Source organism: Muscardinus avellanarius (assembly GCF_963383645.1).
Source record: "Muscardinus avellanarius genome assembly, chromosome: 4".
In the NCBI taxonomy this organism is placed as follows: domain Eukaryota; kingdom Metazoa; phylum Chordata; class Mammalia; order Rodentia; family Gliridae; genus Muscardinus; species Muscardinus avellanarius.
The window spans coordinates 32531827-32603915 of record NC_137789.1 but is presented as its reverse complement, the minus strand read 5'-3'; the positions used below and the strand labels follow the sequence as shown (position 1 = coordinate 32603915).

The 72089-nt window shown below is 36.6% G+C and overlaps 1 protein-coding gene across 1 annotated transcript; it reads right to left on the bottom strand.

The window, feature by feature from the left end:
• Nucleotides 1-20569: 20569 nt before the first annotated feature.
• Nucleotides 20570-57515, bottom strand: EIF3E (eukaryotic translation initiation factor 3 subunit E). Its single transcript, XM_080695008.1, has 13 exons — nt 57417-57515; nt 52466-52580; nt 49665-49782; nt 46077-46119; nt 44476-44580; nt 39274-39399; nt 38533-38657; nt 35132-35258; nt 34282-34383; nt 32483-32592; nt 21992-22094; nt 21591-21725; nt 20570-20659 (listed from the first exon to the last, which is right to left on the bottom strand). Exons 1-13 carry the CDS (start codon nt 57504-57506, stop codon nt 20621-20623), a joined length of 1338 nt encoding a protein of 445 aa, XP_080551134.1. The 5' UTR covers nt 57507-57515; the 3' UTR covers nt 20570-20620.
• Nucleotides 57516-72089: the final 14574 nt, after the last annotated feature.

The window sequence follows — 72089 nt, the reverse complement described above, 5'->3', positions numbered from 1 at the left end:
GTGGAAGCTCTATTTTCCCTTTGCCTTAGGAAGCTGCCATGGCCTTGTATGTGTAGTAAGCAGTCTCACCTCTCAGCCTTTTGTTAGTTTAGAAAGATTTTCCCTAGATATATGAATCCTCTCTGGCCAGCTCATATCAGATTTTAAAGTCTCCTCTTTTCAGAAATTAGCTATCCTCTGTCACTTTTGCTTTGTGTTATCGTAGCTTCACTATATCCAAGTTTGATTAAATATTCTGAGTCATGGTTTTTATTTTTATTTTTGCAATGCTAAGGATTTAACTCAGGGTCTTGCACATGGCAGGCAAGTGCTCTACCACTGAACCACATTCCCTGCATCTTGGTCAAGTAATTTAACCTCACAAAACCTCAGCTTTCTTTTCTGAAATGCCAGTTTTGCAAGGTTGTTGAAGGTTTGTGGGAAATATGTAATAGACTATATACAACAATAAAATAATTATTAGAACAAAGCAATATTTATCTGTCATGGTATTCTAGTATTCCTCTTGTTTAGTGTTGGACATTAACCTTGTTCTCAGAATCCCAGGAGAAGGAGAGGAAGCGGGCGAGGGAGAGGGAAAGGAAGAAAGAGACTGAACATAAATAATTTTAAAATACTTCCAAATATCCAGCTCTTACCTGGTTGGCTATTAAAAAAATACAGAGCTCATCAGTATCTTTTCCTTGCTCAATAAATTCTAGTAACATTCAAAAAGAACAATAAGTTTTTGATTCTAGTTTCCTCCTGCTCAGCTTGCATTTTATTTCCCTGACAGCAGGCTTAAGAGAAAGAAAGCATCAGGCAGTGGAATGTTTAGGGCAAACTTCGGACATAGGAGATAAAACTCCGTGTGTCTAAACTTGCACGTATCTCCTCCTCCTGATCTTCATAGAGGTACATTCATTTGGCGTATCCTCACCCCATCTCTTCCATTTCCCCACTGAAGACAGACCACACTCAGCCATACACTCAATAGTGGGATGAATTCCATCATCCTTTTCAGTGAGGTGTCATTTGTCAATTGGAATAAGGGCTTCAATTGTGAGAGGGAAGCCTTTAATATTGATAGACAACTCTTGGCTAGCAACACCTCACTTTTTGGCCCTGGTGTCAGAGGTTACATTACTCTTAGAGGATTCAATATCTCTGTAGTGACCTCTTGTCTATACTTGGGGGTTTCCATGATTTATCCCTGTATATTGAGGAGAGTGAGATTCTAAAACGTACAGGAGAGAAAAAATAAGGCAACCAGTAGGTTGCCACTCAGCACTCACGAAGAAATGGATGAGTATCACCTAATTGGCTTTCATTCTTGTTACTCTATAACACGCTACACCCTCTGGTTGGGCTTGCTGACTTCCTGGACACTTACTTTTCAGTGACTTTACTTTAAAAAAAAATCAACTGTAAGCCAGGCATGGTGGTACATGCCTTTAATCCCAGTACTTGGGAGGCTGAGACAGGAGGATCACAGGATGGAGAACAGCCTCAGCAAGTAGTAAGACTTTCATCAACCTAGTGAGACCCTGTTTTCAAATAAGAAATAAAATCAGACTGAGGGTATAGCTTGAAGGTAGAATGCCAGTCCCCAGTACCACACACACACACACACACACACACACACACACACACACACACACACATACACACACACACAACTGTAAAGCAATTGCCCAACTACCTTCTCTCTATCTCTATCTCTCATTAGGAAATGATAAAACACTGTTAATATCTCAGGAGTTCACTCTATACTTTATCCTTCCCTTTCTAGATGTAAACCACTATCTCTTTAATGAAAATCTGTAGTTATGTAACTTTAATGTAACTTTACCTTCCCTATAATATAAGCTTATCTTTTGTGACTTTTTATTTTACCCCATAATCTGCTTGTGAGACTTATACACTGATATACAGGCTCAATGAGTTAATTTTCTCCATTGTATAGCAATCCATTGCATTATTTTACAACAAATTCAATGAATTTCTCTGAATTTTTATTTAGAATACATTCTCAGAAGTGGAATTAATGAGTCAAAGCACACAAACATTTGTAATAAAGCTTTTGATGTATAATTCTATTTTTTATTAAATTTAATCCTCTCCCATCAGTGACTGGGACTGAACTTAAACAACTATGTTAGAGTTTATACATCCCACAGTATCATCCCTTTAAAGTGTTGATTCTGTACAGATGTTTATGTAGCACACTTCAAACACTGAGACTCTTCACAAGTCCCTTCAAAGCAGGACAACACATAACCTTGCTATGTCCACTGGTGGTAATCTTAAACTCTGAGAGCAGATAATGAAAGTCTTTTACAGTCACATCTTATGACTTAGATGGCAGAACAAACTGGATAATATTGCCTTTAATGAAAGTCTTAGCATATATCTCTCAGATTAGGCAGGATATTGACCCACATTCTCTGACTTCCAAGCTGACATACTCAGCCACTGGTCTTGCAGGCAATAAATAAATATCTAATAAGTACCCTAATCTAGGAGCTGTGCTAGGTACCAAAAAAAAGGACCAAAATGAACATATTTTTAGCTTTTATTTACTGGTAAAAGTATAGCTTATAAGGAATATTCATCTTCTAACTATACTCTTCCAAGCATTTTGGCAATGGTACTTTAAAAAGGGCATCTTATTAACTTGGTAGTTAGAATGTATGTATGTGTGTGTATTTCTTCTTTTATATATCTAATATTTATGTATATACAAAATAAGTAATATATTTACATAAATACATGTATATATACACACATAGGTTTATATATACACACAAGATATATATACATATATATACATATATATATGTTTATAGAAAAAAAGAGAAGGTGCAACTTTTATATGTCTCAACTGCATCTAGTGCTGCTCACCTATTTGCTGTAATAAATGTTTAATTTTATATTAACCATTTTTATTCAAACTCATTTGAGTTAGGGTGGCACTCTAATTTATCATATAGCCTGGAATATATTATTTCCCAAACTTTTGGTAGTATATTATTAAAGTGGATTTTATAGGGCAATATACAGATGTTCTGAGGTTATTTAAAAGGTAATAAGAGAATAGGAAGATTCATCTGATTTCAGAGAACGTCAAGGCAAATTTCTATCTGTAAATAAAGCTTTGTTAAAATAAAAAGTTGAAATTTAGTAAATATCTCTTAAACTCTCTTATATTTTATCATATTTATTTTATTAAGTCAGCCTTGAATAATTATAGCCATAGCTTAAAATACAAATAAATCCTTTGGAACACAGTATAGTGGTGACGTTGCTTCAAACGTTATGAAAACAACAGCAATTGGTCCTACACTTACAGAAATACTTAGTCATCAATTTTGGAACCTTCATAAAGAGAATGGGTATTTTCCAACTAATTTCTCTTGGCATTTAGAATACTGGGGTCAATGGACAACTGAATTTAATAGCTTAGATGCTTGAATTATTTCTTGAGCCCTATTTTGTTTTTCTCAAGTCAGCATGAGTATATGAATAAATATTAAAGAACATCTGGAAAACATTTCATATCATCTCCTGAAATTCCCATAATTTTATGAACCACAGTAACTTCTTTTGATTAAAAAATCAGTAAGATATTTAGTATATTACTCTGAAAATATAACTATTAAAAATGTGAACCTTTTAGAAAGATGCGTTGGGATGATTTCCTCATTTCAAGTAGCTATTGACATGCACAAAGAACCAAAATTTGCTCAAATAATTAAATAATTTTTAATTTAACATAGTAAAATAATATTACAGATGATGAGACATGTTTAAGTTAGGAAAATTATGAAAGCCTTATTCAAACTTAAATCTTATTTTAAATTTGCTACATATTACTGATAATGAGTCCCTTTTATGTCATAAGTTGGGGCTTTGTAAAGAACCATTTGAAACCATTAATATTAGAACCTTTGAGGATTCTTATTTGAAATACATCCAATATGAAAACAGCATTCTAATGGGTAAGTCTTAGCACAACTGACCAAGTGGGGTAGGAGAAAAGAAAGAGAAAACTCACATATCAATATCAGAAATGAAAGGGGATATCTCTATAGACCCTAAAGAAATTAAGATAATAATAATGCTTATAAATTCTACAACTTAGATTAAACTGACAAATTCCTTAAAAGACAAAAATCACCAAAACTCACTCAGAAAGAAACAGATGACATGAATTGTCCCACATTTGTTAAGGAAGTTGAATTTATATATTAAAAGTATGCAAAGAAAACTATGTTTCCATTGACAAATTATAGAAAACATTTAAGGAATAATTAACATGGATTCTACACAAGAAATCTCAGAAATTAGAAGTTGCAGAAAATAGAAGAGGAAGCTAAACTTTCAAACTTATTTTATGATGTCATCATTATTCTAATACCAAAAGTAAACAAAGAAAACAGAAAAAGACCCAATAATAAACATGATTATAAAAATCCTTGACAGAATTTGATTGTCAAATAAAATCTAGCCACATATAAAAAAATATATCCTGGTGAGGTGGAGTTTATTCCAGGAATGTAATGCCAGTTCAACATGCAATAACCAATCAATATAATTCCATTAAAAGAGTAAAGAAGAAAAACTACGTGATTACAATATAGGCACAGAAAAAAACCTGGAAAAAATCCAACAACTGTTCAGGATAAGCATTCATACCAAACTAGAAATGGAAGGAAACTTGCTTAAATCAACAAAGTGCATTTACAAAAAACGGCAATTAATATCATAATGACAAAACATCAAATGTATTCCCTCTAAGGCTGAATAAATAAGGATGTTTGCTCTCATCAATCCTATTCAACACTTCTGGACATTTTTGTCAATGCAATAAGACAAGAAAAAGAAATGAAATGCATTTAGATGGGAAAGGAAGATACTTATCTGTCTTTATTTAAATGACATTTCACCTTATAACTTTATTTCTGTATGTTAGCAATGAACAATCAGAAATTCAAAAATTAAACTACCATTTACAGTAACATCAAAGAAAGAGAGAGGAAGGCAGGTAGCCAGAAATGTATATACATTCTAACTACCAAGTTAATAAAATGGCTTTTACAAAGTACCATTACCATTCTTAAAATAATATAATTAGAAGATGAATGTTCCTTATAAGCTATACTTTTATCAGTAAAAGAAAAACAACTAAAAATATGTTCTTTGGGGTCTTTATTTTCTCTTGGTACCTAGCACAGCTCCTAGATTAGGGAACTCAGTAAGAATTTATTGCCTGCAAGACCAGTGGCTGAGTATGTCGGCTTGGAAGTCAGAGAATGTGGGTCAATATCCTGCCTAATCTGAGAGATATATGCTAAGACTTTCATTAAAGGCAATATTATCCAGTTTGTTCTGCCATCTAAGTCATAAGATGTGACTGTAAAAGACTTTCATTATCTGCTCTCAGAGTTTAAGATTACCACCAGTGGACATAGCAAGGTTATGTGTTGTCCTGCTTTGAAGGGACTTGTGAAGAGTCTCAGTGTTTGAAGTGTGCTACATAAACATCTGTACAGAATCAACACTTTAAAGGGATGATACTGTGGGATGTATAAACTCTAACATAGTTGTTTAAGTTCAGTCCCAGTCACTGATGGGAGAGGATTAAATTTAATAAAAAATAGAATTATACATCAAAAGCTTTATTACAAATGTTTGTGTGCTTTGACTCATTAATTCCACTTCTGAGAATGTATTCTAAATCAAAATCCAGAGAAATTCATTGAATTTATTGAAACAATTAAAACAAAAGGGACAACCTAATGCCCAATAATAGGAAATTTATGGTAAAATAATACTACACCAAATAATTTGCATAATATAATTATGAGAAGAGTTTTAACAAAGAAAACTGTCAAAAATCAGAAGCATATAAGAAAAATTACTTATGCAGCTTTCATCCAATTATCTGAAATATACATGTAAATAACACTGGAGCTACCTCAATTTAAAAATAAAGTCTCTCAGATTAGGTAAAAATAAGAAAAGTTCTTCAGACAAGAGGGACAGCTAAAAAGCAACAGACTAGTTTAAAATTAACAGATGGTTTGAAATTTGTAAGATGAAACAAAGCAAGTGTCGAGATATTAATTTAATAAGAGGAGAATTCATTTACTTAATAAAGAAGAAATACATGTATATATACAAAGAGAAATATAATACATAAAAATATTAACCATAAAAGTATGTATCAAATTACAGAGCACTAAAATGTAAAAAGTAAAAAACTTAAAATGTATGAGAAATATGTAGAAGTAAAATTAATCAATTAATTTAATTATTGGTACTGGGAACTGAACCCATGGACTTTGTACCTCTGAGGTACATCTCCAGCCCTATTTCTTTTTATTTTGAAACAGGGTCTCACTAAGTTGCTGAGGGTCTCACTAATTTCCTGAGGCTGGCCTAAAACCTGTAATCTTCCTATCTCAGCCTCCCAAGTATTGGGATTACAAGCATGTGCCACAATGACTGACCTAGAAAAATATTTAGATGGAAAATTTTAACATGCCACTAAGCATTCCATATCATATTAAATAGAAAGAGCAAGTAAGAACATAAAAATTTGATAATTAGTTAATTACCTATATTATCTTGCTTATATGGGAAACCTAAAAGTGTTCAATTTGTAGAAACAGAGAGTAAAATGGTAGTTACCAGGGGTTAGGCAAAAGGGGGATATGGGTGGTTGTGGTCAAAGTATAAAATCGTCTCAGCGAGAGAAGATGAATAAGTTCTGCAAATCTCTGGTACAGTATGATGATCATCATAAGTTGTATGCCTATTTGAAAATTGCAAGACAGTAGATCTCAAATATTCTCACCACCACCACACACACAAACTACATAAGGGGATAGATATATTAGTTTGATTGTAGTAATCATTTCACAATGTGTACCTCGAAACATGTTGTACACAGTACATATACACAATTTTGTTGTCAGTTTTGCCTCAAAGGAAAAAACACAAATAATTAAATTACCTATGCACTCTGAAAACACCTCATACCATTATTTATTTAAGGTAGTGAGGACTGAATCAAAGGGTACTCTACCACTGAGCTACGTCCCCAGCTCTTCTTTATTACTTTTTGAGACGAGGTCTCACTAAGTTGCCCAGTCTGGCCTCAAACTTTCGATTCTCCTAGTTCAACCTTCCAAGTAGCCCGGGTGCTAAGCATGTGCCACTGTGCTTGACGCTTCATATCATTTTTAAGGCATCCACATAAAGTTAATATTCTGGCCTTCATAGGCATCCATGTAAATTGTGGCATATTCACACAGGAATCCCCATATGGGATAAAGTAAGCAGTAACTTTGTGCATCCATGTGGACACTCAAAAATCTAGTGTCAGACCAAAAAAAGTATGTCGGTCATAGAAAAGTAGATGCTGTGTGATCCCATGCATATTCACAAACAGGAAAGACCTGACCATGTATTGTTTAGAGGTGCATATTGTTGGTATAAAAACTAAAGAACAGCAAAAGGAGTAGTTAATACAAATGTCTGGAGAAGAAGTACAAATGGCAGGAACATGGAAATCATCCGGCCTAAGATGTTGGTCTGTTTCTCAGGCACAGTTATCTATGTTATTGTTTTAAAACCACTCATATGTGTTTTGTAGCCTTTTTATTTTTTGGACATGTGCTTCGTTTTACAAACACGCACCAGGAGATATTTTCTTTTCTTAAGAAGCAAAAACTATGAATACATTTGTGTACCCAATAGGGCTTTTAATTACAAACAAAGGACTCACGCTTAATTAGCTAAAGCAAAAAATGAGTTGTGTAAAGTCTATTACATAGTCCCCAAGTTTCTGGCAGAACCAGCTATCCCAGCTTGGAGACTGGGCACACAGAAATGATGCTTAAATTAATCTGCTAGATGGTCCTTGTTGGAGAGGCCACTTCAGCTGCCACAGGGGTAAATACTACAGTCAGGCCCAGTGGGCAGGGAATAGTGTCCCTAGAGTGGTCTGTCTTTGAATGTTTCATAGCTCTGTTCCCGCCTGCATTGGAATGGATTTCTGGAGCACATGTTTCTTTGTGATAACATCAAAATGATGGAAACTAAGGGGCCTGAATCATATGCTGGACAAATTGAACACAGCAAAATTCTGTAAGGAATTCTCACTGTAGTTTATGTGAATGTCAACTTCCAAAGCTGGGCATAACAAGCACAGAGTTTTACAGAAGCCTTGGGTGCTTGAGAAGTTAAGTTTCTGAATTCTGCCTTCTAAAGGTAGAATCCACCTGAAGTTGGAAACTTTCAAAATATAGCAAAGATTTTAAAAATCTTTAAGTGGCTATTCTGAGCTGAAATGTGTGTGCTCCCCCCACAATTCCTATTCAAAGCCCTAAATCTCAGAACCTCAGAACATAACTGTGTAAAACCAGGAAATTAAAAGGAAATCACTGCTCTCGCTCTTGGTTAACATTGCATCAATCAGAGCTTCCAGAACATTGCAAGATGAAACAAAATAGAGTTAGAAGGAATTAAATGTTGTTTGTGAATAATACAATTACATCCTTAGAAAATTAATTGAAAAAAAAAAAGCTAGGCATAGTGACGCACGCCTATAATCCCTGTCTTTGGAAGGCTGAGACAGGAGGATCTCTGATTTGAAGCCTGCCTCTGCAACTTATAGGTAGATCTTGTTTAAACAAGCAAAGAACAACAACAAAAAAAAGGCTGGGAATAATATAGCTCTGAGGTAAAATGCCCCTTGGATTCAATCCCCAATACAAAAAAAAAAAAACTAGATTATTTTTGCAAAGTAACAAAATGTTAAGATTAATGTGCTAAAATAACATTTCATGTCAAAATTATAGCACATTATTTATATAATACCAGATTTGAATGCAGAAATCTGCCATGTCCATGAGTGAACAGGATAATTTTGCAAAGATACTATTTTTTTTTTACAAAGTAACTTAAATGTAGAAAAAATGTAGGTGGCGATGACTTTGTAATATGCCGATTTTCCTCTGCTTCTCATTGATGAGGACAAGAGAGAATCTTACAGAAGATGAGGGTGGCAGTGAAGCCCTGTCTTTCTGCTGACTCATCTCATCTCCTGGCATGAGATAGAGTCCAGACCTACAATGCCCCACCCTCCCCTGCATCCTCCAACAAGTGTGTAACCAAAGGTAGCCCTTAGCCCACCACCAAGACGGGGGAGCCGCAGCTGGCACGTGCTGTGACTTGGGCTGCTCTTTCACCCAGCCCTTGAGTTTCCCTGTTCCTCCCATCTTTCCTTCCACTTTGGAAAAGTGAGTTTCTGAAACTGTTCTTCAAGTACCTAGAAAATTCTAGTCTAAGGACACACCTTACTAAATTATTTGGGAAGCAAGGAGGCAGTATAGGTTATGGTTGAAGAGCACAGGCTCTGGAATCAAACTGTCCATGTCTGAATCTTAGTCTACTGTCCACTAGTTTCATAGTTTCATAACGTGAGCATGGCTGTGTCTGCTTCCTTCTCTATAAACTGGATGTTGATAGTAGTCAACATCTCATAGCTTATTGAGAAATAAATAGGATAGTGTAGGGAAAGCACTTACGTCATAGTGCCTGACACAGGTGGTGAAGTCTTGCTGATACCTTAGGGTAAAATAGTTTATATACATTCTCAAGGTCATTTATGAAGACATCAACTAGAAATGAACAGAAAGCAAAAACTTAAGTTATCAACAGTGATTTTGCTATGTCCCATTCGCCCGTTCTAATGTATGATTTGACTATAAAACTGTATACAAACTTTACTGTTTAAAAAAGGAAAAAAAAGTCATGCCAACTAGTTAGCAAAATTGAGTGTCATAGGGAAGAGATAAGGAAGGGCTTGGTTAGTGACGAGGAGGCAGTTTTACAATAAAGGACACTAGTCTCTTATTGTTACCCAGCCAAGCACTCACTTGAAGAGAAAGAAGGAAAGAAAGAGTAGGGAAGAGATGAGGGAGAGTGAGGGTTGGTGACATGCACATGAACTGGTTTATAATAACCTACCTACAATACCCACAAAGTCAGTACTGAAGCAGTCTTCAGGGAGGCCACACAGTTTGTAAATGGCAAAGGATTCAATTTGAGTTCCTAATAACTAAGTTGCTGCTGGGAGGGGAGGGGATGAGACTGTGCTTTTGATTGTTGAGAAAGGTAAAGCAAAAGGACAGGGGAGAGGAGACCAAAGTCTGGGGTCTTTCTAAGTGGTAGTGATAAGAAATATGGATTAAAGGAGGCGGGGTGGAAGGTAGAGTAAAAAGAGAAGAATGATTCTTTCATTCTTATACTGAAGACACTGAGTTTATACTCAATCAATTCCACATTACAGAGGAATTGAATGCTAAAGGTCAATAACTACACTTAGACTGAGTAACATTCTCAGTCCTTTCTTAATTCTGATTTCTGAGAAAGCTAAGCTACGGAAGGTTACAAAAACACCTTCTTCTTTTCTTACTAGGGTGATTTTTGTTTAAACTTGAGAACTTCAGAAAGGCCTGTGTTTGCTTCAGTTTGCTAAAATGAAGTTTAGAGATGGGAAATGACTTTAACCACTACTTCCTTAAATTCATACACCCGAGTCAACCTTCAAGCCCCCGCTGCATGTCTGCCATGCTACGCTCCCCCTCAGAGATGCAGCGTCTACTGGGAACATCGCAGTACCAACGCTTTGCTCCTGTCGATGCACACCTGATTAAAGGCTCTGGGATCAAAGAGGAAACCACTAATGGCCAAGTGCTGCAGACCCAAAAGCTCATCTGTGAATGGAATCACTTAAAATTTTTTTTAAAGGGTCATCACAAAAAGAGTGCCTATTTTTAGAAATGAGTTTTCTTTTGATACAAAGAAAAATGTTGGCCATTTCCCTTATGTTTATAACAACATTCCAATTTAATCTTCAGTTTAAAAATTCTTTAATTATTGCACAACAGTGCCTCGTTGATTGTGTAACACCCACATTTCTGATACTAAAATCTAGACTTTTGTACCAGTGTGCGTGGGGGTAGGTAAGTATGTACACAGTCATACCAATTTTTATCTTTTGTAGTGGTGATATACATTAGAACTATTCTTTATAACTTTAATCTGCTCTCTGGGGCAAACAACAAACATGGATGATGTAAAAAAAAAAGTCTATTATAAAAGCATTATATTTGCTGGGATGGTGGCACATGCCTGTAATCCCAATACTTGGGGGAGGCTGATATAGGAAGATCGTAGGTTGAGGCCAGCCCCAGCAACTTAGCAAGACCTTCAACAATCTAATGAGCCCCTATTTCAAAATTTAAAAACAAAAAATAAACCGGGCGTGGTGGCACACACTTGTAATCCTAGCATTTGAGAGGCTGAGACAGGAGTATCGTGGTTCACAAACAGCCTCAATTACTTAGTGAGGCCCTTTGTAACTCAGTGACACCCTACTTCAAAATAAAGAATAAAAAAAGGGATGGGGGTGTAGCTCGGATGTAGAATGCTGGGTTCTATCCCCAGTGCTGCAAAAATAAATAAATAAATAAACAAATAAACAAACAAACAAATAAATAAATGAATGGCTGGAGGTGTGGTTTGGGGAGGGGACTGTAGCTCAAATTAGAATGCCCCTGAATTTGCTCTCTAGTAAGACACACACACACACACACACACACACACACACACACACACACACTATACTTGTACCAATTTATTATTATTTATCCAAATCTTTTTCTAGTAATAGCAATAGAGCTAGAAAGAAAATATGTTATTGTACAGGTATCACTTGATTATGTTCCAGAAGTTTACCTTCTAAATTCCATATTCCTATTATTATCTACTACTATAACTCATCCAATACGTATATACATGGTCTTCAAGCAAAAGTAACCAGAAGGTGTTGGAATTTTTCTTGGAGTGATTATTAGGATCTAGTATAGAGAAAGGCCTTTCAATCTAAATTTTCTTTATTGGTTATCATGAGTAGTATTGAAAAGTCTGGAAGAATATATGCCAAAACACAATCACATTTTTTGCTTTTGTCTAGTCATACATAAGAACTCAGCATAGTTATTCTATAACTAAAATCAAAAGAAAGAAAATCTATGTTCTTTTATTTATTTATTTATTTATTTAGGTGGTACTGGGGTTCCTGGAAACCCTTCTACCACTGGGCTACACTCCCAGACCTATATTTTTATACTTTAAAAATTTGGAAACAGAGTCTCTTAAACCAGCACAGCTGGCTTCGAACCTACGTGATCCTCCTGTCCCCCCCTCCCAAGCACGGGGATTACAAGTGTGCGCCACCATGCCTGGCTCTATGTTCTTTTAAATACTAAAACTTCATCTGCTATTTAGTTAATAACAATTGTATTTTCTTCACTTTTGTTTATGATGAAAATTAAGTTTAGAAATTATAAAAACTCTATCCATTTAAACATATAATGTGGGGAAGCCTGGTGTGGTGGCACACCCTTGTAATCCCCAGGCTTGGGAGGCAGAGACAGGAGGATCATGCTGGTTCGAAGCCAGCCTTGCTGGCTTAAGAGACCCTGTTTCCAAATTTAAAAAAATATATAAAAATAGGTCTAGGAGTGTAGCCCAGAGGTAGAAGGTTTCCAAGAACCCCAGTACCAAATATATATATATATATATATATATATATATATATATATATATATATATAGCGTGGGGAAAACACTACACACCATTTTTATACTTTTATATGCCTTTGGCAATTTTATTTTGAGGAAAAATAATGTAATAACATAGTTAACTTTTTTTAGTTTTCTCATCTGACATTGTTTTGTAAAATTTAAGAGTCAACATTTAGAAACAGGAAAACAAAAAACAAAAGTTTGTTCACTCCTAGAAGACAGAACCAAAAAAATTGCTTAAATTTTAAAATACACACACACATACACACACACACACACACACACACACACACACACACAACTAGTTTTGCTTCTCTACAATTTAGTCATTATAGTAGAATATAAGTTTCAAACACACGAAACCTCCAGTCTCCTGGTGCATCTTGTGTTACCATCTCTTGTTCCACTGGCATTCCTATGTTAGAGCAGAGTGTTCTCAGGATAATTTCACTGGAAAACACACACACACACACACACACACACACACACCAGTTCTTCCTTATGTATTCAAATATTCAGAAATGTTTAAAAAGACTTTTAAAAAAATTCACTGAATGAAATTTCACCTAAAATTTCATTGTTTTCTAACATAAGAACATGGTATCTTAGAAATTATTTTATATTTAACTGTTCTTCCCAGGGTTTCTTATGTCACTAAGGGTCAGATACAAAAAGTTTGCCAAGTAACCAACCCTGAAGACTAGTAGCCAATAAAACAATGCAAAATTGAAAACATAAACCAAATAAGGGGCATTATGAATTGTTAGTGAAGTCTGAGTGCAACAGACTCTCAAAGAACTAGGCATAAATCCCAGTGCAGGGAGTTACTGCTCCACAAATAAGAACACTGTCTACTAATGGCATCTATTAAAACATAAGGCATATGGTCTTATGATTTCTGAATGAATAAATGAGGATATCTATATTCCACTCACTGTTCTCTAGGACTGGTTATACTAACTCGCAATGTCAAAAGTTCCCACAGAAACCAGGTGTTGATGACACACACTTATAATCCCAGTGTTTGGGAGGCTGGAACAAGAGGATCACAGATTCTAGGCCAGCCTCAGCAACACAAGGTCCTCTGCAATGTAGTGAGACCCTGTGTGGAAATTAAAAAAAAAAAAAAAAAGATAGAGATTGGTGTATAGCTCGGAGGTAGGATGCCATTGGGTTCAATCCCCAGCACACACGAACACACACAGAAAAGATCCCATAGTGGAGACAGTGCCACACATCTGTAATACTAATACTTGGGAGGCTGAGACAGGAGGATCACAGGTTAAAGACAAGCCTCAGCAATTTAGTGAGACCCTAACAAAACCCTTTTCAAAACAAAAAATAAAAAGGGCTGGGGATGAAGCTTGGAGGTAGAATGCTCCTGGGTTCAATCCCCAGCAACACGCCACACACACACACACACACACACACACACACACACACACACACACACAGTCAATATTCAAGTTTGTCATGGCTTCTAAGTTTTGCTCCTATTGTATAGCATTTACTGACAGCAGCAAATGAGGTACCAATGTATTGACTTTTGAATGCACAGAGCTAAAGCTTCTGATCTGCCATTAGGAGATTCATGCTTTATGTTGTTTTTTAAGCCAATCCATCTGCACTCTTCTCAGGTCTTCCTCCCTTCCCATGGCATGCACTTAAGAAACAGCTGGCAAAGGTCCAGGGTGCAAGTCTGGCTGAGTGTACACAGCACTGCTTTTTAGTTTTGTTTTGCTAGACTGCTGCTTTTTATTTCCCAAACATCACTTATCTACCTAAATTAATCGGCAGTAAACAAGTAAATATCTACCAAGTATCTATGCTATGCCTACTGTGTGCAGTAAGTCCTGGTTACTGTGCCAAAGGGCAATGTAGAGGTAACAAAAAATGTCCACAAATTAAACACTCTTCAATCTCTAGAACTGCCAGATTTTTAGTCCTGATTAAATAGGACTTTCTGAGGCCCAGTTGTTTTTCTCCAAGCATTCTACACGTCATGCCTCTGGGCCTGACACAGCTGCACACTGACACCTATCAGCCCAGAACCTTAGAGGTATCTCTATAATCAACTGGACTTACATTTCCACACGTAAATATATTTAGTGTATCCCCAGAACTGTGCCTGAGTGGCCAAGCTGTTTCCCTGTTCATGACAACTTCAAGCGGCGTCCTCCTCATCCCTTCATTTTCTTCACAACCCTTACAACACAGTGAATCACTCTGGCATTGTTCTCCCAATCTCATGAGACCAAACGGAAGGCAGTACGAGAGTCAGTTTTAGAACCAAAATAGGAGATCCCTTATATTCATGTTATTTTTTGCAGATTCTAACAGTCAAACAGTTTATTAAATACATGAGATGAAAAATTAGCACAACAGAACAGTGTTTGTGCTACCTCTCTGGGAAGTGAAGGCTTTTCCTGAGGATGGCTTCATCTGTGAGAGAGTTTTAAATGCACCGGAGCGAATTACACAAGGGAAACACAAAACAGTTCAGCAGTGGGCTGTTTTTAAGAGTCTGATTGAAGTCTCATTGGAAGCTTTAAACATTTCACTCTAGTACAGTTTGGGCCTGACCTTGACTACCTTTCTTACTGGTGGTCATTACTGCTCAGTATGTATATTTACTAGTGCACTTTACTACTGAAACACACTTGATTTAGGCTTTCAGTGGCTCCTGTGTTCATAGTGGCACATGGACCAAGAGGGTTTACTTCCCAAGTGACCACTTCAAAGTACTTTCAGTGTATCTGATAACTATTCCACTTCCCTTTGTTCACTCATCTTCCAGCTGGGAAGCAGAACTGGTCATATTTGGGATCCATGAGTAGCCTAGCAAACAACACAAGTTCACAGTATTGTGAATTTGGAAGGTCAGCAGTTTGTATGATGTCCACTGGGAAGTTGAAAGAAAGGAAAACACCCAAAGATCATCAGCATAATCTGTCTCTCTCCATCTTCACTTCCACCATTACCAAGATAGGTACCGCCATTACCAGCCACGTCCAAAAGAACCTTAGTTTTGAAACTTTTCATAAATTGCAGTATCTTGACAATTTTACCATCTTCAGCTGATCTTATTAAAGTATCTTAGAGCAATACTTTATGAGACAAAGTATTTCTATGCACAACACTATTTACCATGTTATCTTATGTTTGTGTCTATGCCAGCTTAAACTGTAAACTCATGGAAAAAAGGGCTGTGATGGCGATGGTTTTTTTGTAATTTATTTGTGTGCAAATAGCCAGGCATACAGAACAGTAAAAATTGTCATACAACAAATCAGGAAGAGGATAAGAACCACATGATTTTGCTCACAATCACCTGAAAATATCAGAAATATTAAGGTTAATCTAAAAATCAGATTTACTTTTCAAGACTTTTACCTTCAAATCCATATTTTTTCATTATTTCATTCTGAACAATACTCATCCATTTATTCTTTCAGTAATTTACTGATGAAGGCCTGATATAAACCAGACACTAGGAATTCTGTAATGAACAAGAGAGATACCACCTAGAGACAAATAAAAATTACATTCTAAAACATGCTTTGGCCAACTAATTATAAATGTTAAAAAATGTAATTGCAAGTGAGGAAAATGATACAAATGAAACTGAGACTATAACAGGAAAATCTGGAGGTTAGGAAAATCTTGAGAAAAGAGAAGTTTTCATTGATATTCGAGTTGAGTTCTGGAAGATAAGTAAAATACAAACTAGAAGCACATGTGTGGTTGGGGAGTGGGGTTATAGGGAGGGAAAATTCATTCCTAGGCAGAGGGGGCAGCATTACAAACATCAAAGCACAGAAAGGATTGTGGCTCTTTAGAATACTCCTTAAAGATAGATATCAATTAGTAGGTTATAAAATCAATTTATAGGACACAATCATCATTATGTTCATTAAAGTATCTGTGATGATCATAAAGTAATGGTAGGTATTAATTTTTTTCCATATTGAGGATTGAACCCAGAGGCATTCTACCTTCGAGTTACACCCCAATCTCTATTTTATTCTTTATTTTGAAACAGTCTAACTTGCAGAGGGCTGGCCGCAAACCTTCTATCCTCCCATCTCGGCCTCCTCAAGTACAAGGATTACAAGCATGCACCACCACAGTGGGCTCTGTAGGTACTCCTATTTATACGAATACATGTACACCTATGTATATACTAGTATTGGATCATGTTTAATATTCTGCAGGAATCAAGACACCTGGAAACCACTCAGCTAGAGAGGGAGACCAGTAGGGCTTGAGGCTGGCATAAAAGGAGGCTGATGCACCAAGCTGATGTCATACAATGAGACCTGTGTTAAGGATCCAGTTTTTAGGCTAAGGACAATGAGAGGCTATTGAAGAATTTTAATCACAGGAGAAAAACAATCAGATTTAAATTTGGAAAGATCATTGACTGTAATATAGAAAAGGTAGGAGATGGTAAGAATAGGGGTTCAAGAACAGTTAGAGCTGTTACATTCATGTAAGTGATGGGTTCCAGCTTGGGCAAGAATGGTGGCAGAGAAATAAATCCAAATAAAAAAATATAAAGTAAGTTCAAAGAACAAACAGCAAATCAGCCCCGAGTGAAGGGATCACCAAATACAATGCAGCACAATTTAGAGAAAAACAAAAAAAACAAAAAACATGAGTTAGCTGGCTGTGGTGGCACACACTTGTAATCCCAGCATTTGGGAGGTTGAGATAGGACTGCAGTTTGAGGACAGCCTCAGCTACTCAGTGAGGCCCTTTGCAACTTAGTGAGACTCTGTTTCAAAATACTTCAAAAATAGGGCTGGGCCCCTAGTACTGAAAGAGAGAGAGAGAGAGGGAGGGAGAGGGAGAGGGAGAGGGAGAGGGAGAGGGAGAGAGAAGAGAAGAGAAGAGAAGAGAAGAGAAGAGAAGAGAAGAGAAGAGAAGAGAAGAGAAGAGGGAGAAGGAGAAAGAGAAAGAGAAAGAGAAAGAGAAAGAGAAAAAGAGATTTTTTCTGGAATGAGAACTATGGAAAACAAAACATGGAGGGGGGGACCCAAGGAACAAGAGTGAATAACAAAAGTCATTTTTCAAATCAGGAGTCATGAATCCCAATCAATGTAAATAAAATTCATACATAAGACACATTACAGTGCAACTTACAGAACACTAATGAAAAGGAGATCCTAAAGGCAACCTTAGAGAAAATCCTAATTACATAAGCAATGAACAAGATAATTATCATACAAAATAACGTCTCATTTTTGAGTTTATAAAAAGAATATGGACCAAAGTAACAAGCTGGGAGAAAGACTATTCCAGTGAGTTTTCCTCACATTGCTGTGGCAGAAATATTAGGAGTTTAAATTAAATGGAACATCTAGCTGCTCAACTAATGTAAAGGAGATACTCAACTAAAATGAAGATAAACTGAGGTTAACCCAAGGCCAGAAGCAGGCAAAGGAAAGCCAAAAGAGGACACACTGAAAGCTCATAAAATGGTAGGAAGCAACCAATCAGTAATCATAATATACGAAAACAGATTCCATTCACTAGTAGACAGACACAGAATTGCAAAGCTAGTTCCATCAAGTCAGATGAACTGGGAATAACTTGTGTTCATCAATGCTTGAAGGAATAAATTATAATATACTCACACAACGAATACAACAAAGCAGTGAAAGGAAATGGGCTACCACCGAGTACATCAATATGGATGAATCTGTGTAGAGGAAAGAACGCAAGCCAAAGAATACCAAGTACATCAGCTTCCTAGCTTTCCTCCCTGAGATTTTGATGACCCAGTAGGGCACATTTGATAACTTTTTAACTGCGAGGCTAGGTAATTATCTAGAAATCTTTTATTATTAATGTGGCTCAGTAGTGCTACCGTTTTGAAATACTGAATATTAATGATACCAAGAGTAAGAATGTTTTGAGCCTTGGGTCACTGGTGGGTACACAAAGGGATCTTAACATCTTTCTTCTATTAAGCCCGAGTAACACATGCAATTCTATACTGTTTTGTAATTAACTATGGCTTTGTTATACATCAGGACTTTTGATCCATGAAATTGGCTCTTATAAAGATCGGTTTCTCTTGCTACTGGTGCCACCCCCCCCCCCCAGCATTCTGTTTGTACTACAAATAGTAAGAATTATACAGTTCTTCACATACATCTAGCCCTTACTTGGCATTTTCATATCAGTGAATTGAATATTATCACTTGGCTTATCCTGACCAGTAATCCTGCCTCTAGGTTTGACACATTTCTAATACTGGGGATTAAACACAGGGGTGCTCTACCTCCAAGCTACACCTTGGCACATTTTATTTTAAAACAGGGTTTTGCTAAGTTACTCTACACTGGCCTCAAACCTGCAATCCTCCTGTCTCAGCCTTGTAAGTACTAAAATTGCAGTCATGTGCCATGGGACAAGGACAGTTACAACACCTCTGGACTATAGTTTAGAAGTACCAATACCCCAACCCTAAGTCAGGGACCAGAAACACAGTATTTAGACCAATTCTAGCAGTTGGGTGTTTTTGTAAATAAGATTGTGTTCGAACACAGCCATAAACATTCATTTTATGTACGTGAGAGCAGAAAGAAATGTGCTACCTAACTAGGTTTTATTCAGCAACCAATGTAAAAATAAATCCACTTCTGTGTAAAGGAGACCCTATACCTTAAATACTTTAGGTATCTGGTAAACTTTGCATGTGTTTAACATTCAGAAAGGTATTTATAAAATTCAGCTTATACTCCTAGTCTTTGCAGCTACACAGCAAGTGCCTTAAAGTACTTCAAGAAATTAAAGGAGACCCTATACCTTACTTTAGGTATCTAATAAACTTCGTGACACTTTTTCAGGGAGGGATTTATGAAATTCAACTTACACTCCTAGTCTTTGCAGCTACACAGCAAGTGCCTTAAGTTCTTCAAGAAATTAAGAAATAGCTTTATTTATAAAAGCTCCAACATAAAAACCACCAAAATGATTTTCCATGGGTACATGGTTAAACAATGTGGTACACATCAACAAAATAAAATCCTGCTAAAGGAATAATTACTGATCTATATAATCTGGATTAAATTTTAAAAAGCTAATCTCAGGCCAGAGTGATTACTTTGCATACTTGGGGCCCTGGGTTTGATCCCTATCACCACAAAAAGGGAAGTAAACAGAAAAATGATAAAATAGGATTTATACACAAACTATGCACATCTTGTAATATACTTTATATCATCTCTGTGCTATAACAACCTTTTAATACAATGAAAATGCTTAATCAATCACAAAAAGAGGTCTGAACATATTCAGTACATTTCAGAAAAAAATATTTTTTTCTGAATATTTCCACCTGCAGTTAGTTGAATTTGTGGACAAAGAACCTGAGAGCACACAGCATCTCCCATTTAAAAAGCACAGTGGGGCTGACTCTAATTCCATCTATGTAACATTATTATAACAGAATTACAGAAATGGAGAACAGATTACTGTTCTATTGAGAACAGATCTCTGTACTGTTAAATTGCTGCTCTCTAGGAGTTAGAGAGCTACTGCAGTTAGGTTTGGCTATAAAGGGGTATCGACAATATGATCCAAGGATGATAAGTCTGTTCTCGACTGCAACAAGTTACACAAATCTACACCTGATAAAATGGCAGAGGTATTCACACATATTGTACCAATGCCAATTTCCTATTTTTGGTTTCCTGTGATAGTAATGAATATGACAAAACTGAGTTGAGCTGACATGGGCCTCTTAGAACTATTTTTAACTTCCTGTGTTTACATAATTATTACACACTCACACATGCATGCACTCTGTACACACAAAGAAAACCACAGCAAGATAAATGAACCAGACAAAATTTTATTCAAGTTCACCAAAATGTATACTGAATACATTATAATTGCTTCTAAAATGTATACCACCCTTTATATAATAGTTTTCATTATTTCATCTTTCTCTTTTCATCTATTCTTCAGTAGAAGCCAGAATCTTGAGTTGCCCAGTTAGGAGCCTAAAATATTTGGAGAGAAATCAACAGGGTAAGAGAAAAATACTTTCTGAAAAAGCTAACACTGGAACACACACACACACACACACACACACACACACACACACACACCTAATTACATCATCTGTTATAGCTTTTGATCAATGATAAAATATAACAATAATAAAATCAACACTGGAACAATACAAACTAATACTGAACCAAAGAGAAAAATTTTAATCATCATTAGAAAAGCTATTTCCCCAAATAGGCATTTTAGACTTGGATGGAACATGCAATTCTAATTTTAACTCATTCCTCTCTTTTAAAACTTCAGGACTATTTGATCTAGAGACACAAACCTGCTCCTAAATGAAGTCCTTGAATGTCCTACAACTGACACCTAACAACTTCCTAGCCTCTACTTAAATATAATCATATGGTCTGAAAAAAATAAAAGTGGTTTGGGATTCTAAAGTTAGAAGGTCATTAAAGTTCCTTCAATGTCTAATACGGAGGACTTGAAATGGGCATTATTTTAAAAATATGAACATATCAGCGATAACTCAAATCTGTGTATGATCAGCACAAATAGAGTAAGATTAACATTTTAATAGATTTCAAATACTGACAAGAGGGCTACACATGTAAGTTATCATGTGCTATTATCAAAATGATATATTGAAAACCCGAAGGAAATGAGTTAATGAAGTCACCTGGGAAGAGTAAAGAAGAAATTATACTAGGACCACACAATTTTCTTTGTTTTATTGACTAATGCATATAATTCATCTAAAAAAAAATTCTTTCAGTTTAGTAATTTCTTAAAATGTTTAAAAGCTTAAAAAGAAATATAAAAATCAGATATAATTAATATATGTCTTCAAAGCTCATGTTCCAATTATGTTACACTATTACTAAATGCTAGACAACATAGAATAGGTGTGGTTCTTACCTCTGACCTACTATTCTGGTTAAGTTTCTTTTCAATATTCATGGCCAACATCTGGCTTCTAAAAGAAAGGCTTTTGGTCTTTTCAATCACTTGCTGATAGGGTGAGACTGCATTGTTACCCATAACCACATGGCCCTAAAACAAAACAGAAGAAAACTGTTCCTATAATGTTCATGACCAGCGTTTGCCAGTAAGTCATGGGAATGATATAACAACACTACAATGACTGCTATACATTAATTTTTATACGTTCTTACAAAGTAATAGTATTTACCTGACCAAAAAAAGGAGGTTGCTTTCAAAAAACAATTATATATTAAAACAAAATGAACCAAAGTAAATTATTAATAGTGTTCTAATTAGAAATTTACAAAAGTATAAAATAACAGCACAATGCTTACTAATTTAGAATCAATCTTGGCATCCAGTCTTGCATTTCTAATCAAATTCACAATCCACCTTTCAGCCTCTTCTGGAGTCATATTCAATTTATCTGCCAACATACTAGTGAAAAAAAGTAAAAACAGCAATGTTAATTAACTGGGCCTAAACACTTAGTTTCATGTACACAATGTCTGAGCCGCCTTGGGCAGACTTCTGGGTCATGTTCTCCTACACAGCACCACGACCCTTACTGTGTGCAGAGTTCATGTTTGTGCCTACTGCCTTGTACTGATTCCATCTCACCAGCAAGACTGTGAGATCCTTGAGAGGAAGGTACCAGGATTTGCATTTATGGAAATCCTTCTATGTTCTAGACTAGCACCTTTTTTTAATTAGCAAATGCCCCAAAATAACAATCTAAGGGAAAAAAGGTTTCATGATCTAGAATAAGAATACAAAGTAAACTTATGGTCAACAAAGAGCATAAGTATTAAGTATAATCTAAAGCTCAGGGTTGCCATGTTATGTTTGTGCTGTAAAATCCGAGGGTACTCCAGGCATTGCTTATGTGTGTGCTATAAAATCTGGGGATGCTCCAAAGCATTGTACATCATATAACCTAAATGGCTAAAGTTGAGAGAGAAATGCAAACACCTGTAAAACCTTTACCTAAAATGCTTTGTGGGCCAGGTGTGGTGACGCACACTTGTAATCCCAGCATTTGGGAGGCTGAGACCTGAGGATCGCGGTTCGCAGACAGCCTCAGTTACTTAGTGAGGCCCTTTGCAACTCAGATAAAGAATAAAAAATAGGGCAGGGGGTGTAGCTCAGAGGTTGTAATGCTCTTGGTTTCATCCCCAGACCCATAAATAAATAAATAAATAAATAAATAAATAAATAAATAAATAAATAAATAAATAAAGTGCTTTTTGACACCAACCAGCATGTATATTTTTTACTTTATGATCAGATTGTAGAGAGCCATTGCAGTGCTTGATTTATGAGAATTAAAGCAAGCACTAGCTTTTGTAGAGAGAACAACTATGCATACATATATAATACTACAGAATACAGTATTTTATAGTATTCAGTATGTATGCATGCATATGAGTACTTACATACTAATACTAACTGCCCTTTGTCTTCATTTGAAGACATTACACATTGCCCAGCCTTTTAATGCAATCCCTGGTTTGATGAAAAGAACTAGAATAACCAACAAAATCATTCCTTGAAATACTATAGACTAAAAATCCTGACCCAACATACTTCAACCATTAAAATGTTAATATTCAAAAGACATTAGCAACTGTATAAATTATGTAATTCTAAGCTTCCAACTCAAATATAACCACTTTGGTTAACAAAAGTACATTTATGGAAATGAAATATTTGTGCTATCCCTATTTTACATGTTTATTGACAGGAGTTAATAAAATGGTGTTTTACTTAAAAGGGTATTTAAATAAAAAATTCTTGTAATTTTTGTTTTCTACAGCTCCCCAATAAACTGCCTTTCTCACTGTGCATGATTTGTTTTATGGCAATATAAATTTCATTCCTATCATTTCACTAACAAATTACCTGAAGCTGATAATTTAGATAAAGAATGTATTAAACTGAAATCTTCAAGATCAATATTCTGCTTTTAAAAAGAAACAAAGTCCCCATAATTGTTAGTACTGCAATTTTAAATTGTAACACAAAACACATTTATGAGCTATTTAAGTAACTAGAATGATAATGAAATATTCAGTCTTGAAACCTCTCTCTTTGTTGTCTATATATCCATTTGAGATGTTTTCCAATTATTTCTTTAACTCTAGCTTTTTTTAGGGGGGTGGAGGGCACTGAGGATTGAACGCAGAATATTCTACCTCGGAGATACACCCCTAGCCCTTTTTATTTTCTGTTTTGAAACAGGGAGACTGTTGCTGAGAGAATCTCACTAAGCTGCTGAAGCTGGTATCGAACTTGTGATACTCATGTCTCAGCCTCTGAAGTACTAGAATTACAGTCATGCGCCACCATACCCAACTTAATCCTAACTTATTCAAAGTTTTTATAAATCTTCTGTCATCTTGAAAACCTTGCTGATCTTTTCTCATCTTGAAGATTCTGTTTTCTTCTCCACTTGTCACACTAAGCCTCTCTCTTCTTAACCACTTCTGGGTCTCTGCATGCACTGTGTGACATCTACTTAAGAGGCCCATTTCTTCACTTAACTGCATAGGGTCTCAGCTAAATTAACACCCTCAAAAGCTTTCTAAGACACATCCCCCAACTATAATGCATGTTTGGTGTTTTTATAACCAACTCTCCCTCCTCTCCTCCCTTTTCATACCACTGATAAGAGTTGTAGTTGTTTTGCTGAATATGTGCTTTGTGGTAGCTGGCATATATGCAACTAAAGAGCATGCACCTTATCGTTCTTATTTACTACTATATATCCAGCAATGAGTACAATTTTCATCACACAGGACACAATTAATAAAACAATAATATTTGCTGTGACTGATTCCTATTATAGTCACTACCCTAGGTCAGGTTCTATTACTATTTCCTACTTCTGTAATTTACCTCTTGAGCTTCTCAATCTATTTTACATAGCTGCCAGGTTATTCCTAAAACTCCACTGATCAGTCTGCCCTCAAATTCCTTTCAAACCTTTAACAGAACTCTTACAACAAAGCAATAAAACTCAAACTTCTAAGTTACTCCTTCATGGCTAACTGCAATTCAGGTCTCATCTAACTTTTCCAACTTCACATTTTCCTCTCTCATGGGTGCCAAATGTCCACCAACCCAAACCACTCCTTTTATTTCCATGCCATTCATTCAACAAAACAAAAAGTGGTTTAGGTCCTGGGGACAAAATCTCATCTGTTTTCAGCCTTTAAAGTATATACATCTCTACATACATACATAATATTTCTTCCAAAATACATAAACTAAGCCGGGCGTGGCGGCGCACGCTCGTAATCCCAGCGCTTGGGAGGCTGAGACAGGAGGATCGCACAGGTTCAAAGCCAGCCTCAGCTACTCAGTGAGGCTCACAGCAACTTAGTGAGACCCTGTTTCCAAATAAAATATATATCTAAAAAAAAGGTCTGGGAGTATAGCCCGGAGGTAGAAAGCCTCTGGGTCCCACCCCCAGTACCACCAAAATACATAAACTAAATGTTATGAAGAAAAGTTGTATGGAGCTTTGTGAGGTACAAAAGGGTTTGCTAGTGCTAATTTGGGGCTTTGAGAAGAGTCTAAGGAAATGAGAGCTAATCTAAAATTTTAAGATAAATTCCATTCAATAGTAACTTTAACTAGAATCCCTCTATCCTATTTCTGTAAACACAAATATTAAGTCTCATTCCAACATGGTTGGAATAATTCGGCAATGTGGAGGAACATAAATGCCTGCCTGCTATGAGCTAGTCACACTTTGGGGATTTACTATTTGCCTTGTGTTTACTGATCCTTTATTTAGTAAATCAAATAACATTCTGAAATAAGGTCTATGAATTATCAGTAAATTATTGACAGTACCTAAACTACTAATCACCCCCAGAGTAAATTAAAGAATGTGGCAATAGTCCATGTTTCTTGTAAATAACATGGAATTACAATAAATGAAATTAAGTGATTAAAATAAACCCTCAAAGTCTCTAATTATTTTCCATCCTAATAATTTTATATAAAATAATAAAGATTTAAAAATTAAAATGTAATATTCTGGCCAAACACAATGGTCTACACCTGTAAACCCAGCAGCTCAGGAGGCTGAGGCAGAAGGACTGAAGGTTCAAGGCCAACCTCAGCAAATTAATGAAACACATATCAAAAAAGAAAAGAAAAAAAGGTGAGAGCCATGACTGTAGTTCAGTGTTTATAAAGCACCCCTGGGGTCAATCCCCAGCATGAGGGTGTGGGAAGACTATCCTATCAAAGTTTGAAGACAAAAAGTTGGTCTAAGCTTACTTGATGTTATTGGAAATAATTCAGTTAATCAGTAAACTAAGTAAAAAATAAATGCAAAATTTCTAAGAACAATATAAAGTTCAATCCAGACTTTAAACACAAAATTAAGCTTTACATTTAGATTATACTAAAAATCTCAACCTTGTCTATGGGCAACTTGAAGTAGAAATATTTTCTAGAAATCTTTTTCATGTATCTATAAGTTGGCTACTTTTCCTGCTCAAATAACAACAAAAAAATCCTACTGAATGTTAAATAAAGTAAGCCTAGACCTCATTACAATTTCAAAAGACAAAGGAAAATAAGTATTTAATCCTTAACTCAATTTCTTTTTCTTCAATTAAACATGTTCATGCTTCTAGCAGAAAATTAGACACTTCTTGTTTCTGGGCAGTAATTAATACCAGTGGTCCCACTTAAGAAGATATATATACCTTATTACATATATATTATATATATAATATTATATATCTTAAGTGCATGCATATATCTCAGGACCTAATTAAGGTTTCATCAATTTAGGGTGACTTTCTATCAAGTCTTCAAAGCCCAATCTTTTAGATGGTCTCCCTTTTCTTAATTTTCCCACAGCTACCACCCACTTCCCAACATTCCGTATTTCACCAAAAATTTGGGTAAAGAATTTGGAATCCAGCATTTCACAGGTCTTAATTGCCTCTTTAAATAACCTTCCTATCAAGATATGAAAAGCTCTGGCATGGTTTTTACTGAAAGCCGTGGTAAATATAGCCAAAGAAAATTACTACAAACATTTCTAAGCATACACCATGAAAATTAAAGAATAAGTATTAAATAGAGTCTGTGCCTAACTGTAAGACTGATAGAAAATAAAAAAAAAACCAGAGAAAGTTGAGAAATGTTAAATGCTACATGTGAATAATGACAATTCTCACTGAATTTTCCAACATCTTGAGTAACTTTAAAAAATATATATTACTTTATTTAATGCAGAAGTACAATGATAATGGTCTTTGAAAACTATCCCCATCTGGTAATGAGCCTTTCTTTTTCTATCTCAATTAGAATAATTCTGCATATAAATTGTCATAGAAAAATTAAGAGAATATTAAGATCTAAATTTACTTAATAAAATAAGCAAAGTAGAATGACTTAATAGCTAAAAAAAATGCAAGAGTACTTGGCAAATACTTTATTTTGTGAAAAGCTGAAACTAACCAACCCCCATAGGGAAATCACATTAATGTATATTCCAACATGTTTATCATATACACTCGAAATATTACTCCCATACTTGTTTTTATCTACAATTGAAAACTGGTCCAAGAATTATTTTAGAACAGCTTTTAAATTTCAGACACACACCATATCTGATAAACTATTCAGCTATACTAAATTAAACCGCACCATAGTAATCTTTTCTGACAGATGTTGCATACTTTATGGTAAACAGATTTGTAACTTATCCTACGAATCAATACGGTTGTATATAAACTGATAAAAACAATTTTAATATGCATTTTTATAAGGATATGAGTATCATATGTGCTTACAGCCATTAAGTCAAGAAATCTATTAATAGAGAATGTTTCAAATCACTAATGGAATGAGTTGTTTAATAAACCATGGGTTTTATAATCCTATCCTATTCAGCATTTGAAATGTGTCCTCTGGGGGAAGAAAAAGAGGCCAGAGATATTTACCCTTCCCCCTCAAAAAAGATAGAATACCAAATAAATATACACTAATTAGAAATAGAAACAGACCAGCATGAACTAGAAAATGGAATAATGTGCCATAATTAGTATTCAGTGGAAAAAAACCCTCTAGGTTCAGGACTAAGAGGCATTCCACTTAAAGATTCATCAGTGACCACTGACATTTCTAACTTACTTCCCTGGGTTTTCTAATATAGAAAATAAGTCTATGTATTTTTTTTGCTAATAAATCTATACTGTTCTTATAAACGGTTATAATTTGTACTTTTATATTTATTTGTGCAATTATCTAGTATATTCTTATTTTGCTACATTTTAAACTCTTTGAAGGCATACTCAATACTTTCCAGTGTCTGGAAGAAAAACTGCTCATTAATATTTGTAATATCTCCTTTGAACATTTGTATTAGCTGCTAGTAATTGCTAAAAAACAATCATAATAATTGCTAAATAATAATCAAAGCTTGTCTATCCTCTCTAAAAATTGGACACTATCTTTAAGAAAAAGCTTTTGCATTCTTGAAATAAAAAAGGTTTGCGTCTGAATTAGAGGACCATCTTAAAAATACAGTCCAGATTCAGAGCCCCCACCACAAAGAATATTTTTGCCTTTAGGTGTTATGCCTAGACATGGCTTATTTTGTTTACTTCTTTCTGAAGCTTATCCACTTAATTCTGATGTGCAGTTAGAATCACTAATTTACTTATTTATCTTTTGCAGTACTGGGAATGGAACCCAGGGGCATTCTACCTTCAAGCTACATTCCCAGCCCTATTTTTTTTATTCTTTATTTTGAAACAGGGTCTCATTGAGTTGCAAAGGGCCTAAGTTGCCGAGGCTGTCCTCTAAATGAGATCCTCCTGTCAGCCTCCCAAATGCTGTGATTACAAACATGTGCCACCACACCTGGCTTAGAATTACTAATTTAAGCCGGGCGTGGTAGTGCACGCTTATAATCCCTGGTCTTGGGAGGCTGAGACAGGAGAATTGCACAAGTTCAAAGCCAACCTCAGCTACTTAGTGAGGCTCTCAGCAACTTAGTGAGACCCTGTTTCCAAATAAAAAAAATATAAAATAGGTCTGAGAGTATAGCCCGGAGGTAGAAAGCCTCTGGGTTCCACCCCAGTACCACCAAAAAAAAAAAAAAAATTACTAATTTAGATAAAGCAATGATTCCCCAAAGTGTCTGCAAAGCAATCACCTGAGAAGCTTTGATTCAAGTTTGGGTGAAGCCAGAAAATCTATTCTTTCAAAACTGAGTTAACTGTTCCACATGATTTCAATGTAGGACTGGGTTTAAAAAACTCCAGATTGTCAAAGCTCAATAGGAATACTTAATTATTTCCAGTGTGCGTGTGTGCGTGTTTACTGAAAATGGAACTACTATTCAGGGGCATCCTACCTCTGAGTTATTTAAAACATGGTCTCACTAAGTTTCGGAGGACCTCACTAAGTTGCTGAGGCTGGCCACAAACCTTCCATCCTCCTGTGTCACCGTCTGAGGTACTGAGATTACAGGCATGAACCACCATGCCCAACTAATTGCTATGTTTCTAATCCAGTAGACCCAACTTTAAAAACATGAAAAAGCCTATACTATATACAATGTTATATAGTAATCAAGATATTAAACTACTGTTTTGTCACTCCATTTCTGTGATGAGCTATAATTAGTTAAAAAACTTCTAACCGATGACTTTCAATTCTAGCAGCACAGTGTCCCTACTACATATCACAGCATAGCATTTTTTTTTTTTTACAAATATTATTTAAAAGTTTGATGTTGCCGGGCGTGGTGGCGCACACTTGTAATCCCTGCACTTGGAAGGCGGAGACAGGAGGATCGTGCAGGTTCGAAGCCAGCCACGCTGGCTTAAGAGACCCTGTTTCATAAAAAAAAAAAAAAAAAAAAAAAAGGTCTAGGAGTGTAGCCTGGAGGAAGAAGGGCTTTCAGGAACCCCAGTACCACCAAAAAAAAAAAAAAAGTTTGATGTTGCCATGAAAAATCTGTGTTTGTTAAACAAAGCTATACAGATTTTTTTTTTTTTCCGGGTCTGGGGATGGAAGCCTGGGGCATTTGACCTCTGAGCTATACCCCCTGTCCTATTTTTTATTCTTTATTTTGAAACCGAGTCTCAATGAGTTGCAGAAGGCCTCACTAAGTAGCTGAGGCTGTCTGAGAACCGCGATCCTCCAGGTCTCAGCCTCCCGATTGCTGGGATTACAAGCGTGCGCCACCACGCCTGGCAAAGCTATATAGACTTTGAGACACAGAATTAACCACTAACTTACAGGTTTTATCTTTATTCTCTGGCTCAAATGGTATTCTAAATGCCTCATTGGTCTAAACTGATTATTTCTAATATATAAATTGTTCAAAATGAAAAGGAATTTAAAGTGAAGTATAGTACAATCAATGTCTGAAATCACTGGCCTAGGCTCTGTCAAGCAGCTTAATGTCCCCAGGCCATCCATTCCCAGCTAAGGTACAATGGGAGTGGCACTGGGTCTGGGTCAATGTTTAGTAAAATTGTGTTTCCAGAATACTTAGGGTCCCAAAGAGGTTTCTTAGGAGTTAGAAGAAAAGTTAAATAGACCTACAGTATAGGTAGAGTGAGGGCACTGCTTTGATCTGTTTGTACACATACACATATATTGTGCTATATGTGAAAACAAGTCCTACTGTTTACATGATACATGTACATTCAAGATCTGAAAGTCATGGTTCTAGAACTTGAAACATTTTTTGTGGTTCTGGGGATGGAACCCAGGGGCATTTAACCTCCGAGCTATACCCCCTGCCCTGTTTTATATTCTTTATTTTGAAACAGGGTCTCAGTAAGTTGTGGAGGGCCTATCGCTGTCCATGAACCGTGATCCTCCAGTCTCAGCCTCCAGAATGCTGACATTACAAGCATGCTCCACCACACTCGGTTTAGAACTTGAAATTTACATGGACTTTTAAGTGTGCCACACTGAATAATACCTATAAGAAAAAAATTCTACTAAAAAGTCCTATTCTGGGTGATTCCATGACTTGTGTAGTTTAGAAGTTTCTAACATTTCAGCTCAAAAGATTCTATACTAATATTTGGAGGAAATATATTAACTTATCTATCCTCTGCTTTTCTAAAATCCATGTGTTGTTAATTGTCTATGTTAGCAAAATATTACACAGGCAGCCCCCAAAAGTTTGAACAACTAAAGTGAAAGCAAGTACTATCACTGGAAGAAAAAAAATTCTGAACTTCAGAAAACCACTAGAAGTTCAGTCTGAAAACACTTGGGAGATTTTGTCTAGAAAGAAATCTAAAGCAATTAGAGGAGGAAAAAAATCTAAACTGAGATAAACTTGAAAAATTCTTAGGGAATGTCACATATTTATAGAAACATTCCTACTCTATTATCTTCTTTTAGCTACATATCTCTCTCGAGTAGACAGGATAAATAATTCCATTTTACTGTTAAATAGTAAATGGAATACTAAGAAACACAAAACAATGAACCCAAAGTATTAGAATTAATAAAGAGAAAGAGCTAGAATTAGATCACATTTTCTTCCTGTGGTACTTCTGATTTAAACACAAAGTATTATATACGGGTGTGTGTGTGTGTGTGTGTGTATATATATATATATATATATATATATATATATATATATATATAGACAGATAGATATGTATTATATGTTACATAGAAACCTAAGTTCCCTAATATAGAGAATATATTGAATATATAGAATAACAGAGAAACCTAAGTTCACGAATACAAAAACAAGAAATAACAACATTCCTCTTCCACAAGTCGTAATTATAAATCTTAAAAAAAGAACAATGCAAGAATTTAGTATCTACTGTTGGCCAGAGCCCCACATAAGATGTCCCTACCTCTTTATCTCAAAAACAACTACATATTAGGAATATGAGTGTATTTTTTAAAGAATAAGATTTTAAAACTCATGTCTGCAAGCTATAGTAAAGTACAAATAAAACTAAAGCCAAAGACTCAATTCCCATAGAAAAAGTTCCACAATCACAATATACTTCTAACTCTAGACAACCACTTCAATGGCAACCCACTAAAATTAGGCAAGCCAAGTATGGATCCCTTAGCAAAACAAATGGTATTTAAAAAAAATAAAAGAATTTGGTCTACACAGTTCCTCAGAGGCAAACATTAAAGTAGTAATATTTTATGTTTTACATTTGACTTCATCTGTGGCCAAAGGGCACTAACTATTTTTCAAACTCTAATACATAAAATTAGTTTCTAATAGGTTATGCATATTTCACAATTTTTCCCCAATAATTTTTTCACACAAAAGAGAATTTTAACCATAATTCTCCTTAATATTTCCACGTTTCAACATTTTAGGATGTCACAGGAGTTTACTACAAGAATTCAAATATGTAATTAAATAAACTGAATTAACAGAAATGATTACCAAATGTAGTGGTCTTTCAACAGAATTTCTAATTTATTGAGGGCTAACTCCTTATTTCAACTACTGTTGAAATCCACTTTAAAACTGGCTACTTCACTCTTTTTTCTACCTAATAGTGTAGCAGTATTTGTTCTTTTAAAAGGTAACTGATAATAATATACGACCTTCAGCATGACATTTTGAAAAATTATGCTGCATCACACACTTGAAAGCTAAACATACTTCTCCGTCTATAGCATTAAAACACCATACTTAGGTTTTTTCTTTTAATAAATCACTATCAAATTGCTTCCCTTTTTTCTGAAAGAGAAAATAAAATCATATTAACTAGAAACTTATTAAATAAAACTTTATAAAGTAGAAAGTACTTATCAAATCAGGGTATTCTTACTTAATGCTGATACACTGGTGAATACGACAAAAAGTCTCAAATATAAAGAGACGGGCATTTTCAATGAAATCTTCAAGACAAGCCACCAAGAAGAAGTCGTTGACAAGCACCTATGAGTATAAAAGAAAAATTAATGCTAACAAGTATTTCTTAAAATCCTAGTACTCTGTTCCATTCACCATGATTCAAACACCTAAAGTTACACCACAGCACTTTCTAGAACAATGTGCTTGAGCATCTAACAATTTAAGTAAACAGCAAAGCAATACTGGAAGTAAAAGACTCTAAAATTGCAGCGTTTCCTTCTTCCAGTGATATTTGTAAGTTACAGAGCAACCTTTTGATAAAGTAGTTTTGTCCAGTTCAATTTACTACAAGCGCTCTGCAGATAATATATATCCTTCAGCTACTTAAAATAATGGGAATAAAGACAAATATTTCTGTGACAGAAAAAAAGCTGCCTTGAGAAATTACAAAGCAAAAGACTGCAAGGAATGGCTACTACTCCACAGAAATCAAAAGCGTATTTTGACTTTATCAAGTGCCTTCTGACTATCTGTATTCACAGGGAGACCTCAATATTTAGTATAATGAATACACATCAGTATTTGCTTTAGTTATGTCACGTAACTATTAAGTATACAAACTTGTTAAAGTTTGTATACTTGGATTCTAGACTACTTTGCCTTATGTTTAAAAATCACTTGTAAGCTGGCCGTGGTGGCGCACGCTTGTAATCCCTGTGCTTAGAAGGCAGAGACAGGAGGATCACACAGGTTCGAAGCCAACCGCACTGGCTTAAGAGACCCTGTTTCCAAAAACAGTATAAAATAGGTCTGGGAGTGTAGCCCGGAGGAAGAAGGGCTTTCAAAAAAAAAAAAAATCACTTGTGAAAGTATTTGCGTATTTTTTTCCCCTTAGACGTAAGGGCAACAAACTCCCTATTTTTTTTTTTTTTTTTTACAAAATTTGAGTTTTTGAGTTCAGAAGGTGAAGCTGATGGCTAGTAGCTTGTGACTCTTGTAAATGCAGCTACATTTAGCAAGTAAATCATTAGTTTCTTAAAACTTGTCAACTAACTTATTCAAACCACCATAATCCTCAGTTGTTCTGAAAGTATTTTAACTTCTACTAAATAATAAAAATACTAGTTATAAAATTCATAACTAATGAAATGGCTGGTCTATAACAAATGTTAAATATAACTGTATGAAAAATTCTGAAGGCCATCTACCTATGAAACAAAATTGAGAATCAAAGATATGACATGTAATTCAAAGTGATCTCTCCTATACATAAGAAATATTTTAACCATTGACTTGATAAGAGTAAGACAAAGAATTAACGATTTACCTGTAGTTTAAAATACTCCCAAAGAGCCAAGTGTGGTGGCGCACGCTTGTAATCCCAGCACTTGGGAGGCTGAGACAGGAAGATCACACAGGTTTGAAGCCTGCCTTAGTGAGGCTCTCAGCAACTTAGTGAGACCCTGTTTCCAAATAAAGTATAAAATAGGTCTGAGTGTATAGCCTGGAGGTAGAAAGCCCCTGGGTTCCACCCCTAGTACCACAAATAATTTAAAAATTAAAAAAATATACAAATAAAATACTCCCAAAATTCTAACAAAGTAACCTAACAAGTGATACATATTTGCCAACATTAAAAATGTTTTCACCCCACATTCCCAAATAGTCTGCCATTTTACGGTTAACATATTTCTGATATACTTACTTCATTACTTTAATTAAAATATTCCAAAATTAAATTTATTAGTTTGTAAGCTAAAAATTCATACTTACTGATTCACATTCCCTCAACTTTTTCTGAGCCCCATCAAAGTCAAAGTTGACATATAAGCATTCAACAAATTCTGTAATTGGGTCTTTATATGTGTAGGACTCCTGTAAAATTAAGTCAAACATCCAATTAAATCTGTGCCTAGAAATATCTCAATCTTCCCATTTTCTTTCCTACAGCAAATTACCTAACATCACCTCTCAAAGCAAATGCCCCCTTCCTGATTCCACATGACGCCTTAAACTCAGAATTAAGCTGACTCTTCCAGATTAAGTTCCCTAAATTCTCATCCTAGATTTCCAATTTCCTGACTACCAAAAGTCTCCATTACTTAAAAACAGTGATGAACTTCCCCAGGCAGAAAGGTATTCATACCCTACTAGATGATAACTACCTCTTTGTATTTAATTTATTCTTAAACCAAGTAAAAAATTTAAATTACTTTCCCAACCCATAGTTTTTACTGAGAAGCTCATTATAAAAAAAAAAAAAAAGAAAAAGAAAATCCAGCATAGATACAGCTTTTGCCCAACTTGGGGAATATTAATACAATGTTCTATTTAAAGTTTATACAGATAATGACCTTGCAGCAAGCAGCTGTAGACAGTTTTAGTCTTTGCAATGAGAGCAGCAAAGATGTAATGTATATTAAGTAGCCACGTAGTAAAGAGCAATAATCATATCATTCTAACAAAAGGATCTGATCTTGAAGATAAGTGCGTAAGTCTCTTCTCAACTTCATGTATAGTTTCCTAGTTTTACTTTAAGAACTAAGAGTCTTACTTTAGAAAAACGTACGATAGCTAAGGTTTTAATACTTAAACAGAAAAAAATCAAAGACTTCAGATTTACCTGCTGAATAACTTTCACTAGATCTTTTAGCACCTGCCGGCGTTTTCGAACATCTTTGTTTGTTATGACTGCAGTGGTCAAATAGCGGAGAATGTGTGGGCACATTGTTTGAATTGCATTAAGGTATCTAAAGCAAGAATATAAAAGGTATTTAATATTTAATAATTTTGATAATTCTACATCTAAAACCCAGTCTGAATTAAAAGAAACACTTGAGCAGCCCATTAGTGTGAACTGTTTCACTTAGCCTAAGACTACAACACTTAAGAATGACTATTACAGCCGGGCGTGGTGGCGAATGCTTGTAATCCCTTTGCTTGGGAGGTGGAGACAGGAGGATCCTTAGAAGCCAGCCTCATTGGCTTAAGAGACCCTGTTTCCAAATAAAATATATAAAAATAGGTCTGGGAGTGTAGCCCAGAGGTAGAAGGGTTTCCAGGAACCCCAGCAAACACACACACACACACACACACACACACACACACACACACATTAATGACTGTTACAAAGGGTTCTCCAAGGAAATACACAGAATCCATGGATAGTCATGTAAATGACAATGCCAGTCAATATTCCTCAATTTAAAATGAGATGAAGACTCATTTAAGCAGCCAAGAATTCTTTCATTACTGTTGAGTAACAGTATTATGGAAGGTAAAAAAAAAAAAAAAAAAATTAAAAAAAAAGACACTGGGGATGGAACCCAGGGGCATTCTACCTCTGAACAACACCCCCAACCCTATTTTTTAGTCTCTTTTCTGAAACAGGCTCTCACTGAGTTGCAAAGGGCCTCACTAAGTAGCTGAGGCTGTCTGCGAACTTTGATCCTCCTGTCTCAGCCTCCTAAATGCTGGGATTACAAGTCTGTGCCACCACGCCCAGCTTATACTATGACTTTCATTCACCCATTAGAACAAATGTGAGAAGACCACTCAACATAATAAAAAAACAAACACTTATACAAACTGAGAGATTTCCATGTTACAACACATTATCATTTCCCCCTAGCCACCCTGTGTATGTATATATGTACATACAGTAAAAAGGGGAGCAACTTGGGGTACAGAGTAGGGATTTGTTCAATTCACATTCTTACAGGATCATCAATTTTAAGTTTAGTTCAAACGCAAGCAAAAACACAGATTCATGTTAAAAAGATATGTGATGAAAGTGCTCTTCTGCTTTACTTCCCTAGCTTATCACCTCTTTTCTGTCAATTCAAATTTTAAAGCCAGACCAATTTTCTTCTAAATAATTCTTATTTGCAGTGCTGGGGATTAAACCCAGGGGCATTCTACCTTCACGCTACACTCTCAGATCTATTTTTTATTTTGAAATAGGGTCTCACTAAGTTGTGGAGGGCCTGGCTAAGTAGCTGAGGCTGGCCATAAACCTGTGATCCTCCTGTGTCAGCCTCCACAGTACTGGGATTACAAGAATTACAGGCATTCACTACCATGCCCATCTTATTCTAAATAACTTAAACTTTCCCAATTCTCATCAGTAACTGCTGCACTAAAAAGTGTAAACACTTAACTGTTTCCTCCTGCTCATTCCAGTGTTAAGTTTGGATTGCAAACTATTTAAAGGCTATACCTCCTCCATTTCTGCAATCATATTACTTTTAAGAGACTCAGCATTTGCATTCTGAAGTAATTTTGTAATAGCTAAATAAAAACATTCACTTTTTCACTCTAGCATAACCAGCTCTAAATGTACAATTTTAAGGAAGTTTTTCTAGTGTCTCACAATTGCAAATCAGAAAACACAGTTATCAAAAAAAGATAAAAAGGAAAAATAAAGCAGGAAAGGACCATCAGGACAAATAACAAATACTTAGATAATCTGCTAAATAAAATTTGAAAGTTCTTAGAAAATTCACTTTTTTAATATAGAAAGCACATTATATGAACTATACATCTTTATTTTTTTCCAACTGGGGAGTAATAGGGCATTGTACAGAAAATACATTCTTCTTCTAATGGTATATACATTTAGTGGCGAAGCCTCACTTTTAATAGCCCATAAACAATGTTCTATCTTTTACCTGTTATATGTTATATTTAAAAGTTTAACATTTTTCAAAAGTGTAAATCATTCTCATTTTATATTCAAAATAAATTATGGCAGAAATAGTAATATGACATCAGATTTTAACTTATAGTGGGATCTCAACTCTTACTTCAAGCACAAATGCAACACACACACACATGCCCATATGTACTTACCATCCATATAAAGTATCAATTACTAAAATTACTAAAAAAAAACCACTAAACACTTTTGATACATTGAGGTAGTGCATTAAAACATATTAGCAGTCAGTATATTTTTCACCTACAAAGTTTTACCGTTAAAAACATTTTAAAAAGTTTAAGTATGTTTTTGATCAGGCAGTACAAATTATTAATTTCTAAATTCTTCAAACCTTAATCACTAATCATTTTAATGTTCTATGATTAAATGGGAAGACAGAAAGTAATTCAGCGTCATGCTGTTTTAAGAAAAATTACTTGTGCAACTGAGTTCCAAGATGAACCAGTGGCTTTTCTCACAGAAAACTATTTTTACTTAAAAGAATGACAGATAAACCACTGCCATTTTGTTTTTCCTGTGTTCCTCTGCTATAGAAACATGCAAATAGTAAGTAAGCATATTAAGACTGAACTTGAGCTGTGATATTACAGCAAAATATAAGCCAGGGTGATAAAAATGTCTCAGTGTGATTCATGAGAACAGTTTGTATTTAATGAAGTTATACAGGCTTTTAAAAATTGTTCCTAAATTTTCCATGAAAATTAATGGCACTTTGTTGTCTGAATATGTATCAATTTCTCTTAAATTCAAACTCCTGGTTGATTATGCTATCAATTTAGCTGAAGAGATCAAATAAGTCTGAAAAATTCTTCTAAAAGAATGCATATTTACTAATGTGATCAGTTTAATTATGGTTCAATTTATAAAAAAAATCACTACAAAGTATCCTTTCACCTTCTAGACTTTGAAGGTAATAGAAATAATTTAAAAATAGTTTGTTTTGTTGATGTCTTATATCAAAAGGGTTATTACACCATCTTTCTTTCTGTGGGGTTTTTTTTTTTGGTACTAGGGATTGAACCCAACCTTCAAGCCTTTTTATTTCGAAAAAGGATCTCTAAAGATTGTTGAGGGTTTCAACTAACTTTAAATAATACTTTTAAGGGCCTAGAGTACATCTTATTAATTAATTAACCTAAGAGTTACATGTGAGCTTTTCAACTAGCAAGCAAACCTAACACACTAAGAAGGAAATTAATGAACGGCAACACATTCCAAGGTCTGAAGGAAGTACATTTTAAGTTTTAAAAACTCCACATAATTTCAGTTAATTAAAATGAAAATTATATGGTGCAATAACTTACTGTGGCTGGTAGAGGAAGAGATCAATAATATTATCACGACCTTTCGGGTGGTTGAAGAAAACAAACAGAGACCAGTGAATGAGCCATGTTCGTTGCTGAAGAGACTGGAGTGGAGAACTCACAGACTAAAAGGAATTTAAAATGTATAAAAAGGAAATATTAACATATGAGAAAGAAGCAAGGGAATAAACACCACTGACTTCAGAAGAGTAATTCATCACTAGACCCTTCTAAGCCAAGTACTACAGTCATTTAAGATCTAAGTCTAACCCCATTATTTCTCTACATGATCCTTTAATTTCAATTATTACACTGTTCTCAGAGACTGAATGAATAATGCATGCTAAACTATACTTCTGATGTTATAAATGAGAATCATTTCAAAAAAGGGTTTACAAATAAGGACTAAACATTCCCTAATTGGTGGTTTTATTAGACACTTTCAGCAACAGGTGGCACTAATAATAGCAGTGTCATTTTCACTGGAATAGGAAAAACAGGCATAATAGCCACAGAAATAGAGACTGAATTCCTTAAGAGTCAAAAGAAGTTTGACAGGTCTCTCCAGGCCAATCAGTAAAACTAGTCAATTCACCACCTCACAATGTTTTTTGGGGGATCAGGTCAACAAAAAATGGATCTGAAACTTTTTAAATTTCACGAGTGTGCATTGTTTTTCCTTATCAGAAAGTATAAAATGTACAGATATATAAAGAATCATTCTGAAAAAATGTAACTCACATTATTGTCTATGGTTTCTTTTAACCGTGTGAGGTCTTCCATGGCCGCATCCCAGTTCTGCATTAAGATTTCAGAAGCCAGTTTCCCCCAGAGTGAACTTAAAGCATTTCTATCTGTTGCTGGGACCTGTTTATAAGCAATAATAATTAATTATATTCTGCATACCCTGAGGAAAAAAGAAATTGTATATTAATCACTGAAATAACTGTGTAAGAAACCAAGACTTGAGTCTCATTTACAATGTAAAGATTATGTACAGAATTTAAAATTTCTCAAATTATAACTATAAATACTATTGTACACTCCCCACCACACTAAATGCACATATTCTTGTCTGATCTCAAAAGCTAAATATTATACTACACACTTAACCTACAAAATAGAAAGACTAAGGGCCATCCCTTCTTCTTCTCACAAATGGAGAAAGAGGGTCACAAATTCACAACATCCATAAGAACTAGGCAAATAACAAAAATGAATAGAAATTCCTAAGAGAAGGCAATAGAAATAAAATGACTCTAAAATGGTCACATGTGTTAAAGCAGCAGAAACAGGTAAGGGTATGGAAGAAGGACACCATTCTGTACTCCAAGGTGAAACTCTACATTAACTCTTCACCAAACCACTTACATGACAGCATAACTATGAAGTACTATTAGTACTTTCATAAGTTAAAATCGCCTGACACATAACTCAATAAATGTGAGATAGTATCAAATGATAATGGAAAGGAAAATGATGTCAGAGTACTACAGGTCATCTGAACTCTGAGGACTGTATACATACTCCGCCCATACTGAATTATTTCTTTAATGGCAGTTGTTACCTCAAAGGTACTGAATAACATTTAGCAAACTAAAGAGCAGGCAATAAGAGGCTACATTTGTAAAATGTTGAAACAGCCATGAAACCGCTAGTTCTATTATCATGAAGTACATCCAGAACACAAATTAGTACATGAATGTTCATGACTTTGTTATAGGCAAAAACTGAAAATAACCCAAATGCAAACACATAAATACATAAACTGAATGGCATTAAAAGGAATCTGACTTCGGATTATATATATACGTATACATACATACATACATACATACATGTATGTATGTATGTATGTATGCATATATCATAAGCGAATCTCAAAATTTGATGATAAAATAAGCCCGACAAAAACATACTGTATAATACTCTCCATGAAATTCGAGAACAAGCAAAACTAATCTAGATACAGAAGCCAGATCAATGGATATCTAGTACAAGTGGTAGAATGACTACAATGGGGATTACAGGAATTCTTTATCTTAATTGATAAGTTATGCAAGTAAACCAAAATGCACTGAAATTAAACTTAGGCATGGCAGAACATGCCTGTAATGCCAACTACTTGATATGCTGAGACAGGAGGATCCCAATTCAAGTGTATGCTTAGCATGTGCAAGGATCTGGGTTAAATCTCTATTTTAGGGGGAAAATTATTACTCCAATTATAAAGAATTCAATATTTTATTCCTAAGAAAATCTGGGAGTTAAAATATTTCATAAAGTCTAAGATATCATCAATTTTAAGATACATTTTTTTGTTTCCAAAATCAGAACAACCATTTAAGACACATTATAATTTCAGACATTAAAATATAAAAAACCATGTCTGAGAAGCAAAATGAAAGACATATTTTGGACTGATATTACAACAGTATTACAAAACCAAAACTTCAGTTAAGATCCTAAAGTTAAAGCTTCCCAAAGTCATCATCAGTCTACTAAGTTATTTTTTGTTTGTTTTCCTGAGGAGGTGGAGGAGGAAGAGGAGGACTCATGCTGCAGGTAGCTGGGAGGACAGGCATGCTCCACACTATGCTGGGCTCTCAAGCTGTCTCAACCTCATGGAAAAGTACATATAAATGACAAGGTCTACCTAATCCTAAATCCTAAAAGAGGAAAAAAAAGTTACAAAAATATCACAGAGAGTTCTAGAATCTTAGTAATTTACTTCAATTACTTGCTTAATGGAAGTTGGTTTATATATTTTGAAGCCAAATCAAAGACTATATAGTGATTCTATTTAAATAATTAAATAATTTGGATTTTAATTTAGTAATTCAGTATTCATTTTTAAAGTAGAATTACTCAAAAATTTTTATCAAACCTCTTCATTTCAATTAATGCATTTCTTGGAGCATAAAACAAAGAAGTTTCAAAACCAAACAGCATCCACCTAAACATTCCTCAATGCATTCTAAAAGCTCTGGTCTTTTTAAAAGTAAAGACAGATTCTAGGGTCACACGGCTTTAATTTATACAACACTGACCTACAATAGGTCATTCAGAGTCAAATTCTAATCTCAGATCATAGTTACAATGGCTCTTTCATAGCTTATGTTTCCCTAACCATAGATTTAAAAGTATAACCAACTACCAAAAAAAATTAGGAATGAAAAAAGCTAGTGCAAAAAATAAAATTAGCTACTAAAACGTTGACATTTTATACCAAATGTAAACAAAATTTTTATTTTTGTTATTAAATCTCACACAAATACATGAATTTTATAACATTTATCCAGATCGAGATGAAAAGAAAAAGTAATACAATCTATTCTTTTAATCTTAGCTTTGTTTACTTTTGTCAGTATGCCAATAGGAAGCAATGAATTCCCACCTAACTCAAATGTTTGGCAGCCCAAGATGGGAAAAAATTATAAAATGAATTGTACATAGTTTCTAAGAACTATCTAACCTGTCTTTGACTGCTCTTAATGTAAAACATATTAATTTTGTGTCCACAGCATTCAACCTCTTACCCAAAAATGTCATTTTGAGTTTCCGTACAAGACTTAAGGAGCATTGCAAAAGCTTCAAATTAACACAAAAAATTTTAAAGATAGAACTACTTAGATCTTCCGAACTTAAAAAAGCAAACATAAAAATTCCCTAAGTTTTTAAGTATATACCTACTAATTGTTAAAATTTTCAAATTATAAAATCAAACTATATAAACATAATATTAAATTAGAATGTTATATGCTCTAGAATAAAAGCTTTTTGTAGGAGTGTAGCAAATTTTTTAATCCCCAAAAGGTTCATGTGTACTACTCTGGCTCAACTCCATGTCATTACAGTTGGCTCTTCATACCAACCTGCTTTCAAGAGTGGATATGCTAGAAGAGTTTCAATATCTGGATTCCCAGCAGTTACCTTAAGTTTCCATGTCTTAGCAAAATGGCACATTCACTCACTGACCAGCAACAATAAATTTACTGTGCTGGAACTCTAACATGACACTAAATCTTCATTCTCAAAATTCACTCCAAGCATTAACAAATGATAGGAATAACCAAGTCTTTTCATGTACCTGTAATCATACCAGGCTTCTGATTTTACAATCCTGGTTAAAGCTGTTTACATTTTCAAAGTAATCAACTTTTGCTCTCCTAAATCCCTGGTAATATTCAAAGTAAAAGTGATGGAATTTTCTGATAAGTCACTACAAGTTTAGCATCACAGATTACCTTCAATGCACTTGCAAGCTAACCACAGCCAGTCTGCAAATGAAGATTTCATTTATAAATGGGAGTTAAGAGAAAAAAATTGTTTTACATCAAACTTGGAAATAAAGTATTTCTGTAGTGAAAGACAGCAAATAATTAAATGAAGCTATCTGTGAAATTTTCGTGTAGGAATTACCTGAACCAGTAACACCAATCTTTTCTCTCCCCCATAAAAAACAAAATACAATTTCCTAGAAAACAACCAAAGACAGATGCTTCAAGAAGCTACTTTTCCTTATGGCACATGAAATTAAAAGTAGAGGAAAAAAAGTGCCAAAAAATAAAAGACAAAAGAAATGGACTCTTTCAGGACTGTAAGACAAAAAGCTCCTATCTTAATAGGTCTTCTCCAACTTCTAGGAGAAACTAGAAAAATTAGAGGTTTAGCTACTTTCTTACTAATCCAAAATGTATAACAAATCATAATTTCTCAAGTGAGAGGCTAAATAAAAAAGGCCATTTTCATTGTATTAGAAGGCATTTACGAATATTACCTAAAGAAGACACAATTTGAAGGCCTGATCTTTTTTTTTTTTTTTTTGGTGGTACTGGGGATTGAACCCTTCTCTGGGCTACACTCCCAGGCCTATTTTATATTTTTATTTTGAAACAGGGTATCTTAAGCCAGCGAGGCTGGCTTCGAACCTGTGTGATCCTCCTGTCTCTGCCTCCCAAGCATGGGGATTACAAGCTTGCGCCACCACGCCCAGCTGAAGGCCTGATTTTTAATCTGGCTTTACACAACTCTTCCCTAATAAAAAATAGATAAGGAGCAGGATACATAATGGCTACAAGTACCACAACCTTATTTACACCTTGAATACTGAAGAAACAATTAATCTTTTTTTTTTTTTTTGGCAGTACTGGGGATGAAATTCAGGGGCATTCTACCTCTGAGTTACAACCCCAGCCCTATTTTTATTCTTTATTTTGAAATAGGGTCTCACTGAGGCTGAGCTACACCCCCAGCCACTTTTATTCTTTATTTTGAAACAGGGTCTCACTGAGTTGCAAAAGGCCTCAATAAATAGCTGAGACTGTCCGCGAACCGTGATCCTACTGTCTCAGCCTCCCAAATGCTGGGATTACAAGCGTTTGCCACCATGCCTGGCTGAAACAACTGATCTTTATATTCTTTTTTCTTTTTTCTTTTTTGGTGGTACTTGAGATTGAACCCAGGGGCATTCTACATTTAAGCTATATCACCAAGTCTTTTTTGTTTTGAAACAGTGTCTCCTTAGGTTGCTGAGGCTGGTATAGAAACTGATCCTCCTGTTTCGGCCTCCTAAATACTGGGATTACACATGTGTGACACCACTGCCACTGATTCTTATAATCTAATAGCTGAAGGCATAGGTAAATAGAAAATACCAATAAACCTATTACATGACACAATTTTGGTAATGCTAAAAATCATACAATTATATAGCAACAAACCAGTGGTTCCTACCTTTGGAGTTCAAGAACAAGTTAAATTTCCCTCCAATTATTGAGGCCTTCTATCTATATTTTTTGCTGTAAAGTTTTTAAATTTTTTTCTCTTTTACCAATTGACTTGTGAAAACTTAGTGGACAAACACAAAGGTAAAGACATGTTTTCAAGAATCAAGATAATTCTACAATACAGAGGACATAAGCAATTAAAAAAGATACTTACCAACACTCTAAAAAAGTAAAGGTATTCTGCTGCTCCTGAGTAATTCCCACATTCATACTGGAATTTTGCATACCTATAGAGTGTATCTAAATATTCTTGTCTAAACTAAAAACAAACAAAACAAATTATATGGGTTAATTTTGAGTTTCACCAAAAGTTAATCATTTCCCCTAAAAGTGACACAAAAAGATACTATACTGAGAGGAATACCTGACCTTTAAAATATAAATTTGAAATTATTGCACTATAAATCTGAATTGCAGCTGAAGGTCTGATATGTGCAACTTTATTTGATGACCAAGCTTAGCCAACTGCACAGATATCCTGTAAGTTTGTGTGGTTTTATAGAACATGTACAGCAAATCTGTTTTCTGAAAACTAGCCCCTAAATTAACACCAACTTTTAGAGCTATTAATGTAAGCAAAATAAAACCTGAAGAAATCTAAAAGAACTCCATACTAGAACATGAACAAATGCACCAAGCATTCTGTGTGGAAATCAGAAAGAGTACTTTGCATAGTGACCAGTTATTCTTCTGTCATAATAATTTTTAATTGAAAGATAAAACTTAACTATATGCAAAGCATCACATACTGAATTAGTACATGGGAAATGAGACTGAGAGATAGCTAGAACATTCTTTATTTGTAAATCTGGGGATTTATGAAGACCTTGATAATGTCAAGGGCTATTTCATAAGGAAGCCAAAGTATTACTAAACTCTATTGCTCAAAATATTTCTAATTTAAATCTAGTTTTGTTTTAATTACTTATGAATCCATAAGAAAAGGCACTCTATGCCCTTATTCTTAAGTTTGCTATTTGGTACTAGCATACAATACCATTATATGGTAATTCTGGAGAATAACAAATTTTGAGAATTTGTTAACTAAAGATGATTATATGCATACATTTTCCTATTAGCATTACTTTTAAATATAAGTTTCAAAGACATACCAGATGTTATATTTAATAAGTTAATCTGAAAATTATATATGTATGAATATATATATATATCTGTGTGCATGTGTGGTACTGGAGATTACACTCAGGCAATCTACCTCCAAGCTACATGCCCAGCCCAATTTTATTTTAAAACAGGGTCTTGCTAAGTTGCTGATGCTAGCCTCTAACCTGCGATCCTATTGTCTCAGCCTCCCAATATTGGGATTACAAGCTTGCACCACCATATGCAGCTGGAAATTACATTCTAGCTCGGAGCTCCACCCCTAGCCCTATTTTTTAGGCCATCGTCATTGTCCCACAAAAATCTCTTTAATATTTATTTACTTATTTATTTTTGCGGTACTCTGGATGGAACCCAAGGGCATTCTACCTCCAAGCTATACTCCCAGCCTTTGTTTTTATTCTTTACTTTGAAACAGGGTCTCACTGAGCTGTAAAGGGCCTAAGTAGCCGAGGCTGTCCACGAACCGCAATCCTTCTGTCTCAGCCTCCCAAATACTGGGATTACAAGTGTACGCCACCATGCCCAGCTTGGAAATTATATTCTTAAAACAAGCCTTGAAACTATTGCACAGCACTAGTCTTTTGCCTTACTAGATCATGTATACTTTAAAACATCTTTAAAAATACTCACCCCATGCTTGTCTGCCAAGTAGTCAAACAGCATTCTACCATCTCTTAATAATAAAAAGCAAAAATTACCATTTATCAAAGGTCACAGAAAACGAAATAAGCATATTCAACTTCTAAGTTATTATACAAAATCACTTTAAATGTCTATATAAAAGCTTAAAAATTCAATGAGGTTTCTTTACTTCTAATTAAAAATTATATGTTCAGTTTCACCATATCTAAGGTAAGGCCTTTAAAAGTTTTTTTGTAAGTAATAAAAACAAAACATTCTATTTTTGGTTTTTTTGCAGTACAAGGGATGGACCTCAGAGGCATTCTACTTCTGAGCTACCCCCCAGCCCTATTTTTTATTCTTTTATTTTGAACCAAGGTCTCAGTGAGTTGCGGAGGACCTCACTAAGTAGCTGAGGCCATCTAATAACCACAATCCTGTCTCAGCCTCCCAAGTATTGGGATTACAAGCCTGTGCAACCACACCCAGGTTACATTTTTAAGTAATGTAGTAGTCTACGTGATAAACGACACAGAATGGTATTTGTTTGCTGAGATTTATATTTTTCATAGATAAATACAGTCTTATTATAGATGACACACAAAGAGACAGCCAGTAATCAAGATTTAGAGTACAACAAACATTTAGGATATTTTCATCTATCATCGAAAGACTAGGAAATAATGGATTTAGGGTATGAATGAGATGAATATGTTCATCAAATGTTAGGTAAACAGTCCCTTGTAGCTTTAATAGGTACAAAACTGGAGATACCATTATATAAGAGACTCAAATAAATGTACTACACAAGACAGCAAGAATAATTCTACATGTAAATTTTTTTTTTTGGTGGTCCTGGGGTTTCTGGAAACCCGCCTCCGGGCTACACTCCCAGACCTATTTTTATATTTTTATTTGGAAACAGGGTCTCTTAAGCCGATGAGACTGGCTTCTAACCTGCGCGATCCTCCTGTCTCCACCTCCCAAGCAGGGAAACAGGGTTTCACTGAGTTGTAAAGGGCCTAAGGGATTAGTTGTAAAGGGATTACAAGGGGGCGCCACCACGCCCGGCATTACATGTAAATTTTACCTCACTTCTCAATCTGTTAATATTTCTCACAAGTGATTTACAAATTTAAAAGATTAATTAATCAAGTCAAACTTATATAATACCCATGTTATGTATTCTATATGATTATTATCCACACCAAACTGCCAAAAAACTCAATTTAAGTTTTCCTAAATTAGCTTTGCACGAACTTGAGATGCTAGTCTTAGTAAAGGACAAGCAGAAGTGAGACACAGTGGAGCACTCCTATAATCCAGGTACCTGGAATGCTGAGACAGGAAAACAATGGGTTTGAGGCCAGCCTTGGCAATTTAGAGACTCTCAGCAACTCATCAAGACCCTGCTTCAAAATGAAAAATAAAAAGGTCTAAGGTGCAGCCTGGGCCTAAACCACAATATCAAAGAGAGAAAATGAAGAGAAGTTGATGACAAAGGCGCCACGGGATAAAAGAGCAGATGAGCACAGCTGACTACCTTTTCTGGATTTTTAAAACTTAAAACAATTTCTTGTGTTTCTTTCAAGAAGTATGTTCTAGCATGTCTTTGGGAACAAAATTGTACATGCAGACTTAATGAGGGGGGCAAGTTGCCATTAAAATTAAAATGGGTATAATACTGAAATATGCCTGAAATTTTAACCTAGAAGAATTTCAAGAAAACATATGCTACAGATCATAGCTATGAGAAAGTATGAGAAATAATATACAATAGGCTCAGTAAAATTTTTAAAACAAGAATTGGGAGAAATTATAAGTTTAATTATATTAAAATTTTGTAATACTTTTTTTTTTTTTTGCGGGTCTGGGGATGGAACCCAGGGGCATTCTACCTCCGAGCTACACCCCCTGCCCGATTTTTTATTCTTTATTTTGAAACCGGGTCTCACTGAGTTGCAGAGGGCCTCACTAAGTAGCTGAGGCTGTCCGCGAACCGCGATCCTCCAGGTCTCACTCAGCCTCCCGAATGCTGGGATTACAAGCGTGCGCCACCACGCCCGGCTTAAAATTTTTTAATACTTGATCCTTTCATTTATCTCCAGTTTTGTACCTATTAAAGCTACAAGGGACTGTACCTAACATTTGATGAACACATTCATCTCATTCATACCCTAAACCCATTATTTCCTAGTCTTTCGATGATAGACGAAAATATCCTAAATGTTTGTTGTACTCTAAATCTGGATCACTGGCTGTCTCTTTGTGGGCAATTAATTACATGTAGTTTTCAATTGATAATGACCCACTTATACAAGTAATTTAGTATAATGCATATATACACATAGTTTTATCTTTCACTTTATAATATACAACTTCATCTTTAGGTATGTGTATATAGTTGTGTATGTGTACATGTGTGTGTGTATATATATATATTTTTGTATATATGCAGTACAATATAAGATAGTATACAATGACAGTAACTGTGTACTATTTGTTGCTTTTCTAAAAGTATCTGGTTAGGTTTCCCAAATCACATATAAAAACTTAAGAGCCAATCTCTCTAAATATATGGTTTGAACATATACTATAAAAAGTAAAGGTGCAACACGGCAAAATACTTAGCAATTCCTCAACTAAAGGCCTGGATAACGAACACTCATCTTGACGGCAATATTCAATTTTAGCATACTTATTTTTAAGTATTTTTTTAGTAACACGTATTAAATCAAACAAAGACAACATGCTTTCTTTGGGAACCAAGCTATATGTCTGTTTCTAGCTAAAGGGATGCTAGAGAGAAAATAATCTTATCAGCTCCACACTACCCTCCTTGGGCTGTGGCTGGAAGGATATGAGAAAATGTAGAAAGTGATAAAGTGAGTTCAGGTTTCTATTACAGTAAACAATCTATGTATAGCTCACGGTATTGCTGTGGAACAGGGTTTTTTAAGCAAAATTTTAGTTGGACAATTCTTTGTTGGATAAAGAGGAATATGGTCCTATTCTCTATAAGATGTTTAGCACCCCCCAGCTTCTATTTGCTGGGGGTCAGTAGCACCTTTCCAATAGTGACAACCAAAAATATCTCCAGATACTGCCAAATGTCCCCTGGGAACAGGAAGAAGGGGGGGGGGCGCTATAAAGTAATTAACTGTGAATAGCTGGTTGAAAAGAAAAAAAGTTTGTTTTGTTTTATGGTACTGGGTGGGGATGGAACCCAGGGGCTTTCTACCTCAGGGCTGTACTTCCAGACCTATTTTATATTTTACTTGGAAATAGGGCCTCACTAGGCTGCTGAGAGCCTCACTAAATAGCTGAGACTGGCTTTGAACCCTCACAATCCTCCTGTCTCAGCCTCCCAAGTACTGGGATTGCAAGCATGTATCTAAAAAAAGTTTTTTAAAAGTTTAATATAAACATTTATTAAGAAAAAATATTACCCCCTACAAAATAAAAGTAAATGAAAATAAGCAGATGAAGCAATCATTTAAATCATAATCTTTCGATATGGGATGCAAGAAAAATTTTGATTTAACATTTATATTAATCCAGGGGAGAGAATCTTTAGAATTCAAATTAAGAGATTACCTCGTTGACTGCATTTGCCTTGTAGTTTCAGGATCTTCAAACATCTTCACAATGGGTTCTGTTTCAGCCTGAAGCTGTTTTAGCTGTGCAACAACTGTGGTTCTTTTTTCTCTCAAAGCTAATTGAAGATGTAAGAGTACTGTGATGTTAAGGGATGTTAAATCTACTGCTCACCATGCAAAACACAAGACATAGGTCCACTTATTTAAACTATGCATTTATTTATTTATCCCAGACATATTCGCATGCCAGGGACCACCAACTCAGCACTTCCCCAGATTCACAATTTCTTTTTCTAATGCTACAAAGGCACATAAAGGAACTACTATTAAGGGGAAATGTGGCCGGGGTGAGGGTGGAAATGTTAAAGAAAAAAAGAAGCTAAAAAGTGAGTATTATTTAATACATGTGGCCAGGGGTGAAGGTAGGAATGAGAAGTAAGCTAGGAAATGTCATTTAATTTTACATTTCAGAAATCTTATTTTAAGCATTTTTATATTTGGTCCCATTTAATCATCACATTATTACTCCAGTGCTTCTGAACCAAGATTCAGAAGAGTTTATACGTTATTAATATTGATTTTCAAATGGGTTGAGTGGAATTAAATTTAGTCAATGACCTCTTTTTACTATAAATCCAGCCCATGATTTCTATATCATGAAAAGTCAGAAAACTTGTACATAATCTACCTTAGTAACGTATCTTAGATCATGGTTTCATTGAGAAAATAAGAAAAAGTGTACTCTGGGTGGGCTCAGCACAATATGCCTATAGTCTCAGCCACTCATGAGGCTGAGGCCAAGGAAGGTCGGAGTCTGAACATTGGAGGCAAACAAAGCAAAACCTTTGTTCTAAAAATAAATGCATAAATTTAAAAAAATTTACTTTTCTCAGCAAGAGCTACATTTAAAATTTTTTTTTTTTTTTTTTTTTTTTTGGTGGTACTGGGGTTCCTGGAAGCCCTTCTACCTCCGGGCTACACTCCCAGACCTATTTTATATTTTTGAAACAGGGTCTCTTACGCCAGCGCGGCTGGCTTTGAACCTGCGCGATCCTCCTGTCTCCGCCTCCCAAGCGCAGGGATTACAAGCATGCGCCACCACGCCCGGCGAGCTACATTTAAATTTTAAAAAGAGCCACTATCATTGGAGGAAACTATGCATAAGTAAATGTCAATCCAAACAATTTCTCTACTAACAGATTTAAATACTATGTGCATAGAAAAAAAATGCTATACTATTTCCCAAACTTATGGGGCCACTTTTGTTTAGGAATTACCGATTACACAGAAAACAAGAGTTTAGAAACTATCTCAGTAACTTTACAACATGAGTGTTGAATTTCTCAATCAATAATTTGTGATTACATGGCCTAAAACATGGCCCTTTTTTTTTTTTTTTGCGGTATTGGAGAGGAACCCTGGGACACTCTATCTCCAAGCTACACCCCCAGCCCTATTTTTATTCTTTATTTTAAAACAGGGTCTCACAGAGTTGCAAAGGGCCTTACCAAGTAGCTGATGGTGGTTCTGAACCTGGATCCTGCTGTCTCAGCCTCTCAAATGCTACGCCACCATGCCTGGCTCCAAAATTTTATTCCTAAGAAATTCCCAGGTGAAGCCCGGTTTGGTGGTGCACACTTGTAATCCCAGTGCTGAAAGGCTGAAACAGGAGGATCTCAGATGCGCACCCAGCCTTGGCTACTTAGTGAGGGCCACTACAACTTAGTGAGACCCTGTTTGAAAATAAAGAATAAGGCCGGGCGTGGTGGCGCACGCTTGTAATCCCCGCGCTTGGGAGGCGGAGACAGGAGGTTCGAAGCCAGCCGTGCTGGCCTAAGAGACCCTGTTTCAAAAATATAAAATAGGTTTGGGAGTGTAGCCCGGAGGTAGAAGGGCTTCCAGGAACCCCAGTACCACCAAAAAAAAAAAAAGAAAAAAAAAAAGAAAAAAAAGAAAGAAAAAAAAAAGAAAAGAATAAAAAAAAGGGTTGGGGGTGTAGCTCAGAAGTGGAATGTCCCTGAGTTCAATCCCCAGTTATGCAAATTTTTAAAAAAAAAGAAGAAATTCCCAGGTGAAAGTCAGGCATGGTGGCACATGCCTGTAATCCCAGAACTTGGGAGGCTGAGACAGTAGGATCTCAGAAGAGATCCTCTGAGAGTAGTGAGACTTTCATCAACCTGGGGAGACCCTTTCAAAATAAAAATAAAATAGGGCTGGGGGTGTAGCTTGTAGGTAGAATGGCCCTTGGTTCAAACCCCAGTCACACACAGAAAGAGAGAGAAAGAGAGAGGGAGAGGGAGAGGGAGAGGGAGGGAGGGAGGGAGGAAGGGAGGGGGGGGAGAGAAAGGGAGGGAGGGAGGGAGAACTGATAAATGAACAAACTCAGGTAAACTGATAATGCTGGTCTTGGGAAGCATACATAGAGAATAATGGCAATATTAGATGCTTCAAGAAAAAAATCTCTAAGGTACTTAATAAACTGACAAGTTGGCAATCAAAATAATCACAACATTCTTAAATAATCCTAAGAAAACGATCTGAACCATAAGCACAATTTTGATGATGCATACATAATCTGAAGTGAAGGTATTTGGTGACCATGTTTTAAAGTAAGTTCGTTTCTTTTACAGGGAGAAAATAATACACTTTAGATGCCCTATAACCTTCTTTCACCCAAAGAACTTTAAAATCACTCAAATAATTATGAAGCGTTTTTGTCTAAAGCCCTTCTAAACCCCCACTCTCAACGCACACATTCTTGGTCACAAAACAAACTTCAGTTCTAAAATCAAAACTTACCATGAGGAATGTCATCAGAATAAAGATTTTTGTACACATCCATAGCAAAGTCTACCATGTTGGTATCACTAAGAAGATCCAATTTCCCTTGTAATAATTCCTTTTCATTATATATCTGCAAGAGAAAATTACTTTCTAATGAATATACTGTTTCCCAAATAAATTAATACTAAGGTTAGTATGCCAAAATATGACTTCATGAACCACTTTTTTAAATAAATGTTATGAACTATTAATTCACTTTTGCCAGAAAAGCAACCAATATATAGCAGGCATCCAACCTACAGAGAAATAAGACTGTTTGGCCTATTAAAAATTTGAAAACAAATTAAAAAATTAAAGCCATTCCCACCTACTTCTGATTTATGTTGTCTTTTATAAAATCAAGGCATCTCATCCTTTTTAGGTAAGGCTGTGCATAAAGAAAGCCATACCACCTTCACTGCAAAGCAAATAAGAGCTGTCCTACTCACACAGAAGTAATGAGAAAAAACTGTTTACACCTTCTCAGCATCCCTTTCATCACATGATGCCATCCCACCTCTGCTTGATGTGGCCTCTTTTCCCTCCACATATTCTCTCATTAAATGGTTACAATCTTTATAATGCTTCCCCATCCATACCCCTGAAACAAAACTAGCACTCATTTCATTGTCAAGAATATCATACCAGGTTTTTGTTTTGCAAAATATTCAAGAAACATACTTTAACCCATAGTATAGAAACTAAATAGATACATTCACAAACTCACATATACATGAAGCATATTAAGCAATATGTAAGGATTCTGACAATATATTCAGGTATAGAGAGATACTTCAACAAAAGATTTCTCTAGTGAGCCTAATTTTGCTAAGGAAAAGAAAATACACAAAGACGATTCCATATCTCACTGCCCATGAGAAGCTCAAAGTGGTCAAATGATATGAGGTAAAAACTGAACCTTCCAAACACAAAACAGTAAGAAAAAAGTGAAATATAATAGTTACTTCACAACAGAGGATAACCTGCTAACTGGGCGATGTGTGCATGTATATCTACAAAAGTTTTTTTTTTAATCCCATTATGATGTATGAATACAGTGCACCAATAAAAAAAATTAAAAGAAAAATAAATAAAAATCAATAAGAGGGACTTCCGGGAAGATGGCGACGGAGAAAAGCGGGGCTTAAGAGCCCCATAACAACAACAAAAAACAACAACAATAGAGGATAACCTGATGGCCAGCAGGCACTTGAAAACATTCTCAACTCCATTAATCACAAAGGCAATGCATAATCCAACCACTATAAAACTAAAAAACCTGACAATACCAGTGTTAGTGTAGATGTAGACAAACTGAATTATTCACACTATGCTGGCAGAAGCAGGACCACTTCAAAAAATTGTTTTTATCTCCTAAAGCCACACATACTTCTAGATTCAACAATTGTATGCACTGTAAAGAAAAAAAGTAGATTTAAAGTATGGCATATCTATAACCCCAGTACTTGAAAGGTCAAGACAAGGTGAAAACATCGTTTTCATAGTGTGTCACTTCTTGCCACCCCACTAATAGCTTTTAATTTGCAATATCCTTCCCCACTGTGGATTCAAAAACACTTCCTCTGATAGCAGACCTACTGTGGCCCCTTCTTTTACACCTGCACATAACAAGCTCTCTCAATTCTGCCTCACAGGCACTCTTATTCTATATATGGCAGAAAGTAATATTTTAGGCTTTATAAGTCAAGAAGAAAAAATTGAGGGTACTTTGTAATTTTAAGTTTAAATAAACAGATTTTCAGATTTCAAATATTTTTAAATTAAAAGCATGAAAATAGAGTAAAATAACTGTAACACAGATCTAATGAGAATGAAATTTGGGGGAGAAAATATTTCATTTAATTGTGGACTAAAATTAATGTCTTATAATTGTAAACACTTTTGCATCCTCATTATACCCTCTGCACTCTAACTTGGTTTTTCTTTTTGGTACTGGGGATTGAACTCAGGGGCATTCTATCTCTAAGGTATACTCATAGCCTTTTGTATTTTTATTTTGAAACAGAGTATCACTAAATTACTAATGCTGGCCTTGAATCGGAAATTCTACTATAAGCTGCTTTCCAAGTACTGAGATTACAGGTATACGCCCAGCTTCTTTTTTACCTTTATATGACTCATTTGGGTATCATAGATTGGATATCACTTTTAGCTATTTCAAAGATTTTCTCTTTAGCACTCTTATTGATTCCATCCATTCTTTTTGTCCTCATATAATTCAATGTAAACATCTAGCTCGGAAAAAAAAGCCATCCATTTTCTCCATTCTAGCCAAGGACCACTAGACAATGTTTTAAAAATCTAAGTAACAGTGTTACTTGATGACATTCTGTACTTTTCTCTGATCACTAATTCTTTTCATTAATGTCTACATGGCATTTAACGACCAGTCTACTCCCAAACATTTCTATACTTCTCTCATAACCTTTCACTGCTACTCTCCCTGAGAATGACCAGTATTCTACACTGCATGATTTCTAATCTCAGTAACCCTTCACTACTGACCCCATCCCATTTGTCTTTGATTGGATTCCTTAGTCACCAGTTCCAGTCTTCTCAGAACCCTCACTCTCCCTCCCTTTTTACAGTATGGTCTAATCTTCCAATAGAAAACATTTAGAAGTTCTTACTCTGTTCCAATAGAGATAAGTGTCTTAACAACCTTAAAAGATAGGTGGTAAAGTCAACATTTTACACATTTTCTCATGGCTTTGTTAAGAGGTAAATGAACCTGCTCTATGGCACAAAAGCATTAAGTCACAGAGATAGGATTCCAAATCCAGGTCCCAATTCAGACCCCAGGGTACTAAATATTGTACTATTATTTGTACCAGGGTACTAAATATTGTATTATACTATTTCACATGAAAACACAAAACAGTGAGACACAAAGATATATTTATTTAATTACTAAACACTCATCAAAGGCCTTTATGCCAGACTCTATTTCATGTGCTGAGAACATAGCAAAGAATAAAACAAAATTCCCACTCTTTTGGAGCTTATATTCTCCAACACACTGCAAATTTTATCAAACAGTGTTTTAGTACAATATTCATATGGTGGCTACTGACTCCATCCTTACCAGCCTTCAAGACTCAGCCTTCTCAAAGACACTTCTGCCCATTGAAGGTAACACGATCTCCTCAATTTTGACAGCTCTTTGCCAATACTTGAATAGATGTATTACTTTTGCCATACAAACACACACACACACACACACACACACACACACACACACACACAACTCTAAGTGATTTTAAAATGTAAGACTTCTGGGTTTTATCTTGGGTTTCTTTTAATTCCACAGCCCATTATTTAGTAAATAAACTAACATATAACATATAACTAATAAGTAATTACTAAGTGAACAGTAGCATCTGCCTTGGTATATTAAAGCCATCTCACCAACATTCTCTCCAAGAAGTGAGGTACTGGGTAGTTATTTCTCACTGTCTCAGAGTTTTGGTCTTGTCCTTTAAAAACTAATGTATACTTTTCATATTCCTTTCTTGTCTGCCTCGAAAAACCTAAATGAAAAAGAATGCAAAAACATGAGGTTCAACTAGCTTATTAGCATTTCTAAGTAGCTGGTAAAGAATTTCAAAATATGGCACATTTCTCCTCCTTGATCTCTGGTAAATCACTATCACCTATCCAGAAAAGGAAGCAAAACAAATTAGCCTTTGAATTCAAGCACTAATGTACAGGCATAAAAATAAAAGCCAAGGCAAAAATACATCTGTTCAAGATAAGGTTTTATATGACAAGACCATCTTGGACTTTATTAAAAACAAACTTTGATGTTTCCTAACATCAACAACCTTACAACTGTTTATATGTGTTTAGGGAAGGTTCATAAGAATATGAGAATTATACCTGTCTCAATGAACCAGAAGTATCTGAAAGTTCTGAAAAGTTATGAGAACAATTTAACGTATATGTATAGAACTTGTTTTATTAGGATACACAAAATCCACCATCCACGTCTAGAGTTCCCTATGTTCTAATCTGATTTGAGAAATATAATTAATTTATTTTTCTGGGCAAAATTCTACTCCTTCGTTATAGAAATGTTACTTAGTGTAATTACTAGACTGCACCAATTTCCCAATAAACTCGTATAACTAAGTTTGACAGTTCTTTTAACTCAGCCTTCCCAGCTCAATAAAACTTTTAGGGCTGGAACTTGACTTAAGATGAAGTTCCAGAACTACACTGAAAGTTACCTCGAGAAGCTAAAGGAAGGTAAAGTCCAATTCAAATTACTTGCAGTGTGTACTTACACACTAGAAAACAAACTTTAGGTCAGAGTTTGTGGGATTCTGCTTTTTATTGTCGTTGTTTTCAGTCCTTATCCTCGTCTTACAACATATGCTACGCTTGTAGGAAGTGACTATCCAAAAGATCAGGAAACAAGACGCAAAGAACTCACTAGCCTCACGGAAACTGGTGCTAAGTATTTCTTTTAAATGTTAAGAAAAGTCACAATTCGGTACGCAATAAACTAAATCCAAGCCCACGGCTCCCAGAATTAAGAAAAAGGAAGCACCAAAACCTGTTAACGACACCCCTACAAAGACCTAGTCGCCCCCAGGAGCCGGCCTATGCGCCAGCGCTCCTCCAGGGAGGGGATGCGAACCCGAGGAGGGAGGCAGAGACCTCGAGGAGGGAGGCAGAGACCCCACGGAGGGAGGCAGAGACCCCCACGGAGGGAGGCAGAGACCCCGAGGAGGGACGCAGAGACCCCTCGGTGCGCAGCCGCCGGGCCGCGCTCCACTCCAGGCGGGTCCCGGCCGCCCCGCAGGGACCAGCCCGGCCGCCTCCACGTGCGCCCGCCGCGCCCAGCCCTCCGCCGCCGCCCGCCGCCTCGCCCGCGCCCTCCCCACGCTCCGAGCCCCCTCACCTCCTTCACCGAGAGGAACTCCAGGAGCGGAAAGACCAGATGCCGATCCAAAAAGTGCGCGATGCGAGTAGTCAAGTCGTACTCCGCCATCTTGCCACAGAAGAGGAAGAGTTGGTTTGCGAAAACTTTATTGAGAGCGCCGACAGACAGCGCTACTGCGCATGTGCAAGGGTGAAACCTGCTCAGGCCGAGGGGCGGGGTTCCGCCGCCGCGCAGAGGATGACGGCGCATGCGCACGGGCGCCTGCCCGCTGGCGACTACGGGGCGTGTCGGCGCTCTTGTGGGTCTACGAGAATATGTGTGTGTGTGTGTGTGTGTGTGTGTGTGTGTGTGTGTGTGTGTGTGTGTGTGTGTGTGTGTGTGTGTGTGTACACATTCTACCTCTGAACTACACTTCCCTTCCAGACCTATTTTTTTATTTTTATTTTTGAAACAAGGTCTTCCCTAGGTTGAGTCTCACTACTTTTGGGAGAGTGGCCTCCAAGCTGCGATCCTCCTCTCTCAGTCTCCGAAGTACTAGGCTTACAGGGGTGTGACACCATACCGGGCTTGGGGATACAATTTTATCAGCTGGCCTGCAGTCTGTTCTGTTGTTGTTTTTGTTTGTTTGTTGTGTGTGTGTGTGTGTGTGTGTGTGTGTGTGTGTGTGTGTGTGTATTGCAGGGATTGAACCCAGCGGCATTCTACCTCCCACCTGCACCCCCAGACCTATTTTATTTAATTTGAAACATAGTCTAGCTAAATTGCTGAAGCTGATTTCAAACCCTCTCAGCCTCTCAAGTATTGGTATCACAGGCATGCTCCACCACGTCCCACTATTAATAACTATTGAAAGCTCAGAATTGATTGCTAGGCAGTGCCAATTGCCTTGGAATGCACCAAAGAACAAGATGATGAGGCCTCCACTCTCCAGGAGGTTACCTACAAAGAGGAATATCTGAACTTTTATTTGGCAGTGATCGTTTGGTTAAATCAGAAGGGTCAGGTATATAGTAAAGAGCTATAACTTGGCAAGAGTGGTTGCATTGAGCCTTTTGAGATGGCTAGAGAAATTCAGATGGGATTTGGGACGGTTAGGAAAAATTTGGATTAGGCAACAATTTAGCCGAGGGCTGTAGTAAAAGGAGGTGGTGACTAACTTTGGAGTCGGGGTAAAAACGAGAGAAAAAACTTGATGTCTTAAAAAAATCTGTTCAGTGTGACTGGGGAGTAAAGTTAAAGAGGTTGACAATGCCCAGGTCATTATTATGGTAGGGAGAGAGAGAGAGAGAGAGAGAGAGAGAGAGAGAGAGAGAGTGTGTGTGTGTGTGTGTGTGTGTGTGTGTGTGTGTGTGTTGTGTTGCTGGAGATTGAACCCAAGAAGCCATCTTCCACCAAGCCACATCACCAGCCCTATTTTATTTAAAAAAATTTTTTTGTTGTTGTTTTTGGCCGGGCATAGTGGCACGCGCTTGTAATCCCCCTGCTTGGGAGGTGGAGACAGGAGGATCCCACAGGTCGAAAGCCAGCCTCTCTGGCTTAAGAGACCCTGTTTCCAAATAGATAGATAGATAGATAGATAGGTAGATAGATAGATAGATAGATAGATATAGTCTGGGAGTGCAGTAGCCCGGAGGTAGAAGTGTTTCCAAGAATCCCAGTACCACCAAAAAAAAAAAAAAAAAAAATTGTGGTTCTGGGGATGGAACCCAGGGGTATTCTACCTCCAAACTACACCCTAGTCCTATTTTTTATCCTTTATTTTGAAACAGCATCTCACTAAGTAGCAGAGGGCCTCACCAATTAACTGGCTGGTCTCAAACTTGTGATCCTCCTGTTTCAGCCTCCCACATACAGGGGTAATTTTTTTCTAAGTGCTCTGAAGTCTTCTTTGCTAGTGTCTTCTCATCTTTCAGCTTTTTTATTTTGGAGTGCCTTGGGGTCTAACCCTCTTTATCTGTGGACCAATGCTCTAAATGATAACATCCCATCTAATAGGTTGGATGTGTAGAGGCAGTCCACATTGATGACTCCCAAATTATGGCCCCCAAACAGACTATTAGTTAATCCCAGACTCACCTATACCCAACATCTTAACACAGACATAGCCCAGACCCAGCTCTCCCGGGGTAGCTCACCAAAGCCTGTTCCATCTGTGCTGTTCAACGCAGTGAACAACAACTTATCCATCCAGTTGCTCAGCCCAAACCTTGGTGTCATTCTCGACTTCTCTTTCTCTTACACGCTACATCACTTCACCAATAAAACCTTTTGTTCTAACATTTTTCTTTAACAAGGGATGAACCTAGGGTAGTTCTACATCTGAGCTATATTTTCAGTCTTGTTTTTTTAAAATTATTACTTTGAAACAGGGACTCCTTAAGTTGCAGAAGGTCTTGCTGAGCTGCTGAGGCTGGCCTTGAACTCATGATCCTCCTGTCTCAGTCTCCCAAGTACAGAGATCATTGGCATGTGCCACCATGTCAGGCTTGGTTTTAGCCTTCAAGGCACATCCAGATCTAGTCAGTTCACATGACCTACAAAGTTATATCTCTAGTCTAAACCACCATTGTCTCTCGCTTTGATTTTTGGATCAGCTTCTTTAGTTACCACTTTGCATCCCCTCTTTTTTCCCTCTGCTTTATTCTTCACACAGTAACCAGAGTAATTTTCGGGAGGCAAATTTTGCTTATATGTTGGGAGCCATTAAGGCCTTCCCCTAGATTGGTGTCTCTGACTCAGCTGACTGTCCTTCTCCCAGAGTCAACAAGGTTTGGGGTTATGGAAAGTTCAAAGAGGTCTAAGAGAGGATCAGGTGGTGATGATACGAGGGTACTGATAGGCCTATCAGTAATGATGTGTTTTGTATTGGTCTTTATTGTATTCTGGTGGTGGTAGCACGAGAATGTTGATTGACCTGTAGCTGTGTATAAATACCTCTGGAGAAACAAAGTCGGCGTCGGCGCAATAAAGACGAGATTGATCCAGAAGCTGCGTTGGCCAGGAGTGTCCGCGCGATAGAGAATACTGACCCAGGCATAGTCGTCGACCTGTAGGAAATATTGACCCACGAACAGGGGTCGACCAGTAGAGATAGGCTGGCAGCTCCCCCATGTTAGGGTTAAAAACTCTTCATCCTCACGCCTCACTTCAGAACCCCTACTCTTGCCGGCTGGCTCCAGCACTTAAAACCCTCTATGCCTTGCTAGTTCATTTGAAGGATACAAGTATTAAAGCCAGGCATGGTGGCGCATGCTTGTGATCCCAGCATTTGGGAGGCTGAGACAGGACAATAGCAGTTAGCAGACAGCCTCAGTTACTTTAGTGAGGTCCTCAGAAACTCAGTGAGATGCCGTTTCAAAATAAAGAATAAAAAATAGGGCTGAGGGGTAGAGCTCGGAGGTAGAATCCTCCTGGTTTCCATCTCCATTACTTAAAAATAGTGTTATAATGATCTAAAAAGCCCTAGATCATCTGGACCCATGACCTTTCTGCCTCATCTCCCTACCTTTCCTCTGGATCATATGACCCAGCTATGGATTTCCTTTCAGTTTCTGAGATACTCCCACTCTGCTTCCATCTAGGCTTCTTATTTGCTATTCCCTCTAGCTGAAATGTACTTCATCCACTTGTCTGCATGGGTCTTATCTCCATCCTGCTTTGTTCAGATGCCATCTGCCTGTGACACCTTCCCTTGACTAGCCTGTGGGACTCACCGTCTACAAGGCTTCTCCTTTTCTTGCTTTATTTTTACCACCATACTTAATTTTTGTATTCTGTTGATTGTCAGTCATCTGACTAATATTTGTTCACAAGACCAGAGACTGTCTATCTTGTTATAACTGTTTCTACAGTGCCTAAATAGTATCTAGTACAGAGTTGTCACTCAGTAAATATTTTTGAATGTATTTCTGAGGGAAAGAAGGAATATGGGCTTTTGCTTTGGAGAGCTATATGATATCAACATTTTTAAATAATTTAAGCCTAACTGGTTTGTTGCATGGTAGATGGATTGACTATAAAAGGGCAAGAGTAAAGACAGCTAGACCAGTTTGATATTCTTACCGGCTGAGCGAAGGTTCCTGGTAGTTTGGAAAAATACATGTAGAAAAGATGAAATTCAAGATGCATTTTGGTGGTAAAACTTACAAGGATTTGCTCTTGGATTGAAAATGATGGCTAAAGAGTAAAAAAATAAAATTTTCTAGAAATAATAATAAAAAATGGAGGAACTATTTATGCTTACATTAACCTAAATGAATTTCCAGAGAATTATGCTGGGTGGAAAAAAGGGAATTCCTAAAGGTCACATACTATGTGCATGTCATATAACTTTTATTTTTCGGTACTGGGGATTCTGCCCAAGGATGCTCTTTAACTGAGCTATATCCCCAGTTCCATCATTTTTAAAAATTTTGATTTTGAGACAGGTCAGTATCCTTTTTAAGTTGCCAAGGCTGGCCTTGAACTTGCATTCTCCTGCTTCAGCTTCCCAAGTAACTCCCAAATAACATTCTTACAATGACAAAATTATAAAAGTGGAGAATGAACTCGAGGAGTTAAAGATTGGCAAGTGTTAAGGAGCGGGTGGGAAGATAGGGAGGTTGACTATAAAGGCCAGCAACAGGGATCCTCCTGGTAATGGGATCTTAAGGATTTTGACTGTGTCAGTATCCTGGTTATGCTAGCATATTATAGTTTTTTGTTTTAAACAGTTTTATTAAGATATAATTAATATACTATACAATTCACTCATTTAAATATAGAAGTCATTGTTTTAGTATATTCACAGATATGTGAAACCATCATCAGCCTTTTTATTTATTTATTTTTATTTTTATTTTCAGTGGCACTTTATCACTGAGACACATAGACAGGGTCTCCCTAAGGTACTGAGACTGGGCTGCTTCAACATCCTCAGTAGCGGCAATTACAAGTATATGCCACTGCACCCAACACTAGAATCAATCTTAAGAACACTTAAAGACTAGCCCTAAATTTTCATCCTCCTATTCTGACATTTTCCTCACTACATCGGTTTTCTATCTTTATAAATTTTTCTATTCAGGAAGTCAATGTGAATGGAATCATATAATATGTGGCCTTCTTTGTCTTTTTTTTTCACTTTGTATAATGATTTTGAGCCAAGCTGTAACATGTATTAGCATTTCATTTTTTATGACAAAATACTATTCTATTATATGGATATACCACATATTGTTTACTATTCATCTATTAATAAACAAGGCTGCTAAATTGTGGGGAGTAATCTGTATAGCCTCTAAGAGTTAAACAGTTACAGTTGTAGTTTGAATTTTGCTGGAAGCCCAGGGACTGACGCTGTAATAAGATATAAATAAGAAGAGGGGCAGTTTTTAAAGAGAAATGGTGAGAACGTAGATTCCAGGCAGAAGTGAACTAGGGCACACGAGGGAGAGAAGCAGAAGCCAGACTGGGAAACTTGGATTTGATCAGATAGGCAAAGGGAGCCACTTAATAAGTTCTTAAATAGAAAAAACATGAAGACAGTGGTGTTTTGTCCTCTAAAATTAAACTGGAAGTGATTTACAAGACGGATTAAAGTGGTGACAGATTGGAAACTCTGCTGATTTGCCTGGCTTTTCCCCTGGAATTTTCCTTGTTGGTTAGCGAAAATATCTTGTTTCTTTTTATATGAGAGATTTAGCCCCAAATATGGAAAGTCTGACTTTCTTGCCTTAGTCTCTTCCTAGTGTTTTCATTAAGGAGAGATATTATGGAGGGAGTGCAGGCAAAGCCTCACCTGCTTCTGTGTAGGTGGAATCAGTGTAAACTGACCCTCAGGAGCTTATCAAATGTTTATTCAATGCTATCCATGTGATGATCACCGGGTCAAGTTCAGAGAAACAAAGGAAAGAAGCCAACCCCACCCAGCCCACAAGGAATTTAGGGTTTAGTTAGGGAGTGGCACGCGTGTAAAACAGTAAACCAATCAGAGCACCAAGTGAGGATAGGGCGGAGGAGGAGGAGGAGAAGGAGGAAGAGAAGGAGGAAGAGGAGGAGGAAGAGGAGGAGGAGGAGGAAGAGGAGGAGACAACTCTCTGCAGAGAAAGAGCTTCCTAGGGAAAGTTACTTTTGACTACTCCTACCTGAAGGGATGTTCAGCAGAAGAGGAGGGAGAGGGAAGAAAAGGAGAAAGGTAGGCCCACAGGTTTGGCATACTGTTATGGGATACTGAGATTACCTTAGTGCCTGGAGGGGAGTGTGTCTGAATAGAACAAGAATCTGCATTGAGGGGCTGATTTGAGCCCTATGGACCATGCTGAGCAGTTGAGTTTCTATCCCACAGACCAGTGATTAACACTCTTTTCCTTTCGACTTTTCAACATCTTCCTTTGCCATACGCTCTTGTCTCCTGTGATGCTCTGACACTCTTTTATTTATTGATTTGTGGTAGTGGGGATTGAACCCAGGGACTGTGTACCACTATGCTATATTCCTGGTCCTTTATTTTTTTTTTTTTTTGAGGGTCTGGGGATGGAACCCAGAGGCATTCAACCTCCAAGCAACACCCCCTGCCCAATTTTTTATTCTTTATTTTGAAACAGGGTCTCACTGAGTTGCGGAGGGCCTCACTAAGTAGCTGAGGCTCCGGTCTCAGCCTCCCAAATGCTGGGATTACAAGTGTGCGCCACCACACCCAGCTTCCCGGTCCTTTTGTATTTTTGATTTTGAGACAGGGCCTCAGTAACTGCCCAGGCTGGCCTCAAACTTTTTTTTTTTTTCGACCTTCGAGCTACACCCCCTGCCCTATATTTTATTCTTTATTTTGAAACCGGGTCTCACTGAGTTGCGGAGGGCCTCACTAGATAGCTGAGGCTGTCTGCGCAATCCTCTGGTCTCAGCCTCCTGAATGCTGGGATTACAAGAGTGCGCCACCACGCCCAGCTGGCCTCAAACTTTTGATCCTCCTGTCTCAACCTCCTGAGTAGCTAGGATTACACCACACCTGGTTCTGATCATCAATCATACCCATTACTACAGTATTCTTCCAAAAGGATTTCCTACCCCTGGACTTGGACCTGTTCCCCCTGCTGTTTGGATGATTGTTATGGTTGAATAGGTTCCCTAAAAGTTCACACATGGGAAAATTGATCCCCAGTGGGGCTGTGTTGGGAGATGGACCTAAAAGAAGCTGTATGAGACTTGGGGCACAGCCCTCATGAGTGGATTAGTGCCCTTATCATGAGAGTTCCTCATAAAATGGTGAGTTCAGCCCCTTCTTACTCTCTCACCCTCTCTTTGGCTTTCACCAGGAGAAGATGCTGCAAGAAAACATTCCTTTCCTCAGATGCCACCCCCTTAGTCTTGACCTTCTTAGATTTCAGAAGTTCAGCTAATAAATTTCTGCTCGATATAGATTGTCCAGTCTGTGATATTATGTTATAGCAGTGCAAAACAGACCAAGACAGTGAATGAAATCAGAAACAATCCTATTATGCATTTAATTATTTTCCTCAAGTTTTATATAATATTGATGTCCTAGCATCCAGTACCTTCATCTAAATGTGACTTCATTTAGAGATGGAGTCTTTAAAGAGGTAATTAAGTAAAAACTAGGCTATTAGTTTGGGCCCTAAACCAGTATCCAGGATACACCAATGTCTCTGTAAAAAGAGAAGATAGGACACAGATATGATCAGAGGGAAGCCCATGTGAAGACACAGGAAGATATATCTCTAAGCCAAGGAAAGAGGCCTCATATAACCCTTTCAGTGTCTTGATCTTGGACTTTCAGCCTCCCAAACTAAGAAAATACCTTTCTGGGTTTTAAATTTTTTTTTTAATTGGTGAATTGTAGTCATACATCTTAATGTAGTATAAAAATGGTAGATGCATACATGTACACATCACCCAATTAACCCTTACCCAATTCCCTCCGCATTTCCTCCCCCTCCCTCCTTCTTATGTTTGGCGTAGTGATTGATTTTAATATGTTTGTGAATGTACATCATATACATTAGGGAATTTTCCTCTTCTATCTCCCTCAGGTTGCCTTATTTGCTCATCTGTAGCATCCCTTTCTTTGTCTAGAGTTCCTCCTATGACCCATTTTCTCCCTAGCTTTCACATATTAGGGAAAGCATCTAATTTCTTATTTTTTGTGACTGACTAATCTCACTTTGCATAATGTTATCCAGTTCCATCCACTTCCCTGTAAATGAAGTAATTGTGTTTTTCTTTATGGCTGAGTAGAATTCCATTGTGTACATTGTAGGGGTGCTGGAAAGCAGGCTGGAAGAAGTGCTTTCCCCCCCTATATGAGAAGTTAACTAGAGAAGTCTTCTCCCATATTAGGATTAGAAATAAGGTATTAAAATATAGTTAAGATAGAAGTAGGGTAGGATTGGAAATAAAATCAAGATCCATCCAAGGACAAGGGTAGGGGACCCACAAGGTCAAAGCCTCTAATCTCCAGCTTGCCGGCCAAGGTCTTTGTAAATGGGACCCCATCCCCATATCTCTGAGCTAGATCAGCAAACAAGGCCAGGCTAATCTGCTCTCCAGTGCAGAGATAATCTGTTCTTCAGTGCAGAGATGAGCCTGGCCCAGCCAAGGTGGGTGGGAAAGGCAGAGCAGGCTCTGACGTGTGTGGATGCATGTTTTAAAATTATTGGTTGTACTTGTTTGTCCTTGTATCTGATTGGTTGTATTCTAAGGTTGGCGGGCTCTGACTGTGTAACCACTCCCTCATGTGTAACCACTCCCTCCTAGGGTTATAAAATTCAGAGCGTGGAGTGGGGAGGGGTCGAACCTCGGCTATAGTGTCTTGGTCTCGACCCCTGGCTAGCCGGGACAATAAACCTCGCTTGCATTCTTACATCTCTTATGAGTCCTTCGATATTTGGGTTGGTGGGCAATCCTTGGACCCTTCATACATATCCCATAGTTTTATAATCCATTTATAATCTGTAACATCTTGGCTGGTTCCATAGTTTGGCTATGGTGAATTATGCAGCTATGTACATAGATATGCATGCATTAGTTTGGCAGTTTGGTTTCCATTCTTTTGGGTAGATACCTAGAACTGGTATTGCTGGATCATATGGTAAATTCATTCCCAATCTTCTGCAGATTCTCCATACTCTTTTCCAAAGTGATTGCACTAATTTGCAGTCCCGCCAACAATGTATTAGAGTTTCCACCTCGACATCTTCACCAGCAGTTGTTGTTGTTTGTATTTTGAATGATTGCCATTCTAGTTACAGTTAGGTGAAATCTCAGGGTAGTTTTGATTTGTATCTCTAATTGCTAATGATGTTGAACATTTTGATACATTTATTGGCCATTTGAATTTGTGAATGTGAGGTATCTATTTAGCTTACTTGCCCACTTTTTGATGGTGTTATTTGTTTTCTTAGTGCTGAGTTTTTTGAGTTCTCTGTGTATTCTAGATATTAGTCCTCTATTGGAGAAGTAGGTGGCAAAAAAAATCTTCCATTCTGTTGGCTCTTGGTTGAGGTTCTTGATACTTTATTTTGCTGTACAGAAGCTCTTCAGTTTAATGCAATTCCACATATTGTTTTGCCTTTATATTTCTACTGTTTAAGTCACACAGTTTGAGACACTTTCTTATGGCATCCCTAGCAAAGTAATATAGACTGCACTTCCTATTTGGTATACTGTCAAGCCAGAACTCACTAGCATATAAAGTTCTTTAGGACTGTATTTCTCCAGAACCCTACACCCCTTCCACAGTAAGCTCTGCTTAAAGGATACAGACTTATCATTTCTTCAGTAAAGCTTCTTAGTCTAAACTGACTTCCTGCCCCCACACACCTTGTTGACTACCTCTTCAGTTGAAGTTTTGTATGCAGCATAGTCATCCCTATCCTGTGTTCTGCATTAGTATTACATATCTAAAGTAATTGCTTCCTGCCCCACTCTGCTACCAACACATTTTATCTCAGACAAACTTTTATCTCAGAGCCTATAATGTTTTAGACTGTACATAAGCTTTGTTTGCTATTACTAGACTGTAAGTGCCTTAATAATAATAATGACTACAAAATTGTTATTACAGTTCCAATTCCTGTCTCACTACCTATCACATAACAAGTACTCAATACATGCTTTAGAAATGAATGCAGGTGTACACAGTCTACCCATCCAGAACTGCATGGTCTTAAAGGAAATTGATCTATATTTTGATATTCTCTAATGAGTACCTGATACTACTATGGTGGACACATTTTTAGTGATCAAAATGCTCATGTCTACTCATTTAATATCTCTTTTAGATATTTCTAAGTAACACTAACTACCCTTTTAGTCTACTTCATGTAGGTGCCTATTACTATTTAATATGTCTGCCTCCTTTAGTTGTATTTCTAGTTCATTCTGTCAACTTACTTTTTAGTCTGTATTCAATGCCAGATACAGTGTTCAATTATAAGGGAAAAATTTTTACTATAATACTGTTTCAATGTAAAAGGGACTCAGAACTAGGCACAAGGGACAGATATATATATATAAACCAACAATTATACAGCAAGTGACAAAACACAATAATAAATATATGCATGAAGCATAAGAGTGATTTAATTAAATTGAAATCATAAACACATCCTATATTGAGGTGTTTTTCCAAGTTTTATTGTTTTGGTGTTTTATTTGTTGTAAGATCATTATTGTTGCTTGGTGTGTGCATCTTCAGAAGATGACTTCTTCCTGACCTCATTCCCTTGCACTAGAGGGACCTTATTGGAACTCCCTACATACTGATTACCCCTAATGCCTTGTGAAGACTTCCAGAAGCCTTAGCCTTGCTGTCATCCTCATTAAAGAATCACACAGAGAGAAGGCGCCTTCGGAGGACTTTAATCCCCTTCTTTCTTCACTTACCACCTCATATAAAGCTAGGATTGACAGCTCATTCTCCCCTGCTCTGAGGCCTTGCAATATGTGAAGGAAAGGATATTTGGGGAAGGGAACCAGCACTGTTCTTTCTCATCTGTCCCCAACACTAGGACCTGGAATGTGGCTACCTCATTCTTTGGGGGAAAATAGTCATTCCCAGTAATTGGAAGTATTTCAGAAAAATTTGAAAGAAGTGCAATGAATTTACAAGAGTTGACAAGCTAATATAAACCATTAGCCAATTCAGAACACAATTAAGATACCAATGTATCTGTTGAAATATTTCTAATTCTGTGTTTCTTATATAGAATAGTCTTTGTTTTGTCTGTCTTTAAAACTTTTCCACAGTATAAACAAATACTGCTTGCCTTATTATCAGGCCAACAGGGTTGGTTGGCATCACATTGATCACTAATGATACTAAAACGTAGTAAAGGTTTTTAATATTGATAAATACTAAGTGAACACATTCTCTTAGGTGGTCATCACCTCAAATTATCTGAGTGCTTGCTTAGTATGTGCAAAACTCTGGATTCAATCCCCAGTACCAAACAAGAAAATTCCTTTAAGTTATGTATGTTATGTCAATAAGGTAATTAAGCTAATACTGTATGCAAGTCAATTTGCTTCTGTTTTAGTTAAAAAATTAAAAGTAAATATTGAGCTGGGCATGGTGGTATACACTTATAATGCCAGCACTTGGAAGACTGAGACAGGAGGATTGCACACTTGTGGCCAACCTCAGCAATTTAGCAAAGCCTTCTGCAACTTAGTGAGACCGCATTTCAAAATAAAAAAATAAAACAAAATAGGGCTGGGGATGTTGTTCAGAGGTACTATACCCTTGGGTTCAATCTCCAATAGCACGTGCGCGCGCGCGCGCGCACACACACACACACACACACACACACACACACACAGTAAATATTGAGATGATACAGGGAGCCAGGTAGAATTTTCAGCTTGTAATCCAAATTGGAAAACAGTTTTCCAGGGACTCTGGAGGCCCAAGGCAGAAGAGTTAACTAAATAGGAAAGTAATACTGCTCACCGTGGTGCATGCCCTTTGTCATGTATTTACTTCTCTGTTTACATATTTGTTGTAGTGTAAATCCTAAATGTTCCCCAAAGGCCCATGTATTGGAGGGTTGGACCACAGGAAGGAGCTCTTGGGAGGTGGTGAAACCTTTAAGAGGTGGGGCCTAGCACAGGTCCTTGAGGGTGTGTCCTGAGGGAGCTATGAGACCCCAGCCTCTTCCTTGTTCTCTCTTCTGCTTCCTGGCCATGAGGTGAGCAGTTTTGCTCCTTTATGCACTTCCATCACCATTTGCTCCTTTGCCCCAATCCTTACAGCAATGAGGCCTATGGATAATGAACTGAAGCTTCCCAAACCGTGGGCCAACTTAAACCTTTTCTCTTTATAAGTTATTTATCAGGTACTTGTTGCAGTAACACAAAGCTTACATTACATCTCTTCCCTTCTACTAAACTGTTAATTCCATAAGGTCACTAAGGAGCTGTATTTACATTTATATCCCATGTACCTCTTATGGGCTATGAGGAAAGGCAGCCTGCAGGCAGCTTCAAAGGGGAATAACATCTGGATTTCATGGGAAAGTACTTGGATGTTTTACTATTATACCAAAATAACTTGATGATATGAGAGTATGTATATGCTTAGGGAAGTCTTTCCTGACTTTCAGATTTAGAATGACTTCTAGTTTCTTATCACCTTGTTTATTTTCTTCCTCATGTCTATCAGAATCTAAATGGTCTTGTTTATTGGTTACTTGGTTATATTCTCCATCTCACCTCAAGGTAATTCTGAGAAGGCAGGAATCCAATCTGTGGTCTTGTTCATTACTGCCCAATAAGGATTTATTGCTCAATAACTATTTAGTAAATGAGTCTTTGAATGAATCAACATTATTGATTTAGGCTGAATTAATATGCTTGTGACCCCAAAATTTCTTACATGATAAAAAAAAGAGTCCATATATTTTAGCAGACAGGGGACAGGAGGAGAAAGTCAAACTACTCAAAAAGAAAAGAACAAGAAAATGACTTGAATCCTGCTGTTTGATCTCTGTGAAAAGGTAGCTCTCTCCTTTTCACTCTTCTAAGTAATAATGGGAATTACTACATGCCAAGGGAAGAAGGGAGGTGGGTTTGTAGTATTCCTGTCTCTGGGGGCTTCCTTGAGTCCTGAAGATAAGGGATGATGGAGTTATCACAAGGAACTAAACACATGCTGGGCATGGTGGCGCAGGCTTGTAATCCCCGCACTTGGGAGGCGGAGACAGGAGGATCGCGCTGGTTTGAAGCCAGCAGCGCTGGCTTAAGAGACCCTGTTTCCAAATAAAATATATAAATAGCTCTGGGAGTGTAGCCCAGAGGTAGAAGGGCTTTCAGGAACCCCAGTACCACCAAAAAAAAAAAAAAAGGAACTATATACAACATACTTAGTAAAAGCATTTTTATTTGCTTTGTGTCAAAAACTAAGTGATCTCTTGAAGATACAAAAATATCTAACCCTGAGGATGGATGTAAGGCAGCCACAAAGCAGAGATCTGCTGCAGCTGCTGGGAGAAATTGGTACGCTAGACTCACTGTCTTTATCTCTTCTCTTTTTGATTTTTAATATGCTTTTTTTCTTTTTTTTGTAACTAGAAATTGAACCCAGTTTCATTCTACTTCCAAGCTACACCCCCAACTCTGTTTGATATTTATTTATTTATTTATTTATTTATTTATTTATTTATTTATTTATTTTTTTGTGGTACTGGGGATGGAACCCAGGGGCATACTCCCTCCAAGCTACACCCCCAGTCCTATTTTTCATTATTTATTTTGAGACAGGGTCTTACTGAGTAGCAAAGAGCCTCACCAAGTAGTAGCTGAGGCTGGCCTTGAACCATGATCTTCCTGTCTCAGCCTCCTGAATGCTGGGAATACAAGCATGGGCCACCATGCCTGGCTGTTTTATATTTATTTTGAAACAGGTTCTCACTAGGTTGATGAGTCTCACTACTTGCTGAGGTTGTCCTTGAACCTGCAAATTTCCTGTCTTAGCCTTCCAAGTATTGATATTAGCTTGTACCACCAAGCGCAGCTAAAATGATTTCTTCTAAAAATTTTTAAAATATCCTCTTCTTTACTTTCTATTTCTTTTATGGCATTGTTGAGTTTATTTGTTTTTGCATCCTTTTTATTTTTCAGTGATACTAGAAATTGAACCCAGGGGCACTCTATCTCTGAAATGTCAAGCCCTGTTTCTTTTTTTTTTTTTATTTTGAAACAGGTCTTTCTAAGTTGTTGAGGTTGGCATCAAATACCTGCAATCCAAGCCGGGCGTGGTGGCGCACGCTTGTAATCCCCGCGCTTGGGAGGCAGAGACAGGAGGATCGCGCAGGTTCAAAGCTAGCCCCGCGCGCTGGCTTAGGAGACCCTGTTTCCAAATAAAAATGCAAAAATAGGTCTGGGAGTGTAGCCCGGAGGTAGAAGGGCTTCCAGGAACCCCAGTACCACCACCAAAAAAAAAAAAAAAAAAATACCTGCAATCCTCCTGTCTAGGCCTCCCAAGTACTGGGATTATGGCATGTACCATCATGCCTGGCACATCCCTTTTGTTTTAATCTTATTTTTGAAACACTTTTTCCTCTTTCTTGAATTCTTTCACCCTAAATCTGAGCTTTTTTGTTGTTGTTGGCCATGGTGGTACACACCTGTAATTCCAGGTATTCAGGAGTTTGAGGCAAGAGGATTGCAAATTTGAGGCCAGTCTGGACAACTCGG

Coding starts and splice junctions, on each gene's coding strand:
- EIF3E (XM_080695008.1), bottom strand. CDS start 57,506: ATGGCGGAGTACGACTTGACTACTCGCATCGCGCACTTTTTGGATCGG. Junction 44,581..46,076: donor ACTTGGCAGACAAGCATGGG/GTGAGTATTTTT, acceptor GTTTGTTTTTAG/TTTAGACAAGAATATTTAGA. Junction 22,095..32,482: donor CACCAGTGTATCAGCATTAA/GTAAGAATACCC, acceptor TTTTTTCACTAG/TATGTTGGCAGATAAATTGA.